General features: G+C 42.9%; 2 long non-coding RNA genes across 3 annotated transcripts; both read left to right on the plus strand.

Moving 5' to 3' along the window:
- The first annotated feature begins 25,806 nt into the window (after positions 1–25,806).
- Positions 25,807–37,051, plus strand: LOC310682796. Its single transcript, XR_014514167.1, has 3 exons — positions 25,807–26,210; positions 30,395–30,626; positions 36,952–37,051. It is a non-coding gene; the product is annotated as an uncharacterized lncRNA (long non-coding RNA).
- Positions 37,052–42,618: 5,567 nt separating this feature from the next.
- LOC310682793 lies at positions 42,619–60,651 on the plus strand. 2 transcript variants are annotated; one of them, XR_014514162.1, is made up of 5 exons: positions 42,619–43,188; positions 53,348–53,452; positions 59,212–59,300; positions 59,381–59,451; positions 60,437–60,651. It is a non-coding gene; the product is annotated as an uncharacterized lncRNA (long non-coding RNA). The 2 variants fall into 2 exon arrangements; XR_014514163.1 differs by lacking the exon at positions 59,381–59,451.
- Positions 60,652–65,925: the final 5,274 nt, after the last annotated feature.

A 65,925-nucleotide genomic window follows, 5' to 3' on the forward strand; every position in this document is an offset into this window, starting at 1 on the left:
TGCCCTTGTGAGGCGTGGGGCAGGTAGGAGAGAAATCCATTCAGTTCGCATTTAAATGCATTTATTGCATTCTTCATTTTATTTCGTTGCATTGTGTTTGTATCCCACCTTTTCACTCAAGCTGGCATACTTCGTTCTTCCCTCCTTATTTAATTTGTTCTCACCTACAACAATGACCCAAGGTTACTCAACGAGTTTCATGGTCAATTGGGGATTCGAACCCTGGTCTCTCAGGTCTATGGGGACACGGGTGGTGCTGTGGTCTAAACCACTGAGCCTTGGGCTTGCCGGTCAGAAGGTCAGTGGTTCGAATTTGCCATTAATTTGATTTGAACTGATTTTATGATGAATTGATTTTAGACTGCTGCATTACCTTACTGTTGTTAGCTGCCCTGAGCAGACAAATGCTGGCTCCCTTGACCAATAAAGTGAGATGAGCGCCGCATCCCCAGAGTCGTTCACGACTGGACTTAACGGTCAGGGGTCCCATTACCTTTACCTCTCAGATCTTAGTTTGACACTCTACCAGAATCTACCAGATGCATACTTACCATAACAATATGTGAACTGAAATACAGTTATCCTATCAAATTTGCACTTTAGAGAAATACATATATTCTGGGAAATTGAGCATAAGAATGAATACATATTTGCAAAAGTAGCATAAAAAATGTATTATATTACAGTTTTGTTGGGTGTCCCAGATTCTAGTACTGTATGTAGGGATTGGATAGAAATTCAGTTCAGTTCACATTTAAAGCCGATTCTAACAATCCACACTTACCAAAACTAAAACAGAGCTATTCACTTACCTGTGAATTTTGCAGTTCCCCAATCAATGTTTACAAATGTGCTTATATTAGGGGAAAGGGTGCATAAAAATAAATAAATCTGCAGACATGACATATAAAAATACATTATATCAGAGCAAAATGCTTGCAAAAAAGAAGTATATTAGTCAAAACAAATGAGTTTATCAGGAGAAATCCAATATAAACTGCAGGTGAATTTTCAGAGGATTTTTTTTAAAAAATCACACATGATGCAGAAATGTAGAGAACTGAACATAAGAATGGAAAATGAGAGGTTGAGAGAACTGAAATAGACAGATCCTTCCATCCCTAGTTGGAGAGCATTAAAACATGAGAACCTGCTGGTTCAGGCCAAGGGCCCATCATGTCCATCATCCTCTTCTCAAGGTGGCTGAACAGCTGCTGAAGGAAACACACAAGAGGGACCCAACCACAAGAGCCTTCTCCTGTGGTTTCCAGAAACTAGTATTTAGAAGCATTAATGCCTTCAACACTGGGGGCAGAGCATAGCCTCCATGGCTAGTAGCCATCAATAACCTTCCCCTCAATGAATTTGTCTAATCCTCTTTTACAGTAATCTAGATTGGTGGTCACCATTGCCTCCTGCGGGAGTGAGTTCCATAGTTTAACTGTGCGTTATATGGAGAACTACTTTCTTTCATCTACCCCAAATCAGCTTCATTGGATGCCCACAATTTCCAGTGTTAGGAGAGAAGAAGGAAAACTTTATTCTTTTCACTTTTTCTATACCATGCATAATTTTATGAACTTCTATCTTACTCACCTTTTCTCCGAACTTAAAAAGTAAAAAGAAGCACAGGGAGGCTACATGTGAGCTGAATGAAGATTTGATTTCCTCACTTTCATTCTGTGATTAGGGAGGACGGAGGGGAGAGACTTTGTAGGGCTTCCACACAGCGCTGTCTTTGCGGCCTTCCAGCTGAGTTTCCGGTCCTGGAAGGGAATGTAGCCGGCAGGCTATAGAGCAGGTGTGGGGAAACTTGGGCCCTTGCTATGTTGCTGGACTACATCTCCCATCATCCCTGGCCATTGGGCACACTTGCTGGGGATGATGGGAGTGGTAGTTCAGCAACATCTGGAGGGCCAAAGGTTCCCCATATCAACTGTAGAGAGGCCTGCAAGGTAACTGCTAGAGATACCTGGCAACTGTGCAAGATTTTAATTTTTTTATGAGAGAAACAGCACCTTTGGTCACCCCAAAACTTGTCAGCATATTGCTGACAATGTACTGGGAGCAAGAGCAGAGCTCTGCTTGATCAGGCCAATGGCCCGTCTAGTCCAGCATCTTTTTCTCATAGTGGCCAGTCAGATGCCACTGGAAGCAGAACCTGAACCTAGCTGCAATTTCTCCTCTTGTGATTTCAAGCAACCAGCATTCAGAGCTGGAGTGCCTCTGCCAGTGGAGGTAGAACATAGCCATAAGTTGCCTACCAATGTGCAAACATTACAGTTCCACCTGTTTATTGACATGCAATAGAGGAAGAAGCGAGGGAGATATATGACCCTTCTCCTGGTTATAATGCCATGTGCTTAATGCAGAGGATGGGGGTTGGAATAGAAGGAGGCATTTGTCATGAGAATATATATATATATATATATATATATATATATATATATATATGGAGAGGGGGATGCTGAATTTATAAGGATCGATGTAGTCACAAATGTTGTACAACATGTCAAGATATCATAAAAAGCAGGCAGATCTACATAAAATACCAGCTTAATCTCGGAGATTTTAAAGCCTCATTAAAATGTGGATAAAGTCCATATATGGAATGGCAGCACTCAAAAGGTTGAAGTTGTATATCTGAGGTGGAGGGATTTTAACAATTACGTTTGAATGTCAGTCGACTCATTTTGGTCACAGTTGATATTAACATGAAAAAGGTTTCCGAGATGAGATCCGACCTGATGTTGCTCCATCTTCTTCTTGAGTCATTGTCGTCATGTGCTGCTGCTGCTGCTATCATGAGAGGGGCTTTCAGGGTGGGACTGATATATAAATGGATCACATATCCATGTGGCTGGACCTTTGGCTTAATGATGAGTGACTAAAAAGGACTGGGTTGCTGTTGGAAGCCACATTTGTTTCCCTCCTTGAAGGACTCAGCTGGGAAGAAGGGAGGTTTTTATAATGCCCTGTTTAGAATGACAGAATCGTAGAATGGTAGGGTTGGAAAGGATGCAAGGATCATCTAGTCCAAACCACAGCGATGCAGGAAATGCAGTTAAAGAATCCCTGAGAGATGGCCACCAAACCTCTGTTGAACAACCTCCATCCACTGCCTTCTGAGAAAGTCCCTTCCACTAGAATTGATATAATGACAGTCATGATGAACCTGAGGCCTGCCAGTTGTTGCTGTCCTCTCCCTCCTGTGGTTTCCAACAACTGATATTCAGTAGCATTGTTGCCTCTGACTGTGGAGGCAGAACATCACCATCATGACTAGTAGCCCTCTTCGCCACAGCTTTTTCAAATCCTCTTTCAAAGCCGTCCAGGTTGATGTGCCGTGAGAATGCTTGCTGTATAAACACAGTTGTGTTGATTCCTCCCTCTTTTGACATGGACAGGCAATGCTTTAAACACCTCGGGCTCTCCCGAGGAGTCGAAAAAAACAAAACCCTACCATCAAACGAAGGAAGGAGGGGGCAACAACACCCACCAAGACCTACTAAAGCTCCTGAATCGTTGTTTTTCATAGGGAGGAGGGGGAGGACTTTGAAAGTCAAGCAAGTACTTTTGATCATGACCTTTCTGCAAGGCTGCCCCATATTCACTACTTGTCAGCACATGTTTGTCTGGAGTCATCTGTCAATGCCATCCGTCACTCCTCTGCCGTTCCCATCAGTCCCATTATCGGGGATCAGGAGAGAGCAGAGGATGTAGCCTGAAGGATCATTAAACCTCAGCTTCCAGGTACTGCAGGTAGACCAGGTGGCCTGTTGTTATTTATAATAAAGAAACAACACAGCAGAACTGCCTTGACAGTGGCCCAGGAGGCCCACTGAAAGGACGGGCTGAGGGATGTCACTGATGAAGGACAGCTAAAAAGTGGACTTCCTGCTCCCCCTCGCCCATTGTGAGCAGGAGGATTTATTGAACATCTGTTCAGTGCATGGCTGGGAAGATTGATTAATTTAATCGCTCACACTTTGCTTAAGTAACAGTTGAATACTTAACGTCAGCTTTGAAGGATATTACAACGGGTTATCCTTGCACACCTTTTCCTTTTAAGAAGGGGTAGAGTTAAGGCTGGTCTCGACAATTAGCAGAATCCAAGGGGTAAAGGCTTTCCTGATGGGGATCACTGTGGGCTGCAGGTCCATAGGAAAATACGAAGCTGCCTTATACTGAATTGGGCCCACCTACACTGACTGGCAGCAGCTTCCCAGCATTTCAGACAGGGATCTCTCCCAGCTCTTCCTACTGATGCTGAGGATTGAAATTGGGGCCTTCTATATGCAAGGCAGATGCTCTGCCCTTGAGTCACATCCCTCCCCAAATTTCTGCCTGTGTATGAGAAGATTGCACAACTAAATGTTGCCGCAGTATGAAAACTCTCAGTGTGTAGAAACTTATAGAACAAGGAGATGACTAGGCTAGATTTGTATGTGAGGGAGTGGGGCAGCATCTACAGTAAGTAGAGCCTAATTTGGCATATCTCAGAGTGATCTGTAGGGTGATCAGCAAAGATTTTTTTCTTTCCAACAAGTAAATATCACCAGCAACAGAATGACAGCTCCCTAAATTATATTGCTATAGGGAAGGAAGCTTGAGGGTAGCCAGTGGTAAAACTGTGAGCTCCTCTCAATTCTGATAATCAAAACAATTCTGATAACCAAAACTTAGAATTCTTAAATTCTAAGTATACAACTTGCAAACAATGTTCCAGTTGGTGGATCTCCAGTTTCTAGTAAAAACAAACAAACCCAAAGTAGACTCTGAACATCTTAGTACCCACCATATTTAATATACAATCTCCTCCAACAGCCTCAAGTGGTTCACTCTACAGAAAAGCTTTACCACTTCATCCTGCTTATTGTCTAATCTGGCTCTTCATGATAACTCCGGGAAGTGGAGAAATATTGCTACAATCAACTCCTCAATGGGAGTCTGTACAAAGGAAGATGAGGGAAGATGTCTCTGTCCATAAAAAGCAACCGTAACTGCTCAGATTTTGCTCATTGCGCCTGTGATAAATCATTAATCTGATGAAGTTAGATCTTCCCTTGACTCAAGTGGTGGTAATTTTCTCTCTGGTATACACTAGGAAGAGAGTTTGGCCTTCTGTACCCTTTAACGTAATTCCATGATCATACTGAAGCTGGGGATGAGATAAAGCTGCAGAGATTTATTGCATATTCAAGCCGTGTGTCTGAGAAAGGTGTTCTTGAAGTCCTTGCAGAAAGAGAGCGGGGAGGGGAGAGAGAAAGAGAGAGAGAGAAAGAAAGAGAAAGAGAAAGAGAGAGAGACATTAATATCAAGTAACATCACCTATTAATATGTTTCCTGTCCATTCTATTGTTATTGCTATCCAAACTACATGAAAGATGTAAGTTAATCATGACATCCGAGGTGACAAGGCAGCTTGGTGATGCTTTTTAATTCTTCAGTGGCAATAATGGTGTCTTGAGTCACAAGCACCCCTGGATTAGACCAAAGGCCCACCTAGCCAGAAGGGCTACCATGTGGAAGAAGGAGCAAGTTTGTTTTCTACTTCTTCAGAGGGAAGGATCCAAACCAGTGGATTTAAATGATAAGAAGTAAAAGGTAAGGTAAAGGTACCCCTGCCCGTATGGGCCGGTCTTGACAGACTCTGGGGTTGTGCGCTCATTTCACTCTAGAGGCCAGGAGCCAGCACTGTCCACAGACACTTCCGGGTCACGTGGCCAGCGTGACAACGCTGCTCCGGCAAACCGGCACCAGAGCAGCACACGGAAACGCCGTTTACTTTCCCGCTATAAAGCGGTACCCATTTATCTACTTGCACTTAAGGGTGCTTTCGAACTGCTAGGTGGGCAGGAGCTGGGAGCTCACCCCGCTGCAGGGATTCGAACCGCCGACCATGCGATCGGCAAGTCCTAGGCGCTGAGGTTTTACCCACAGCGCCACCCGCGTCCCAAATGATAAGAAAGGAGATTCCAAATAAACATTTGGAAGAACTTCCTGATGCTAAGACAGTGGAATGGACTCCATTAGAAGGTGGTGGACTCCCCATTGGAGGTTTTTAGATTTTTCATTGTGCTTCCTGCATTGCAGGGGGTTGGACTAGATGACCCTTGGAGTTCCTTCCAACTCTATTATTATATTTCTATAGTCCAGATCTTTTTCCCCATAGTGGCTTACCATCTGTCTCTGGGAAGTCAACAAGCCAGGCACAAACTGCTGTGACCGGTACTCAGAGGCCAATGTTTGGGAAGAGAGTATGCAACCATCTTGACAAGAAGCCACATATAACCTTATATTCCACATGAGATGGCAGAGTCCCCTTAGTCACAACTAAATTGTTATCTGGAAGCTAACACTGAACTAGAGTTCTCCCAGTTTCATCCATGAGTGAAATTTGCGTTTTGATGCATTCCGGTTGATTCAACAGCAATCGGCTTGCCACATGTCAGGAAAATTCCTGACATGCCCTTGTTTCAGGTGAAGAAATGGCTTCAGATGAAAAAATGGCTTGAGGGGGGAATTTTGCCGAATTGGCAAAATGTCAGGGAAAACCCGGATGTATGGCAACGCGATGGGAAAAGCAGCAGAAAACAACTCAAAAAGCTTAAATGGTTTCCTGAAAAAATTTCAACAACTTTGTGGTTGAAATGTGAAATATGGCAACCCTAAGCCGCTGATGAAGGGATTTGGAGACCCCGACACACAAAACATGGCACCCCACAGGGACTAGTATTTTTCTCCAAACCATGGGGCTGCCTGATTTGTCCCTTCTCTAGACTGCTCACTGGGACCTGGCATCATTAGCATGTTGTGCTGGGTGCTCCTAGTCCCTTTTGGGGTTCAATTAAAAAATCTGCCCTGGATCTTAAAAGCCTCTCATGGCCTATCTCCACCTATGCCTGTCTATACTGTGAAACTCTCATCAGCCATCCTTCTATTTGATTCCCCTGCTGCCTTAACTGTGAGGGGTGCCTACAGCAGAGAGGGCCTTTTTGATGCTGGCACCCTGGCTTTGAAACTTTATTCCCAAAGAGCCTCACGTGGTGCTCACTCTGTTGTTCTCCCAGCACCAGATGCATACTTTTTGATTGTCCCAGGTTTTTAAGCTCTTTAACGTCATTTATTTTGAATTTGCTTTCATTGAGTTGCTATTTTTAGCTTAACACCTTCATTTATACTTTAAAATATTTTATGGTAAGCTGCCCTGGTAATGCATTTGAAGGGGAGGGCATCATCACACTGATGTCATGTCATCCTATTGTGGTCCTTTCTGGTGCCCCTTTCTGAGATGCTTTTGCAGAGCTGCTGCTTTCTTCCTAGCTGTTTGGAATGTATAGATTCAATACTCCTTTCCCTCTTGAGTCCAGTTCACATCAGTTTAATTCATAGAATCGAAGAGTTGTAGAACTGGAATAGTTCCCCAAGGTTCACCTAGTCCAATCTCCTGCAATACAGGAATCACAGGTAAAGCATCCATGACAGATCACCACCCAACATCTGCTTAAAATCCTCCTAGGAAGGTGAGTCCTAATGAAGTAGGTGACGATTGGATAGCCAAAGGGGGGCATCTTCCATAAATGGGGCACCGCCATGAAGAAAGTCTTATTCTGGGTTACCACCAATCTTACCTCTGAAGAGGCAAAAGCCACCATTGATGGTTAATGGTTTGTCTGGAAGTCTGCAATCTTTATCAGGGGCTCAGAGAAGTATGACCAGTGGTGCTCACTTTCCAGCTGCAAGTTATTTTTCTTGACTTTGAGATTCATTGAAATTCATGAACATGACTAAGTTATGATTATTAATTTCAATAAGTTCACTCTGTGTAAAACTTAGTTGAATACCCCCCCCCCCCACACACACTGAAATTAACAGATATGACTAACTTGGATCCATCAATTTCAATGGGTCTACTGTGATTGGAACATAGTTGACGACAACCCTTTGTGTCAAAAGTTTGAGAAACTGAGTTCTACACTATTCCAGATCTCACCCCAAGTCTAGAAGAAAGAAATTGGTGGCGACAATAATTTAATAGTGCTAGGGATGCTTCCAACTCATCAATTAAAGCTCAGTGTTCTACATGAGGAAGCTGATGTGGTGCCCTCCAACCAGCAGTTGGACTACAACTCCCATCATCCCTGACCACTGGCCATGATGCCTGAGGCTGATGGGAGTCGGAGCCCATAAACATCTGTAAAGCACCACATTGGCAACCCCTGTTCTATATGATTGCATGATCAGAGGTTAATGCTTTAAAAAAAAAGAAAAACAAAATGTCACACTTCCTACAGCAAGGAGGCTTGGGTTCTTCATTTATTTATATATTTACCCTAAAATTGCAGGCCTCAATTTCCCGGCAAATATGTTCTTTCATCTTTCCTTACAGCAGATCATCTTAAACCTGATATACAGCCAGGCTTTCCCATTTAGATAGGGGATCTTTAAATATTTGTCTTACTTTTTAAAAAGTAATTTGCTTCGGCGCTGTTAAGGGCTGTAAATAGTAAATGATACAGATGTACATAGTCATGTATTTTTTTTTATTGTCGGAGATACTGTATATAATGCTCTTCCAACAATGCTTAAATCAGGGAGGGTGGGGATTTGAGCTCGCCTACGTTACTAATTTACAACCCCTCCAACGTAAAAACGCAAAGCCTAGGAATGCAAAGCCATTGCATGAGGGCTGTAGGAAAAACACAGAGGAGAGCATCATGGCCTATCACTTCATAATGATGCTGGTGTTTTGTTACTGTTGCAACTAGTAAAATGGGCTCTCTCTCTGTGTGTGTTGGAGAGGGATGGATCTTTTTTTAAAAAAAATGGATAATCTTCAGTCAAACCTGACTGAAGCCCAAAGAAATGTTGGCTGATCCCCTTGAAAGATGCCTGTCTGTCCACAAATGTGGCCGTGCAACAATACATCCTTCTGTGCACGAGTTCAGATTGTCAAGGCCAGAACCAGGTGCCTCTGTTGCTTGTACCCTTCTACATCAGTCATACTGTAAGGAGCAGACAATTAATTCTGGAGCAAAATTGAAAGTCAGAGGCAGAGTGTGAAAGAACAGAATGACAATAATAAAGTACCCCTGCCTCGCATTAATCTCCCTCACTTCAGGGCTGTCAGAGGCAGCCCGGCGGTGACTAATGCCAAGGTTTGCATACAGTGGTCACAGACATGAGCAGCCTGTTCTCTTTACAGCATCCGCGATGCGCTTTGTTGAGTTTTTGACTCCTGTGGAATCACTGGGAAAACGTCGACGCTGGGCACGGGGAGCAGGACCAAGTCGTTTTCATTGTGGGCCCAGTGTGGCTCAACCGCCCTTCAAAATAAGGGACAATTAGAAGGGGAGGAACCATGTCTCCCCAAGAAGAGTTAAGTCAACTTGCCAGAGGGATGGGCTCAGCCAAGAGGGCCTAATAGGCGGAGCACAAAGAAGGAAAGATGATCAAACAGTCATAGAATTGTAGCGTTGGAAGGAATCCCTATATCTCATCTAGTCCAGTTCCCCTGCAATGCAGAAATCACAATTAAATAATCCCTGGCAGGTGGCCATCCAACCTCTGTTGGAAAAAATGAGAGTCCACCACCTTCAAAGGGAGTCCATTCCACAGTCAAACAGCTCTTAACTTTGGGAAGTTCTTCCTATTCCTAGTATTTAATCAGAATCTCCTTTCTTTTCATTTGAATCTATGGGCTTGGGTCCTACACTTGGGAGCAGCTGAAAACAAGCTTGCTCCATCTTCCATTTGACAAGTCTTCAGGTATTTGAAGATGGCTATCAGATTACCTCTCAGTCTTCTCTTCTCCAAACTAAACACCCCCAATTCCCTCATCCGTTAGGATGGGCTCAACTATGAAAGGTTAATAGAAGGATCACAAAGAAGGGCAGGTGATCATTTGGTGATGTGAGACACCAAGACAAAATGAAACAGCCCTTCCCCTGAGGTGCTACCACACCAATGTTGCAAAAGGCTTTGGAAATGGTGCACCATTGATTTCATTGTCATCTCCCTTTGTAAAAGGGTAAGCAGGCTAACATTTTCAAGTTATTGTGCAATTGCTATTTCTGAAAAAGAAGACACCAGTGTAAAGGTAGAACAGGCATTGTAAGGTCTTAGGGCAGCCTTTCCCAACTGGGTGCCCACCAGTATGGTATGGACTCTACCTTCCCCATCCCACTGGGGCTGATGTCCAAAAACATCTGGAGAAGGTTGTCTCAAGAAATGTCTCTGGATGGCTGAACTGGTTGTGTTGGGCAGGAGAGAACAGAAGAACAGCGAGAAAAAATAATCCCATGGGGAAATGAAAGCCCGTAAGAATGTGCAGCTACTCCTAGTGGACATCTGTTCTAAAGAGAAGTCAGATCTGCTCAAGGGAGATGCCCCTCTATCACTGCTTCAAGGCTATCTCTTCATTGTTTAGATAGCAGAAATAACTCTCCTATCCAGTCCCTTTGTTTATTGCACGTGAAATCCCACACATGCCAATGAATTTAGGTTTCGGGAATGTGGTTTGCTTTTTGTTTTGGTCTGACACATTTATTTGTCTGCAAGGGAAGATTCCCACACATAGCTCAAATGCAATCGCAAGGGTACACTGTCCTCCCACCCCACGTTGTTTATTGGGTAGATGCAGATTACAGACCAGCACAGAAGCATCTTTACTGTGCCATGTCTAGTGAGTTCTATTATGCCCACGGGAGAGCTTGGATGGTTTCATATTGTATTAAGCAAGTAAGGAAACATGCATTAGCAACTGTATTACACCAGGATATAAGCCTATTTAGTATTTTATAGTCCTGCTATTCTCCCGGGAGAAGGGAGCATGTTTTAGACTCATTTTGATCTTTCATTGTCAAATACCTCTCCGGGAAAGACAACAGATCCTTGTCTGGAATGGCAGTTGTTTTCAAGCGATGTACAGGACATGCATTTCCTTCCATATCTCCACCCTGGGGCTTTGGTTGCAAACACTGAACCCACAAATATGCGAGACCGTTTCCTTCTTGAGAGAGAGAGATCATTGAGAACACCTGCACTTTGGAATGACAGTGATAGACCTTCTTGTACAAATGAAACAGTGGCTAATGTAGGCTCAAGGCTACGAGCCCTGCCTGCTCCCCAACTGCATTTCATTGCAGTATCAGCAGGACCTCCATGTATTTGCAGGCTGCGTGCATATCCAGTGCCAAAACCGGGAGGTTATTTTTTTGTGGGGAGGGCTTGGGCAAGATATCTTCATAGGACCCTCTACCCATACCTTTTTACCACGGCCGCCACTGCCCTCAGACTTTTAAGGATGTGGGAGAAGTCTGATTCAGCTAACAGCAAACCTATTATTATTATTATTATATATTGAATTCATATACTGCCCTATACCCGGAGATCTACCTAATTCACACTTCCCCAACCAACATGAGAATGGAAACACAGGCATCTTTCAACATCTGCACTTTGCAATGAGAGCACTAGAAGGGCCCCAATGGATCAGGCCAATGCCCCATCGAATCCAGCATGCTGTTCTCACATGTGACTCATATGATACTTGGACCCTCTTTGCCTTTACTTATTAAATTAGTTTCATTTTTTAATTTCTATTTTAATTGCCTTTCTATCCCACCTTTCCCTCCAAGGAGCTCATGGCGGTGTACATGGTTCTTCTCCCCCCTCCTCATTTAATCCCCACAACAACCCTGTGAGGTAGGTGAGCCTGAGAAGCAGTGACTGGCTGCCAAGCTCACACCAAGTTGGCTTCATGGCTGTGTGAGGATTTGAACCCTGGTCTCTCCGAGGCCCAGTGCTTCCCAAACTTGGGTCTTCAGCTGCTTTGGGGCTACAGTTCCCATCTTCCCTGACCTCTGCTTTTGCTAGCTATGGATGATGGGAGTTATAGTCTAAAAACAGCTGGAGACACAAGTTTAGGAAACACTGTGAAGCACCATGCCATAATGGCTCTCTAATTTGCATGGCTAAAGTCACACACACTGCCAAAACACAGGTGTTTCCGTCACCCATACGTGACTTGTGTGACATGGCATCCCTATCACTGAAAAATGCCTGCCCTGGTTCTGGTTTTCCGGTTTGAACATTTGTGTTTACTTCCCCTCCATACACCCCACATCCCCGATCCATGCACAATCTATGTCTGCCGCCTTAGCAGATCAACCATTTTATGGGAAGCAGAAGAGTTAGGGAGCTGTCAAAGGGAGCAGGATTGTTCAAAAGTTTTGAATAAATCATAGGTGCTTAAACCGCGCATCCTCAGCTGACCTAGATGTGGTAGATTTAATTATGTCAGTGCTGAGTACTCTTAAGCACCTTGGGCTCCCCCCTCGCCCGCACGTTCAGATTTTATGCTTGGCAAGTTAATCTTTTCTTCATTGTTAGCATACAGAGATTTTTCTCCTCCCACTCTTCTTCCAGTGTGTGTGTGTGTGTGTGTGTGTGTGTGTCTTGGGATGGAATATATGATATGACAGCAGCCTCCCCACCATTCAAATCTCTCTCTAGATATGTTATAGCTGAAACCTTGAACACACTGAAGACAATGGACTTCTAAACAAGCAGAAGTTTCTGCTGCAAGTGATTAGGTAATTGGTTCCCAAAGTGGATGGTAGCACCCCCTGGGGGTGGAATTACCTAAGGGGTGCTAAGAGGCAAGGGGGTGGCTAGGGGCGCTGGAGGTCTAAATGACTATCAGACTTTGAAAAGATGGATCACGTTTTTTGAATTGATTGAATAAATGTGCAAATAATTCTTACTGCTTTGAAATTTATTGTGTTACTGTGTTGTGCAAACCACTATTCCGCATAATGCCTTTCCCCCCATAGGTAGTGGGCGTTGGGGATGAGTTTATGGAACCAAGCGGGCAGTGCTCTGAAAATGTTTGGGAACTACAGTGGTACCTCGGGTTAAGAACTTAATTCATTCCGGAGGCCCATTCTTCACCTGAAACTGTTCTTAACCTGAGGTACCACTTTAGCTAATGGGGCCTCCCGCTGCCACCACACCACCAGAGCATGATTTCTGTTCTCATCCTGAAGCAAAGTTCTTAACCTGAGGTACTATTTTTGGGTTAGCGGAGTCTGTAACCTGAGGTCCCACTGTACTAGAAATGGAGAGTCCATGACCCAACAGGGGTTGGTCATGCAATGCCTATCAGCCCCACCCAGTGTGTCCAGTTGTCAGGGAACTTCAGCCCAGCAACATGTGGAGGGCCGCAGGTTCCCTGAGTTAGAACTTTCATCTCCTGGGGGGAAAAATAAAGGAAATAAGTGTTAATGTGCTTGGGTCATCTTGTGGGTTTCCCACAGGCATCTGGTTGGCTACTGTGAGAACAGTATGCTGGACTAGATGGGCCATTGGCTTGACCCACTAGGCTCTTCTTATGTTCTTATGGATGACTTTAATAGAGATTTGGGGTTTTTTTTAAGACAAGGCTATCACTGGTGACTAGCCATGATGGAGTTAGTGCTCTGCCTCCAGGGCTGGTAGCAATGTTTCTGCATACCAGTTGCTGGAGGCCATAGGAGGAGAGTGTGCTTTTGAGCTTGAGTCCTGCTTGCAAGTTTCCCATGGGCAACTGGCTGGCTACTGTGGGAACAGGATGCTGGACTAGATGGGCTATTGGCCCAATCCAGCAGGCCCTTCCTCTATTTTTATGCTCTTACTGTGATATCCCACCAGGACTGATATGTTTCTACATGCAGTTCTTCCCGTGCTTCGTAAGAAAGCAACAAGATACAACACGGTGCAAACTTACATAACCCAACATTGCATGGGCTGCTACGGGAATGTTTTCCTATTTAATTCTCTCTCTGGTTGTGTAATAAAACATTGCCGCATTTCCTCCTTTTGGCGGGAGGAGGATATTATTATTTTTTTGCGTATGGTGTGAATTGGAATTTTGATCGACAGGATAAGCTGCAATCCAATGCTAAACTATAGATTTCCAAGCAGATTGATGCAACAAATTGTTAGCAAATAGCAGTTTGCAATTTGATGCTAATTAGACATAAGGCAAATATGTGCCATGACAAATTAGCAGAAAACCATACTGGAGAGGATTAGTGTGCGCTGGCAGGGACGCTGCCTGGTTTCCTTGTCTTAACTGGAGAGTTTGAGCCAGCTTCTCCCCCTCAGGAAACCGGGAGCCAGAACCGAGAGCTTGAGCCTCCTGAAATGCCTGTAATTACATAGATCTGTTGTCTAGCCTTGCTTTTAATCCTAACGGTACTGTGTCTCCTCCCCTTCCTCCTGCCACATATTAGCATGGGCCTCTATTACACCAGGAGATGCTTTTAAGGCAGTGGCGGCTGGTCCATTGGCCCACCACTTCTCTCAGACGGCCTCTACCTGCCAGCTGGTCTTCTTACAACCAATCAAGGGATGGCTCTGCTTCTCATTGGCTCCAGCTTCACCTGCTGTTTATCTCATTGCCTTCTGCCTTCCCATTCTCAATAGGCACCAGCCTTATGCGTGTTGCCTTACGCGATTGCGTCCATAACCTAATATATCTTTCGATTCTGGCCGATTCATTAATTGACCCTTCAGGCTCCCAGAGCACCTTGCAAAAGATTGACTGCAGATGACTGAACCATATCCTCCAACCCATATCCATAGCATAGCATTACAAACAGACAGTTTCTTTAAAGAGGTGGTGATGGGGTCACTTCCTCCTCCTGTTCTGCTCACAGGGCAGATGGTTCTAATGGCCTGGATGAGGGGAGCCCCCCCCCCCCAATACCCTGGACTGCAGGAGGAATAAGGTGGCTACCCAGCGGATCACCCTCAAAGAGGCATCGCATTACAAGAAAAATAAAACAGTTAAATAGAACAGATGATTTTTTTAATCAATGAAAACATTTTAGGGCAGTCCTGCATATGTCAGATTGCATTTGGGATGAGACTTTGCCTCTCCTATTCAAACAGAGGAGTCCTTTCATATTATTCAAATTATTGGTTAGCAAGAACTGTAAATTGCCTTCTATACAAATGGCTGTATGGGACGGGAACTTATTATGTTTTTCGGATGTTATTTTGGATGCAGTGTTGAAACTTCATCTTTTGCGCTAGGGTGGGATATTTCATGTTTGATTTTGTGATATAAGAATCTAATTTAAAAAACCTCACCATTTTAAGTTGTCGCAGTTGGAGTCCAAAAACATCTAGAGTAATAAATAATAATAATAAATTTTATTTATATCCCGCCCTCCCCAGCCGAAGCCGGGCTCAGGGCGGCTAACAACAATTAAATAATCAAACAATCAAATAATCAAACATTCTAAAAACATTCCATTATAAAAATTAATTAAGGTCAAATTAATGGCAACCGTTGAGCAAAATTCTGTGCAGGTTGCCAGAGGAGGGAGTCAGGCTGGGACCTGACAGGTTCCCCATCACCACTCTGTGTAAAAACAAATCTAATGAGAAGCTTTTAACCTGGCACTGGAAGGCAGGAAGCAAGAAATTAATCACATTTTCTAGTGCAGCAAATTCCACAACTTGGGTGCCAGCACCAATAAGGTCCTGTCCCAGCCTCAGACACCATGCTTCTGATAGTGAAAGGATACACAGAGCAGGATTTGTAAGATACCACATTTGGACCTCAATTTATCATGGCACAGATAGGGAATTCTTCAATAGCATTGTTTGTCTGGTTTTCCTTGCCAGAGAATACAAAATATTTGATTTATGAATGCTCCCTTGGTGTATGACATAGACCTAAAATATGCGTAGAGATTATGAACATTGTGTGTTCTTTAATAATTATCTCCTTTTTTTGTATATAAAAGGATATATATATATAGTTGTTTAGTCGTATAGTCATGTCCGACTCTTCATGACCCCATGAACCAGAGCCTGCCAGGCACTCCTGTCTTCCACTGGCTCCCGCAGTGACTTAATTTGCCACAACTGACTTAATTTTGTTGAACAAGTAGCCTATTCTTTTATGTCCATATAAGGACCAAAAAAGTTCATGAAATATGACAGTCCAAAGTCAGAAGGATCCTGACATTTCTGTGTACAAGGACGGAGGGGGGGGGGAAAGTAAATTATTTACAGCAAACTGCTCAATTTTTTTAGAATTAGTAAAGGGAATTCTTCAGACAGTTTTAAGAAAGATCAATAATACCTTTTCTTGCAAAATCCTTTTCATGAATTAAAAATCTGTTGATATGCTACAAAGGACTTACAAAGAGAGAGAGAGAGGAGATTTTGGACATGTTGTTACATAGTGCCTTGCAAGACTTTTTATGCTGCTGTTTCCTAGCCACTTCCCATTGAACTCAGCGGGACTTACTTCTGAGCAGATGTGTCTTGGATTGCACTGCCAGGGCTTCTTTTGTAGCCTATGGATGTTTGTAGCCCTACCGATGCAAACAAACAGGGGATATTGAACCCATGGAATCGGGGAAAGTTGAGTTGTAATGACAGTTGTGTCTCCTAATCCCTGAATTACACACAACATGGAGAAACTGGATAGAGATAAGTTTTCCTCCCTCTCTTTCATAACACTCAAACTCATGGACTCCCAATGAAGCTGAATGTTGGAAGATTCAGGGCAGAGAAAAGAAAGCCCTTCTTCAAGCAACACATAAGTAAACTATGGAACTCATTCTCACAGGAGGCAGTGGTGGCCACCAACCCAGATGGCTTTGAAAGGGGTTCAGACAAATTAATGGAGGAAGCTATGCACTTTCCATTGCACCTGTGAGAACAAGATGCTGGTCTAGACGGGTTGTTGGTCTGATCCAGCAGGCTCTTCTTATGTTCCCACATGTTCCTTGGCTCTTCTGTACATAGTGTACAAGTTCAGACATGTAGGTTCTCTCCTTCTGGTCGGAAATGTTTCTGTTGGTTCTCAGCAGCATTGTGCTAGCATAAAATCATGATTTAAGGGGAGCTATGCCTGTGAGAAAATGGACCCCTTGTATCCAAAGAAAATCCTCATAGCCTCCAGATAATATCCATGAAGGGTTAGGAACTGCTCAATCCGTGTTTGGCTGCCCCCTGTGATGAACCACTGAATGACAAGGTGGTAGCTTCTCAGTGAAGGATCTTCAGGACACCCACCCACCCTTGCCAGCCATTGGGTGCTCCTGAACAGGAAGGAGTATAAAAGGACTTCCTGTTAGTGTTGAGTCTTTCTTGAGCAACAAGGTCTTCCTGGGCTCTGGTGTGTTTGTGCATCCATGGCTAGTTTCCAGCCTTTACCTCTTTTCTTCTTGATTCTTCTCCCGGTTTGGTCCTGTCTTGCTTCAAGGGATGAGGATGCCAGAGGCTTCCCATAGGCATCTGTCTGGCTACTGGTAGAACAGGATACTGGACTAGATGGGCTCCTTTGGGCCTGCTCCAGAAGGTTCTTATGCTCTTACTCAGGTTTTCCAACCATTCCTCATAGGACAGTTTCCAGATACCTTACAAGTCTTGTTTGACATCATCTGGATGGCCACTCTTTGATGAGTGTCAATGTGGCGCCTGGAATGGACCTCATCTTAAAACCTGTATCTAAATATAGGCTAAATGTGTGTGTTCCAACAAAAGCAAGAGGGCCTGGCCTGCTGCAATATTCAAACTAGAACTAGAACATTGATACAGGAACTGCAATACAGAACCTGCCATTTACCTATCCAGGATTGAAAGGACTGCTGTGCCCACATCTGCATGATCATAACTGTTAAAGTGAGAATAATATTTCAAGTGGGCATGCAGTTATTCCCCCATTATTCCACCCCTCCTTTTCTTCCCCAGCCTTCTTTAGGATGTCACTGGCAGAATTAATTTTTCTCCTAATGCAAGTCTCAGACTAGGCTGATATTTTTCCTAGTCTCTGAAATATTTAAGGTTGTCAAGGATGGCTATGTAATCATCAAACTTTTATTGTTTTTCTCTGCCTATCCAGAATTCATCAATGAATAAAAACAAAAGATAGATGTTTGGGGGCTTTTCTAAAGAAAATAAAGCTTTCTCTTTTTTACCTTGTTGTAATTTATAGTTAGTTCCTTTTATCCGTTTAAGATGCTTGAGTTAGCAAATTTCCTTTGACAAGTCCACCTATTTATTATTACTAAGCATCCTTCTCCAGAACATTTGAAATGTCACATGTATTGTTTTAAATAACATCATAAAATTAATTTTTAACCATGCAAGTGATTCACAAAGAATAGAGCAAACAACACATAATTAACAGTTTTCTGCTGTTCGTCAGGGCTATTTTATTTATTGCTATCATCTGCCAAAAGCAAAAATGTTTTGACTTCAGTTGCACACTAGCACTGAGTTAAAGCAGATCTTAGTTAAAAAGAATGCAACATATCGAGTTTTGAATATTTCATGTGGTTTTGGAGGTGTTGCAAAAATTGAATCTTCAGCAGAGTTAAAAGAAATGTAACTCTCAAAACCCGTCTTGGAAGCTCTTGAGGTGGTTCTGAAGTTGCAGGTTTTAATTCAGATCTTTGGGAAGAATAATTACTCTGGTATACTGCTTTCAGCAAAGCTGGGCCAGTGATGATGATGATGATGATGTTGTGATATCTACCCCTAGAATTTGGCTGATCCCGTTCAGCTTCTTTTCATTTCTTCTGAAGTATCTACAGATATGTAATCTCTGGAGGGAAAATAGCTCTCAAATTCTGCTTCAGACACAGTTTGGTGCCAACTTTTGTAAATCCCAGTTTAGGGGTGCAGAACCTGTTGTGCTTTGGATGTTGCTGGATTCTAACTCCCATTCAGCTTCAGCCATCATGGCCAATGGCTAGGAGGTGCTTATGGGAGTTGTAATCTGGTAACATCCAGTAAGGCGATGGTTAGCCATCCCATCCTAAATTTTGATACTTCACAAGTTCAAATGTTAGCATCTCTTGGGTTTTGCATTAAAGGGATCTTGGGTATATGATTCTGAAAAGTACTTGTTTCTGGTAGCCTGGAGAGCTACTGCCAGTCAAAGTACACAATGCTTAGATGAAAGGGAGAAATGTGCTAAGAGGAAGGCATGCTTGGCAAACCCTCACCATGATCAACTCCCACCCAGAAACCCCACTGTGGAAGGATGTGTGGATCCAGACCTGGCCTCCACAGTCACTTACGTACTCACTGTTAAGACCACATGCTCAGGAAAGACAATCTTACTCGGAAGAAGGTCTAGCTTGGTACAGATACAGTGGATGTGAGGGTTGCGAACATGATCAGTGCAGGAAGCACATTCGCAACCTGCAGGGTCTGCAACCCACAGCACCGCGTATGCTATGCGCACGTGTGGGTTGCAATTTGGCGCTTCTGTGCATGCGCAAAGTGTGATTTAGCGCTTCTGCACATGCGCAAGCATCGAAACCCGGAAGTAACCCATTCCGGTACTTCTGGGTTCGGCGTGGTGCGCAACCCGAAATCTCGCAACTTGAAGCGTCTGTAACCCGAGGTATGACTGTACATAGATGTATGGATGTTTCATATGTTCTTATTAGGGCTGTGACTTTTGAAATTTGCAGTCATGAAGGTGTGTGTGTGTGGGGGGGGGACTTCTTAGGATAGTGGTGGGGTGGCTCACCTTAGTTAATGCAAAATGACTGAAACTTCTGTCCCCTATGTATTCTCCATTTTTTAAAGTCCCATTGCATCTTCTCCACTTGTAGAAGGCTGCAAGGTTCTGCACAGGCAGATGTCTTGTTTTCTTGACTGGACTGAAATCTAATGCAATGATCAGATGATTATTGTCTAATGGTATCATGGAGGTGGGCTTTTTCTTTGGTGGCACCAGTGCTGTGGAATGCCCTCCCTGCTGAAATATGAGAGGCCCTGTTGGCTATTGAAGATACACCTGCTTAGCTCAGCATTCGCCTGGACTTCTTGACCTAATAGTTTAAATTGCTTTTTAAAAAATTGTTACACTTTTTCATGAGTTTGTTTTACTGTCAGTTTTAATCATGAATGTTTGTTTAATATTTTGATTGAATTGTTTCATTGTGTACTTTAATCATGTATGAGTTTCTTTAAATGGATTTTTATACTGGTAACACACTAGGGAGTTATTTGGGCATGTAAGCGGTATAGAAATTAAAAAATAATGTGTTTCCCCAGCATTCTTCTCACCCAGTCCCAGGGAAGTAAAGGAGGGTGGTGTGTGCAGAGAATGGACATGAGGAAACTTCCCTCCCCCACACAAATGGACAAAAAAAGAGGGAAAATGAAACCTGGGTCACCTCAGCTTATGAATCAACCCCTAGCACACCTGGAAATGCCTAAGAAATTTGCACCTCTATGAAAGCAGGGAGGGGGAAACCGCTCTTTCTCTCATTGGGTGGGGGTGGGATGGTAGTTTTTTTGTAAGACTGAGAGAGCATTTCAACTTAGCACTGCCTGAAATCAACATTTGAGTCTGCTCAATAACATAGGTGATGCTGAACCCAAGCTGCTTAGCCAGGGGTCGGCAAGGCTTACCGGGCATGGGCCAGATCACTCCTGTGGAGATCGTCTGTGGGCTGGACCGGTGCAGTGCGGTGACAGAAATTGCATCTGCACATGTCTGCGGTGCCAGAAATCGCTGCTGCGCATGCCCAGATGCCGAAAATCATGCCTACGCATAAGCAATTTTCAGCATCTGGGCATGCGCAGCAGCAATTTCCGGCACCAGGGAAGAGAGTCCCCGTGCCGCACTGTGCCAGTTTAGCGCAGGACACCGGGACTCACTGAGTGGACGGCTCAGTTTGGTGGTGGCTTATGGGCCGGTTATACGACCCTCATTGGCTGCTTCTGGCCCATGGGCCTTAGGCTGCCGACCTCTGTGCTTAGCTGTGAAATGAGGGGAGCACAACAGCATCCTGGGTGAAATGCATAATAACAAGTGCATTGACATGGGAAAAAATGTCATGCCCCAAACCTTATTTATTTTCTTTGGCTTGTGATTAGAACACCGGCAGTTTGAATCCCCATGACAGGGTGAGCTCCCATTGCTCTGTCCTTACTTCTGCCAACCTAGCAGTTTGAAAGCATGCCAGTGCAAGTAGATAAATAGGTACCGCTGTGGCGGGATGGTAAACGGCATTTCTGTGCACTCTGGTTTCTGTCATGTGTTGGCCACATGACCCAGAAAGCTGCCTGTGGACAATCGCCAGCTACCTCGGCCTGAAAAGTGAGATGAGTGCCACACCCCATAGCAACCTTTGACTAGACTTAACCATCCAGGGGTCTTTTACCTTTATCTTACTATCTAGTGGGTGTTATAAACATATTCCCTTCTTCACCAGGAAGCCTCTTCTCAACTCTGCAGCCAGCCAGCAAAGAGAGCTTATCTTTTGAAAGAGATCGTGAGCAACTCTTGCATAATCAAACGTCAATGAGTAAATTGCCCTTTGGTGCTGAACGATTAGATGCACAAGGTTTTTGTTTTGTCTTTTTTCTCTTTTTTTGCAAATTCAGCTTGCAAGATAACAGGTTATCTCGTGCGCTAAAGTAACTGATAACCTGCTTTACTAGGTTTTGGTAAACAGGTGCCTAACAACTCCAAAGCAAAGGCTAATTAACGGCTGTCTTAAGTAGCCACCTCTCTCAATTAAACACTGTAGGGGAGCTGCTTATCTGATTTAATGCTATGTATTGATATTGCAGAAATACAGTAGCTTGCCTTTCAGAGTTCCTCCTCCCCCCCCTCCTATCTCACTCCCCCAAAATAGTTTTAAGCATTGGTTCCATTGCCAGCATCACCAGGAAGAACTTGTGTCTGAAACCCTGATGAGCTGCTGCCCATCAGTGTAGACTCCACATAATCTTGAACACTAGGCTGATCTTGATGAGGATCAATCAATCAATCTTTATTGTGGCCAAAGACCAGACAGATCCTGATGAGGATCTGCTCTGTGGTGCCAGAAAGGCCCCTGTCCCCTCTCTGACATAGATAAATCTGAGCTAGATGGACTTCCAGCTACCTATTTTTCTGTGACAGGCACCTTGAAATAGGCTGAAGGCAGATGGAAACCAGAGAGGCTCCAGGTCTGAGGCAGACTTGAGCAAAGCGACCTCTGGTAGATCCGATGGATTCACTGGGTGGTGATAGTGGAAGAAGCAGCGGAACTCTGAACAAGGAAGCAGTTCTTGCTGAGTTTAGCTACATTTCCAAAATGCCTTCGGATGATGCTGTTTTAGGATTATGGGATGTTAATATGGCAGCTAGGTCCAGCCACATATCACTGCTCATAGCTTTGGGCTGGGAATTATTTTTAAACAGCGGGACAGAGAAGGGTTGGAAGTTGGCGATCAGAACTGGGGGCCTTACTGCCCTTGTGGTCTTAAAATCATTGGTCAATGCATAAGATGCTCATGCTAATTCTGCTTGAGGTATTCAATATTTCTATGTAAAAATATCTGATCTGTACCTCCTGGACTAATGTGTGTTGATCAGAACTTAGACGTCCATAAGATTTCACACTTGTGAATATTGCAATGCATCTCTCGGTTTAATTGTATCCAAATGCAAATTTAAATTTATCAAACAAAAACACATGTTTTGGAAAGTTGGTTTTTTGCAAAGCAATTGAACACTTCTTAAAATATTGTAACCAATTTTGCACGAAGTTTCCAGAGATTAAGGAGAAGGCCTTCATCTGTGCTTGGAAACAATTGGCCACCATTTTGAATCAAGATGGGGGAACAAACATTTAAAAATTTAAACAATTTTAGCACAATGGTTCCTTAAATCAAGGAGCAAGTTTTTGCCAATGTTTGGACACAATTGGCCACTATTCTGAGCAAGGTTTGGAACCTGAATCTTCCAAACTTGCATTGATTTTTATTGTTATTATTTCTTAAAATTCGTGAGCAATGTCAGGTACAAGTCTGCTGGTAATAGAGATTTGGAGAGACGTTCTTTGATGGTGGTGTTGCTGCAGATGAATGCATGGGCATCCATAATAATGAGAATGTTGACTTTACAGTCAGAGATGATGGACTTATAGGAAAAGGTTTTAATGGTTCTCTTATCTGCATTTGTAGACAAAAGAAGCTTTAGAATACCAGGGGTTTAACACATCTCCAAACCAAAAATAGCATTATCGGTCACATCCCACCACCATCAAGGAATGATGCATTTGCCACCTTTTTGTTTTATTATTTCTCCAATGTTAATTTTCATACTACAGTTTCATCTTATACAGAGGGGAAAAACCCCCAGAAAGAGCTTACCAGCCAGAAATGCTTAATGATTGGGGTGTTACACTACTGAAGCATTACCAGTGGAAATAGCTCACTTACTGATTTGTTGCCAGGTAGCAGGGCAATTAGCAGCTCTGGTTATTATTTACATTTCATCCTATATATCACTAAAATTGTGTTGTTGATTTATCATTTATAGTCTTGTATTGTCAGCATAATTTATTCAGATCATGCTGGGATACCTGGAAAATTAAGTAATAAAGAGAATTGGCATGGAATGTGTCTGTATCCAGAGATATTTACTTGAGTTTTAATGAGAATGTGTATTAAAGTAAACCATATATCACTTAGCTATTAAATTGTTTGGAAGCAAGCCCATTAAAAGTTTACTCCTTATATTTTCTATAAGCAAACACTTGGCTTTTTGCTTTGAAATTATCCCCCCTCCCCAGTTAAATATGTTGCTTTTTATATTTAGCAGCTTTAAAAAAATTAATTCAGAGGTTGCAAAGTTCATTATCATATCACCTCCAAAATGCAGCAAACAAGTGCAGCATTTTCAGGTGTTGAAGTCTGCGCTTTTTAATAAAACAATATTGCTGTTTTCCATTTTGAATTGGAACAGAGGACTGCAAAAAAAAAAAAAAAAAAAAAAGGAGGTTACAGCTGGATCCTATGCATGTTTACTTTGTTCCTCAAGACAGGCACTCTTAGCAGGGCCATATGTTTCTGAAGTTTGTCCTTTGCCCGCTAAAACCAAGGCTTTTAGTGTGACAGCAGCCTGTCCTTTGGAATGTGCTTCCAATGAACATTAGATTCACACCTATAGGGTTGGCATTTAGGCATCAGGTAGACATGATTCCCATCATGGGACAGTAAAGCAGCAGAAACATGAGGAGAGGAAAAAGCTGTAAGTGAAGGGAAACCATTTCCCTATGCTCTGGACCCACTGGAAGACTCAACAACCTGCTGTACCTGGAACTGGGTGTGGAGAGTACAGATGAATGGAACACAGCTGTGGGCAGCCTGGAGAAGTACCATCCACCTTTGGCATACTCAGAAAAAACAAGTCTAAAATGAAAGACTCGGATGATATCTGCTGTTTCCAGCAACTCTTCTCATGAGACTTTTGTGGGTGAGCTGAAAGTTTGTTTGGACCCCGGGTGATAATCCAAAGGTTGAGACAGAGGGTGTGAATTGGAAACAGAGGTGACAGAGAGACAGAGGAAAATGAATTGATATTAGTAGATTTGTATTAATGTAACAGTTTTATAGAGAACTGTGTATTTTTGTAATGCTTTGTTTAGGTTGTCTGCTGTTGCTTCAGTTTTTTTGTACATGACTTAGAGATATTTTATTTATATTAAGTGGTATAGAGGTTAAATAATCAAAATAACCCTGGGCTTTTTAAGTACAGACACCAGGGACTGAACCTGGAAAGTTCTGCTTTCTAAGCACACGCTCCACCACTGACTAGGGATGGAGGAGACGTTCAAGTTGGTTCTCGTTGGAAGATGAACTTGCCAAATTCACACCAGATGTAACCTGAAATATAGCCATTCTTCAAAATCTGCATTTCTCTGAATTTTGCAGTGCAAGGCGCCAGACAAATAATGTGTAGAAAAATGCACCTGCTAGGGTAACATGTGTATAAGCGGGCATTTATCAGTGACAGAAACAATTAATGTTAGGGGAAATAATTCTCCGAAAATCTGTGCATTGGGCAGAATTGCATGCAAAAATGTGTATATTTGGAGGAAATTGCACCATAAAAGGCTGATGAATTTTCATGAAGACAACAACAACAACAACAACAACAACAACATGTCAACACATGTGGAAAAGTGAAGAACTGAAGAGGGGGAAAATGAGAAACCGCAATTGAGGGAGTTGTCCATTTTTTCCATGAGACCTCTTTCAATAATGTTCCGGGAACTTGAATGGAATGGTTATGGCTTGACAATGCAGGCGGCAACTACTTGCAGACCCCTTCAGTGGCATAATGAGGGTCAGGCAGGGCAGGAGGAGCTGGCAGGGATCTAAGGATTATGAGAAACAGGAGTAAGGTTGGTGTGGTGCAAGAAGAAAAAGAAAAATGTCTGGAAACAGAATGAATTATGGGCCAGAGAGAAATGTAACTTTTTATTCTATGTGTTGGAAACAAAGATCATATAACTTGCTCTCGGCTATGTCATTTGAGAATCATCAGATCTTCTCTCACTTGAATGATAAATGTCAGGTTCCCAGGAACAACACCCCATCACACATTCTCTTTCACTCTAGCTACAGCTGGAAGAAAATGACTGGGAAAGATCTGAAGCTGCTGTAAAGAACAGAGACCCTGCATTAGACAAAGCAACATTTTTTTTTAAAAAAAGTGCCAGTTGTACAAGAAAAAAATGCAGTGATTCGTCTCATATGCTGTTTACTCAGAAGCAAGATTCCATACCCTCCAGTATTTCTCCGATGAAAATAGGGACATTCTTCTTCTTCTTCTTCTTCTTCTTCTTCTTCTTCTTCTTCTTCTTCTTCTTCTTCTTCTCCCCCCCATCTGACTAGGTTGCCCCATCCATTCTGTGTTGCTTCCCAGAAACATAATAAAAACATAACAAAAATTAAACACTGAAAAACTTTCCTATACAGGGCTGTCTTCAGATGTCTTCTAAAGGTTGTATCTCCTTGGCTCGGGGGGTCACATAACTCCATACCCTCCAACATTTCTCCGATGAAAATAAGAACGTCCTAAGGAAAAGTGGGACATTCTGGGATCAAACGAGAAACTGAAACATCTTCTGTAAATCTGGGACTGACCTTGGAAAATACAGACACTTGGAGGGTCTGAGCTTCTTTGTGTTCAATGAGGCTTACTTCTTAGTAAATGTGTTTAGATTTGTTGCAAACTTACCCTTCGATTCCTGTTGATATGGGTGCAGGCAGCAAAAAAAATTAAGACCAATCTATGTGTGATATTAACTGTGCGGCTGCAATTAATGGACACATTTTTGTTTTGAAAACAGTAGCTGAGAGGAAGTCTGACTTGCACTAGTATTCTGGGAAGCGTAAGTTTAATTCTTTTTATTTATTTCCTTGCTGCATTTATAACCTATCATTTTTCTCCAAGGAGCTCAAGGCGGCATATATAGTTCTCCTGCCAACTCACTGAAACCTCACAACAACTGTGTGAAGTAGGTTACGCTGAGAAAGAATGACTGGGCCCCCAAAATCACCTAGTGAGCTTTATGGCTGAGTGAGAATTTGAACTCTGGTCTCTCCCATGTCTCAGTCCAACGCTCTAACCACTGCACTGCCAATAAATTCTAATGAGGGTTTTGGAATCATCCCCAGTTTTGCAGTGGTTGCTGTCCCTTCCTCATTTTGTACTTAAGAGTATAAAACCTGCTGTCAGACACACACGGTTCAGTTTTTGTAGTTTTGTGTCTTCCAAGGCTCCCTTACAGAAAGGACTATCTTCTCCCATCTTTTAATGGAATGATAGCTTTCAAATGCCCTGTTTTCTGAGCTGTTGATTAAATAAAATGGTGCTGATTGGTGCTGGGTGGCCACAGATGAACAGGGCTTAGCCGTTGCGATCCGCTCCCAAAGAAGCCATTTATCAAAGTTTTATCTGATTTCGGAGGCACTGGATTTATCAGTCACAGTTAATAAACGAAATGTCATTGGGATAAAACTGAAACTATACCTTTCTTGAGTGTTTTTACGCTGAAGCAGGAACTGTAAACAGTATTTGCAGATCTACATATGTCCTTGTGCTAGGTATTACTATGTGCAAGAAATACTAAATCAGTGTCTGCATTTAGTCCCCCCCCCCCTTTAACTCACATTTTGATTGGGGGAGGGAAAAGAAGAAATTGGATTGGATGAAAGCTGTACCTTTCAAAACTTTACCACTTTTAGGAAAGAAAAAGCTTTTTTAAAATTCTCATTGTACAAATGAAACTGATGACAAAATCCATCCTGTTTAAGGTGCACAACCTTGATTTGCTAACATATTTTCATAAATTGAAATCTGATTAACATGAAGGGGAATCAATGGCTTTCGCTGCAGCAGAATAGAAATCCTATAGCTCAGAAAAGCCCCATCTGTTTGCGAGAACACAGTGTACTTCACCCTACATTCTTTGGGGAGGTGGGAACCCAATAAAATAAGTTGTAATGTTTCCTATTTACTAATGAAGAAAAATCCATAAAGTGTTGCTGTTTGGAACAATATGATGGCCACACTTTGCTTTGACTAGAGAAGTGTGAAATGAACTGATCTTTAAAGCTCTTTACACTTTGGGACTGAGACCAAAATGTCCACTTTCTTCTTTATGCCCCTACCTGGCCAATAAGAATTTTGGATCAGGCCAATGGCCCATCTAGTTCCACATCCTGGGCCAACCAGATGCCCCAAAGGGAAACCAGCGAGGAGGATTTGAGCACAGGAACACTCTCTCCTCCTGAAGTTTTCAGCAACTGGTACTCAGAAGAATTACCATGGAAGCAGAGCATAGTCATTGTGCCTAGGAGACACTGACAACCCTCTTCTCTGTGAATTTGTCCAATCCTCTTTTAAAACCATCCAAGTTGGTGGTCATCACTCCCTCCTGTGGGAGCGATTTCCATAGTTTAACTATGCACAGTGTTGGTCATTTGGGAAAGAATGAACAATAGCAAAAAATGCACATCAGCAGAAAAATGTACTAGACATGCATGCCCATCTTCAAGTAGAAAGATTATTGGGGGGGGGGGGTTAAAGGTTTTGCCCTGATTTCCTCAGGGCGGTGGTTTTCAACCAGTGTGCCGTGGCACCCTGGGTGCCTTGAATAATAGTCAGGGGTGCTGCAGGCACCACTGGCCTCTGTCTGTCTTTCCTTCCCACCCTCCTCTGATGCCCCCCAAGTCTTTGCCAAGGTTTGCACAGCCGTTTGTTGCAGCAGCTCTGGCTACAAGTTCCCTGAGGAAATGGTGCCTATTGGAGGCAACTCTCTTTGGGGCATAGGGGGAGGCAGCTCAGAGACCAGGGGAAGCAGCAGAGGACTCACAAGGAGAGGGGATAGGAAAGGAGGCTGAGGAAACACTGCACAAGGGAGGGTGTTTGAAAAAGGATGAGAGGCTGCCAGCTCTGCAGGCAAGGGGTGACATAGCTAGGCTCCTGAGGCCTACAGGGGTGCCACAGAAAGAATGTAGTCGGTTAAGGGAGCTGTGGACTCAAAAAGGTTGAAAACCTCTGCCTCAGGGCATTATCTGCTGGACAACTCTGGGGGGGAAGAGAAGAGAGAGCAAGAGCGAGAGAGAGGGGGGGGAGGGAGGGAGAGCACACATACAGGATCATTAAGTGATTACAAAGGTAAATCTTATTGTCTGGGGAAATGACTTCTGCACAGTTATGTCTTTTATTGGAGCCCAGAATGCAAAGGCATTACTCAATTTAATAAATTCCACTGTATCTTTCAGTCAGCGCGTGCTGATATAAATATCTCCGTTATGTCATATTACCACCTTTGTACGGCTAACGTTGGGTCCTGATGACTCGCGGCTGATAAATGCAAAAGCTCATTTGGTCTGTGAGAGATTGAGTGCTAACACTGTTTAGATTTCTTAATATACTTGTATTAGCATGAATAAGTAATGAGCAAGCCGGGCTTTTTTGAATATTTGATTGTATCTTTGTAATGGATTTGTGTCTTTCTCTTTGGGCTAATGTCATTGTAACTTTGTTGGTGTCATAACTCCAAACCTTGGCCATCGATCTTTATCAGCATATCTTAACTCAATTACTCCCCCATTGCCCAAATTACTATGTCATGATGTTTCCCTTATAGAACTGTGCCACAAACGGCATTTAGGCTACAAACAGGGGCTAATTCGACATACTCACGGACATTCATTGGATCAGATCTATTGGCATGACCCTTTTGACGTAGTTTTCTTTTTTTGGTTAGGCGGGAAGAACCTTTGCTTTCAAACGGATGCTTTTTAAACAAGGAACAACACCCTTGTTTCAAAGAGTGGGCCTTGTGTGGTCTGCAAAATCAAGCTTTGCCTCTCTAAAATGGGGTAGGGGACCACAGACCTTGGAATCAAATGTGGCCCTTCAGGACTTTCCATCTGGCCCCCAGGACTCTCCCCAGGCCACAACTCCTTCCTTCCCCACAGGGCACACCCGATCTCTCCTCACCTGGTTTTTGTCCTCCTCGAGGGCTTTTGCCTAACTGAAATGTGTCCTTGAACTATGACAGTCTCTTGCCTCCCTGGATGGATCAAGGTTTGTGTAAGACTTTGCCATGGCTGGAACAAAACTTGCACATCAACATCAGCATTCAGATCCTAAGGTCCTCCTTGTTCCGCTTAGCAGCCTGCTGCCTATAGCTAGGTTTCTTAGCTCCTCTGTGACATCAGGACAGCCACACCAATGGCAGGCGAGGAAGCCATTATATATCTGCTGGTCCGTCTAAGGCTATGGCCCACAGGTATCAAAATATTTCTGGAGAGTCTTGTCTAAATCATTAGGTAAGAATTTTTGTGTGTGTGCAGTTTTTGTCTGGGGGTGATCTGATGCTGTAAGCTGGGCACACCGTTAGCACGCTCATGTGGTTCTTTGTTGGTGGGAGATACCACTTTGGATTGCAGGTGGGAGCTCAAATGGTTTGAATGGCTCCCTTGCATAAAAAAGCAGAAACAAAATTGTTTACACAGAAATAAAATATAATAAAGTGGAGGATCTAGAGCAGCCTTGCTCAACCTTGGTCCTCCAGATGTTTTGAGACTACAGTTCCCATCACCCCTGACCACTGGTCCTGCTAGCTAGGGATCATGGGAGTTGTAGGCCAAAAACATCTGGAGGGCCGAGGTTGAGGAAGCCTGATCTAAAGCTAGCATTCATTGCAACATTTTGCACAGAGGGAGCACCCCTCACTTGAAACCCAAAGTCATGCCATCCAGCAACAGATATATTTTGTGAAATCTACAAACTATTCAGTAGCTGACATCGGTACACTCAACTACACTTAACCTTAAAATCTGGCCAATTTGCCGTCAGTTGAGTAATTATTATTCCACGGTATACATTGCAAGGGCAATTCTTAACAATAATGACTTTGATAATTCTCCAAATAAGCTGACTCTTTTTGGGGTGCGGAAGGAAGAGAAATATGTTATAGAAATTATAAATGACACCTGGCGGTTGTTGGACCTTTGCCTGATTAGGCTGGCTACTCACAACGTTGTTCTGTCATTTCAGGTCACTTGATTGGCAGCGCAGAGTGTTCTCTCCATGCCATCTGGCAGAGGCCCAAGAGGAATTAATCACGCAGAGATGGAATAATGATGTTTCTGGCACCTGTCTAGCAGACGGACATCCATTTCATCTCCAAGTCACATCACATTCTCAAAATGAACTGAAACATATTGCCTCACACCTAACGAGGAGCCAAGCTGGTTCAGCAGATATCTGCCATGCAAATCATCTCTCTGTAAGCTTTGAGTTTGGGTGGACATGGAGGGCGGGGGAGAAATTTTTCAGTGCCATGTCTGTTGCACAAGGTGGAGTCTAGGGTCAGATATTTACATGTTGAAAGGATCTAGGGGTCTTAGCAGGCCACAAAATTCTCATGTCAACACTGATGCAGCAGCAAAAAAAAAGGTTAATGCAATTTTTGACTGCATCAACAAAAGTCTAGGGTTCAGATCAAGGGAAGTAGTGGTATTTTATTTTATTTATTTATTTATATCACTTGATTGTAGAAAAAAAAAATCAAAATGGTTTCCCAAAATTATCACTCATTTCTGCCTTGGGCAGACCCTACCTGAAGTCCTGTGTCCTATTCTGGGCACTACAGTTTAAAAAACACATTGGCAAGTTGGAACGTGTGCAGGAGAGGGCCACTAGGATGATCAAAGGCCTGGAAACCAAGCTTCATTCGTGAGGAACAGTTGAGAAAGGTGGGTGAGTTTAGCCTGGAGTTTAGCCTGAGAGGGGATAGGACAGATATTTGAAGCTTACTATCCTACTGCCTCTCAATCTTCCCTTCTCCAGACTAAAAATCCCCAACTCCCTCCACTGTTCCTTCAGATAAAGTTGTAATGATGACATAAGAAAAGCCCAAGGAAGGCAAAGGAAGGAGAGTCCACTACCTACTGAGGAGTGGTCCATTCCACTTCAACCAGCTCTTACCACAAAGAAGTTATTCCTGATGTTTCGTTGGAATCTCCTTTCTTGTAACTTAAATCCATTGGTTTGGTTTCTACCTTCTGGCACATGCTTGCTCCATCATCCATGTGACAGCCCTTCGAGATATTTGAAGATGGCCATCATATCACCTCTCAGGTCTCCTCTTCTGCAGGCTAAATATCCTCAACTGTTCCTTCAGATGAAGTTGTAGTAAGTATATAAGAAGACCCCACTGGTTGTCATGATCCCCATGGAGACTTCTTGGCAGGTTTGGCCAGAGGAGGAGTAGGAATGCCATGAGAGCATGGAAACCAGGAGAGAGGCCCAGTGGCTTGGGACACTGTGGAGGGGCTGAGCAGGTTGTCAGGAGAAAACCCTACCTTAGCAACAGTGGACATCCCAAGGCTAAGAAGTAGGAACTGGTCTGATGACTAATGGTAGAAGTAAAAATGAACCCTAGTTAGGAAGATGTTAGCTTGAAAACATAAGTGCTCGGCCTCAGATTTTGCTTCCACAGGAGTGCCATGTAATTCCCTAATTTGATATGTGCCACTTTGCAGAAATAGAAATCTTTCTCAAGCTTCTCTGTACAACTGTAACCCTTCTAGCTCAGGATAATCAGTTCCGTCTTTTTTGCTGGTCTCAGCACTGAGTGAGGATATTTTTGGTACGATATTTATCTTGTAAATGAAGGAATAGTGTGAAACCTTTATGCAGCATCCCTGTTCCTAAACAATAATTCCATCTAGCAAGAGCGAAAATATTAACAATGCTGATGTTTAATTTCGTCAGCCTTTTCATAGCCTTCACCCATTTTATGAAAACCCTGTTCTAAAAGAAAAAATAAAAGTTCCCTTACCTATGGTAAGTTGAAGTGCAAGGACCTTCCAAATGGAACCTTTGAAATAATTTATAATCATATAGTAAGGGCACATAGGACGTGGGTGGCGCTGTGGGTTAAACCACAGAGCCTAGGATTTGCTGATCAGAAGGTCGGCGGTTCAAATCCCTGCGACGGGGTGAGCTCCCGTTGCTCGGTCCCTGCTCCTGCCAACCTAGCAGTTCAAAAGCATGTCAAAGTGCAAGAAGATAAATAGGTGGGAAGGTATTCTGGTGGGAAGGTAAATGGCATTTCCGTGCACTGCTCTGGTTCACCAGAAGCGTCTTAGTCATGCTGGCCACATGATCCGGAAGCTGTACGCCGGCTCCCTCGGCCAATAAAGTGAGATGAGCGCCACAACCCCAGAGTCGGTCACGACTGGACCTAATTGCACGTGCTCTGCCAATGGGCCACATATCTTACCCATGAACCTTGGGAGAATTGGCAAGCCTACCATGAGGCAATGGCTGCTGTGTTAAGCCAGTTAAAATGGCTTCCCTCAGGGCAGCCATTTTATACTCTGTGGGAGGATTGGGGAACTGGAGTCCTTTAGCTCTGTTGCCTCTTTGCAGTGATCATCTTGTCTATTTACAAATGAGCTGTAACTGAACAACCCAGCAGATGAGGAGAGCAGCTCCTCTCAACTTTAAGTAAAGTTAGGAATGCAAATCAAAATTGTGGTAGATGATTGTTCGCTTTGTATTACGTTTGTAAGGCATATCTTTGTCTTATTCAAAAGTTTTGTTCAGAAGCCAACACAAGTGATTATTTTTGTGAGGCGTGTACAAGATCCATTATTAAATTGATTATTCAAATCCCATTTAAAACCTGAAGCCAGATGGCAATTTTCCATTCTTTGTTGCTACTGGCAACCACCAACCCCAAACTGAAAGATCTTCCATTGTGTACAATGGGATTTATGTTTATTTTTTTCACATATCCCATACTTCTGAGAAAAGACTTCACCTACACAAGATAATAAACTCTTTTAAAATAACAATAATTTTGCCCTGCTTCTGAATTTTTATTGCAAGGGCAGTTCCAAAACTCTCATTGATAACCACATAACCAATAATATTGTTTCATATTCTTCATTAACAAATCTGACTCTGAATAAAATTAGATGAGATAAGCAGCATGAACATTTAAAATCCAGCTATGGGATATATATATATATATATATATATATATATATATATATATATGAATGACACCAACCATATCAAACTACAGAAAGAGGCCAGTCCGCATTCAGCAAAAAATTTATGCATGTCAACTCCAAAGTCCAGCTGGGATTTCCTTTAATTTGGAGGAAAGGATGTGGAGGATTGAAGCCAGAAAGCTCATGCATTTCTTGCATAAACATGAATAATTGGACTGATTCAGATAAATCAGAAAGAAACTATTTAAGACATGCCCTGTAAGGATGTGACTTTTGGGATGGGAGAATCAGAAACAATATTTCTTCGGAATCTCTAGTTTCAAACTTCACCTACTGGAGAACTTTTCACCTTCCAGATGTTGGACTCCCAACTCCCATCAACCACAGCCAGTGTGACCAATAGGGGTAGCTGCCAACTGGGTGGTATGGGTGTGCTGGGCACACAGTGTCAAGAGCGTCAGATTGGCTCCACCACCACCCCTTCACCAAATGACCTGCTCTCCACTCTTGGTAGCTTCCCTCTCCCCCTCTTGGTAGCTAGAAGGGCACCACAGCATTGGGACTGGAGTTCTAATTCTTGCTCAGACATTCACCTATCCTGGGCCAATCACACACTACTCATAGCATTGTTATGAAGATGATATTTGAAGGGAGTATCTTGTAAGCTGCTTTGAGGTTGTTGGAGGAAAGGTAAGATATAGATAGATATAGATAGATAGATGATAGATAGATAGATAGATAGATAGATGATAGATAGATGATAGATGATAGATGATAGATAGATAGATAGATAGATAGATAGATAGATGATAGATATATGATAGATGATAGATAAATAGATGATAGATGATAGATGATAGATAGATGATACATAGATAGATAGATAGATAGATAGATAGATGATAGATAGATATAGATAGATAGATAGATGATAGATAGATAGAGAGATAGAGAGATAGAAATGATAGATAGATAGATGATAGATAGAAATGATAGATATAGATAGATAGATAGATAGATAGATAGATAGATAGATAGATGATTGATAGATAGATAGATGATAGATAGATATTCCTACCTACCTATTCATCCATCCATAGGAGCCAAATTCTAGGGATCGATGGGTCTTTACCCTTCCCTATCAAGTCAGTGGTGTAGTGGTTAGAGTGTCAAACCAGGACCTTGGAGACTAGGGTTCAAATCCCCACTCAGCCATGGAACTCAATGGGTGACCCTGGAAGCCAGCCAGTGTCTCCCAGCCTCACCAACTACCTCACCTTCTCACCTTAATGACAGGCTCTCTATTTGCAAATATTTGTGTTTGTGTGTCTCTCTGTGTGTGCGTGCGCTTAAGGATGAGAGATTGTCAGAATTGAGAGACTGTTTATGTTCTGGCAATTGATATGAACCTTATGATTAGCCTGTACATGTTGGAAATAGCAAGAATATGCTACAGGGCACCGTGCACTTCTAACCAAACATTGCAAAAACGCATTAATCAGCATTTCATAGTTCATTACAATCTGACTAATTTTGAAATTCTTCATGTAAATTGATTGCGTGTCTGCCGCATTCAGATAAATGAGCTTTTGTTTTAAGCAACCTTTGCTGAGGAGGCCATATTTCTCCATGACTGAGGTGTTCGCTCTGTTTGAGTGTCACTCTTGACACAGTTGCCAATTGCTAGATCCCTGTTTGCTGTCTGTCTTCCGAAATCCTTTCCTGGCTAGCATGAGTGCAATGGGAGCTGGGTGGCAGTGGAGGAAGCATGTGAGTGAGAGAGTTAGCAAACATTACTCTTCAAGGAACACCCTGTTCTTGCAAACAGGCATCAAGGGGAAGGCGGAGCAGGGAAAAGAAGCAGTCATCCCCGCATCCCTTGTCAAATTCTTTAGGCAGCTGGGGCAGATGGAGTCTAGAGAGAGACGAAATATGGGGGCGAAATTTGATCGGTTATCATCATCACCATAATTTATCCATATGCCTCCTTTCCAAGGCTGCTTACAACATGAAGAGATTTACATAATTATGAAAATACAGCAAAAAAGAGTCATGAGCAATAAATGAAAACATCTCCATAAGCACACAGTAAAATTAAACGATCCCCACATAAGTCATAATAAGGCCCAGCAATCAAGATACCAAAAATTAATACCAAGAACAGCAAAGAAATCAAGCATTTCCAACACTAAATCTTGACTCCAAGATGATTGAGGTTCTGGAAACCAAGCCTTATGAGGAACAGTTGCTCCATGTGATAGCCCTTTAGATATCTGAAGGTGACTATCACATCTCTCGGTTTCCTGTTCTCCAGGCTAAACATATGCAACTCCCTCCATCGTTACTCATAAGACTTGGTTTCCAGAACTTCAACCATCCTGGTCACTCTCCTCTGTACACGCTCCAGCTTGTTCATATCCTTCTTAAAGTATGGTGTCCAGAACTGGACACATTACAATTAATTAATTACTTCATTATTTTGCATGACATTTCAGTTAGCTCTCCTCCTGTAGGAGGAAGCACTGCACACACGGAAAGGGTACCATATAGTTTTACTGTGCCTAGGAGTTTGGTTCAGGATCTTACCATGGGGCATTCTCCTTACGTTTAACCCAGACAGTGAGAAAACTGAGCTTTTAGTGTCATCAACCCAGTCCTGTAGAACACCCTGCAAATAGAAAATCAGTTGGCAACTGTAACAACTTTTAAATGCCTACTGAAAACTTTCCTATTCTACCAGGCTTATGCAGGAGATTAATAGTACATCTCCCACAATGGTCTACTGGTGTGCGTGTGTGTTTCCTTTTAACTTGTTTTTAATTTTTTATATTATTTTACTGTATGGTTTTATGATTTTACATTGTAGACCGCTGTGATATATTTTTATAGTACAGCGGTATATAAATAGGTTTTAATAAATAAATAGACAAACAAACTGAAATCCGCACAGTGCAATTAGAAGCAACTGGAACTGCTCAAATCATTAGCACTAAACATATGCATTAAGGGGAAGAAAAAAAAAACCCACAACCGCCTAAGGAAGACAAGCCACCAATCTCTCCCTTTTGACAACTGTTCGCCTTGCCTCAGCATTCATCGGAGAAGTTGATATCTTCTAAAATACTGATACATCAAAGCTTGCCAATAGCTACTCTGTCAGCATTCCGCATTTCACTTATTTGGCTGTCTATATCAAGTTTTAACACTGTGTGTTGGGTGCCAAGAACATCTATCTAATGATAAATTGCTATGACAGTGAGAAATATGCTTTCTGGGTGATGTGTAAATTATTGATGGGGCCCGGCTGCCAAAATTTTGGCGGCAAAACCTCCTACTTAGCTCACTTGGGGCTTTAGAGGATTATTTTTTTTCCAAAAAGGATGGTCTTTCTTTTTAAAACAGCTATGATAATAATAACAAATGAATGTGCTTGAAAAAGGCTGAAAGTGCCCTCTTCTCATAGGTTGCGCAAAAACCCCTCAAATCCACGAGCCCCATTTCAAGTCTAGTGTGATGTCATCTGACTGACGTCTGAAGTCTTGGCAGCTGAGCTCTAACCCAGCCTGTCTTTTCCTTCCTCCCCAGAAATATTTTCTTCAGGGATGGGCCAGACCTCTGCCTGTGACCTTGAAGAACTGCTGCCAGTCAGAGTGGAGAATACTAAAGGACATGGACGAATAGGATGATCCGGTATATCTTTTACATGTTTTTAGCTTTTTGTATTTTATCTGTGCTGTTTTAATTTGTTTAAGCTGCCTGAGTCCCAATCTGGGAAGAATACTAATAATAATAATAATAATAATAATAATAATAATAATAATGTGAGAGAAAATAATTTAGAAAAAGGGGCCCTGCAATGAGAATTTTCCCAAAGATAAATTTTCCTGAAGGGAGAATGAATTTTGGGATGAACCTGTGCAAAATTGGCACAGGCTGTGAAGCAGCTGATACACCCATCTCTAATTGTTCTATTAAAGCAACAGTCTAATTTCCAGTCAGCCAATGTTCAGCTATACAAAATAGCCACTTGCATATCTATCCATTCATTGCGCACACAGATCTCTGTTCAAATATTAATCATCAGGTTAGGAAAAATAACGTGTGAAACAGCACGGAAATTGAAATTTAATACACTGGAGCCCATTCCCCCCCCCCCAAATAAAAACTGAGATATTATTGACTTTGTTGGAGGCTAAAAGTTGTTTGTCACTTCCTGCTCTTCATTACCAGTACTTAACTCTGCCTTTAACTGTGAAACTATTTAGTGATTTCCTTAATTGCCTCCTCCAAGGTGTGGCCATCAGAAGCTGGATGACAATCCAAATACATTATATCTGCCAGTTCTCTTTGAAAAGTGGATAATGCTATTTCTTTGTCTTTGTGGTCAAACTGTCATTCTCAAAACCTGACTCTCTGAATAGGGTAACAGTTGTTTCACATTTAAATATAGCATGCAATTCACCCGCGAAGAGCGGCAATCATAGAATCACAGCACTGTAAAGGTGGAAGAGATCAAAGCGTTGTCTAGTCCAGTCCCCACAGTGCAGGAAGAATCCCTGACCAATGGCCGTCCAATGGCCTGACCAATGGCCGTCCAACCTCTGTTTTAAAATCTGCAAGGAAAGAGGGCCACCACCTACTGAGGTGGCCGATTCCACTGTCAAACAGATCTTACCACAAGGAAGTTATTCCCGATCAGCTATCACTGCAGAGGAGATAAGCCTCTGTACCTATAGTTCAAGCAGTAGATTAAACACTAAAGGTTTTAGCCAGTGCTAGTCTGACTCAGAGTAGATCTATTGAAATTAATGGACATAACTTACTTTGGATTATTACTTTTGATGGGTCTACTCAGAGTGAAACTTGAATGGGATACAACCCATACTCATCTTCCAATATATCCAGTGCAGGATATTTGAGGTCTGATCTTGAGTTTGTAGCATTTATTATAGATGAATCCTTTTGAGCTCAAGGAAATGTATTGAGATGTCATGAAATTTCAAAGCAACTTCCTCATTGACCAGCCAGTGTGGTTTGGCCTGCAGTGCAGCCCTGAGCAAAAGGAAGCTACATCCATTTTGAGTAGATTAAACCTAGAATAAACATGTAGCTGGAAGGCTTTTTCTTTCTCTTTTTGCAAAACTGGAAGTATGATGGTGTTAACACAGATTTTATGCATTGAAACTCTACTGGGAAGGGTAAGGGGAGAGAGAGAAAGATTACTTCTTGTTGGGGGGGGGTTGTATGTTTTTAGGAAATGTGTAAATCTCTTTATCAAGTGGTAAAGAAACCCATAAAATACTGAGCAAGTCCTAAGAACAAGTCAAAGGCCAAAGGTGATCAGCAGTGTAAAATACATGTGGATAAACGGAACAGAGCCTGTAGGAAGAGGAAGAGTTTGGATTTGATATCCCGCTTTATCACTACCCGAAGGAGTCTCAAAGCGGCTAACATTCTCCTTTCCCTTCCTCCCCCACAACAAACACTCTGTGAGGTGAGTGGGGCTGAGAGACTTCAAAGAAGTGTGACTAGCCCAAGGTCACCCAGCAGCTGCATGTGGAGGAGCGGAGACGCAAACCCGGTTCACCAGATCTTAACCAGATCTTAAGTCCACTGCTCTTAACCACTACACCACACTGGCTCTCCACTCACCACACTGTAGCAGAAAATTCCCTTTGAGGGTTCAATATAGAGGCTCACAACAAATTGTCAGTTATCCAGACAATTCAGTAATGCATTGCAGTTGTGGAGATATTTTCGATGGTGTCTCTCTCCAAGTGGACCCATTGTTTCGTCTCATCTTCTAGGATATACAGGATTATGTGGCATACTTGGTTGGCGATTCTGTGTTGGGGATTCCCCTTCCTCCTTCTGAGGAGGGGAGGTGCAATATTTGGGGCTTATTCTTGACTTTTTGTGTGAGAAAATAAACGAGCACAGTTTTTTCTGCCACTTCTGGAGCTAGGCTGGATGAATCCAGTGTACAATCTGAAAAAAGAAACAAGGCATGTACAGTGGTACCTCTGGTTAAGAACTTAATTCATTCTGGAGGTCCGTTCTTAACCTGAAACTGTTCTTAACCTGAGGTACCACTTTAGCTAACGGGGCCTTCCGCTGTTTTTCCGGGTCATGTGGCCAGCATGACTAAACCACTTCTGGCACAACAGAACACTGAAACCAGAGCGGTGCACAGAAACACTGTTTAACTTCCCACTGGAGCGGTACCTATTTATCTACTTGCACTTTTTGGTGTGCTTTCAAACTGATAGGTTGGAAGGAGCTGTTAGTAGCCCTCCCCTTCATAATTTTGTCTAATCCTCATTTAAAGCCATCCAAGTGGGTGGCCATTACTGCTGGTGGCCAACGTTTTAAATCAGAGGTGGGGGAGCCTGTTTGACTTCACTGGCCAGGTCCTAAATTTGACAGAGGAATGGGGCTTCCTACCTGTCAATCATCTGACATCATGCAGTCAAGTGCAATGCAGTCTTGATGTTGGGACTTCAAAGCACCATGCATAGCCAATCCCATGTTCCCAAGAATCCCATGATGTTCTTCTCCCTCGCTGGCCCTATGCCAACTTCCAAAACATGTGAACAATTCCTCAAGGAAAGTTTTGGGGTAGGGAAAAAAAGCATCTTTGCATGTTTATCATGCTGGTTTTATAAGGGCACTATGTTATGCTGACCTCTCTTCTGAGGAGCCAAGGGTTTTCCAATCACCTTTTCCGCTTGCCCTCTATAAACAACGCTTTATGGCCATTACCAGGCATAATAAGGTGGATTTGTAATCATTGGAACAGCATGCTGATGATGTCAGCGCATTACACCCTGTCAGTGTTTCTCTCGTGTAACATAGAGCAACCAGAGAGCTAGCAATGGTATCTGAGGGGTCATCCACTCTTGTGTGTGGAAACACACAAGCTTATTGTTGCTTGGCTGGCCAAAACATATTCTGTGACCCATAAATGTCCTAGTTAGATAGCACCAGACAACACCCCAAGTTAGCCATTTCATACCTTGACATCTTAGGAAGCCTCTGAGTTGCAGAATCTGAAAAGATAAAAAATAATGTGTTTTTCAAAACATACCTTTCTCCCAGACATGTATTGCATTATTATTATTTTTTTAAAAAAGAGGCAGTGATTTCTACTTTTGACTAGTTAATAGGTATGCATTTTTCTCCCCCCCCCCATTGCTATTACCTCTTCCTGCTACTTTCCAGGTCAGTAGTTTTTCTGCTTAAGAGTTCATTCTGCTTAGACTGATATGCTGTCTTTTTAATGAGGTTATTTCTGGGTTATTAGCCTTCTTGTTATATGATATCTTATAAGAAAGACCTAATTGATGTAAATCAAATACAGTGAGCTGAAGGAAATCAAAAGAATCATATATATATATATATATATATATATATATATATATATATCCATCCTTAAAGTTATTTTGTATAACAAAATTAAATATTAGACTGCTGTTTGGTGTTGGTTTTTTTTTTAAAGCTACAAAGATATACACAACTTTAAGAAGATATCCTTTATTGGTTTGGTTCATACAGATGGAATTTTAAGAAAACCATTGGCATTTCTGTTTGCTGACTAAGCGTTAGATGGAAATTAGTCTGCAACGTATTTGGGAGGGAGGGGTTTAATGGTGCAGCTCAATAACTCCAGTGACATTTTTTAGTCGAGCATTCTTACATAAGCCGTTAAGCTTTAGGTTAATTTTTTTACTGATATTTTCTACTCATACGGAAAGGGGAAGAATCCAAAATATGACAAGAATGATAATAAATTGGATTCTGAGCTAACTTGTTAACCAGCTTGCAACCATACAACCTTTAAAGTAAATTATGTGTACATTGGAGAGCTCAAATTATGTCGCTCAGTCCTACATTGGCATTCTCCCCCCTAAAATTGTGTGTATGCACACTGGCAGAGTAAATGAATGGTGAGGTGATGCCCCCCTCCATTTTTTTTAAATACCCATATGAAGGGGGGGGGGAGAGGAGAAACTACATTAATACTCTGTGCATTAGATGTGCAATAGGTCGTCTCCCAAACAAATGCTGAGACTTGGCACCATTTAGTTTATGCACATTGAGAGCCAGTTTGGTATAGTGGTTAAAGTGTTGGACCAGGACTTGGGAGAGACCGGTGTTCAAATTCCCACCTGGCCCTGAAGCTCACTGCGTGTCAGCCCAGGGGGCCAGTCACTGCCTCTCATCTTAACCTACCTCACAGGGTTTTTGTGGAGATTAAATGAGATAGGGAGGAACCATTTATGCCATCTTGAGCTCCTTGGAGAAAAAGGTGGGATATAAATACAACGAAACAAACACAAACAAACTTTATGCATTTAATTTTTTAAAAAATCTTTATCAGACATAGATGTGTTTTTCCCCTTATAAACACCAGCTATGAAGCACTCTGTCACAGTCACCAGGCCCCAGATCCCTCAGAGCTGAGGCAGCTGCCATTGGTCCAATCTACACTATACATTTAAAACACTATTATATATTAGAAGAAGGAGGAGGAGGAGGAGGAGGAGGATTTGAATTTGATATCCCGCTTTATCACTACCCTAAGGAGTCTCAAAGCAGCTAACATTCTCCTTTCCCTTCCTCCCCCACAACAAACACTCTGTGAAGTGAGTGAGGCTGAGAGACTTCAGAGAAGTGTGACTAGCCCAAGGTCACCCAGCAGCTGCATGTGGAGGAGCAGGGAAGCGAACTCGGTCCACCAGATTACGAGTCCACCGCTCTTAACCACTACACCACACTGGCTCTCAATAACTGGGAGCTTTAGTTTGTGAAGGGGACTGAGAGTTGTTAGAAGACTCCACTGGCACCAACTTTATAGAGCCGAGGTGTCTTTGGCCCCCTCAATATCTGTGGGGAGGGGGCAGAGGAGGCTGCGCATGGAGCTCAGTGCAGCTTCAGTGTTTGGTTCCTCTTGAGTAAGTGTGAGGAGCCATCGGCCATTGAAGCCATGCCATACTGGGCTCCGTGCTTGACCTACTCCTGGCGATGCAGCCACAATATACTTTGTCACTATAGACAATGTCAATCTTCCTCAAAAGGTATAATGATTCAAAAAGTCTAACCTTCTACAAAGAGTTAATTTTGCAGCTTGAACAGGTGAGTCTCCTTAAAAAAAGTACAGATACTCATTGATCCATATGATTCAAATAAAGTCATAAAATATGAATATTGTCCAATAAATAGTACTGAAGAGGAAGCAGACAACATTTCAGAAGCAGAAAGTATTCTGAGTACTAAGATGTTGGACATGCATATTCACAAGGAAAGTTAGATGACTCAAACTGTGAGCTAATGACTTTTAATACACCATTTGGACATTATAAATTTAAGTGAATGCCGTTTGGCATTACTTCCACTTCTGTGGTATTTCAAAAAGTCATTGCGGAGATCATAGGATTACAAGGTGTGGAAAGTATAACGCTTGATTATTTAATTTGAAAGAGGGGCCTCAGTGAATACAACAGAAGACTCAGCACTTAGCATTAAATAACAGAGTTGAGGCTAAGGCTGCAATCCAACCCTCACTTACCTAGCAGTAAGCCCCACTGAATGCAATAGTGCTTACTTCTGAGTAGACATAGTTAGGATTGCACCCTGAGTACAAAGCTAGACTAGTGTTACTTTTAGTTCTTGCCTTTGACTTTCCTGTAACAGATATTTTGCCCATACAGATATGCTGCTGGAATTGTGTGTTGTGGATCATAAAAAGAAAAGCTTGACCAATACTGAATTTGTATACCAACCAGGGAGAGGCTGAGCAGTTGAAAAGGGAGGCTCAAAAATGTAAGTTGCCTCCTATTAAAAAAAATTTAAAAATCCCTCCATGGTAGCAGCTCCCTCCCACCATAAAAAGCCATCCCAACTCAATATTTTGAGTTGCATCCGATAGTAGACCTACTTAGAGTAGACCCATTGGAATGGATGACTTGCTCGAGAACATTAATTTCAGTGGGTCTACTGTGTGTAGAACTTAGTTGGGTAATACCTTTTGCCAATCCAGTTCTCCTGCCCGTGCATGCCCCTCTCCTGGTAAGCATCAGAAGCTGTAATGTTGGAAGGGACTGTAGTCCAACCTACTGCAATACAGGAAACTCAGTTAAAGCATCCATGACAGATGGTCATCCAAGCTCTGCTTAAGAATCTCCAAGGAAGGAGAGACTGCCACCTTCTGAGGGGTTGTCCATTCTACTGTCAAACAGCTCTTACTGTTGGAAAGTTCTTCTGGATAGTTAGTCAGAAACTCCTTTCTTCTTACATTTGTCCCTATTGAAATTCGTTTGTTAGTTTGGGCCCAGTTCTCCAATCTGCTAAGCTCATCTTGAATCCTGATTCTGTCTTCTGCAGCATTAGCTACTCTTCCCAGTTTGTTGTCACATGCAAATTTGATGAGCGCCCCCTAGATTCCTTCATCCAAGTTGTTTATAATGACCATGAACAACAACAACAGGCCCAGGACAGAACCTTGTGGCACCCATTCGTCGCTTTTCCCCAGGTTGATGCGAAGAAATGATAAAGTTAGTTACCCAGATATTTGTGCGTAAGAAGCATTTGCACTGCATTTTAATTAGGGATTTATGTGTTTTAATAACATATCATTGTCTTTTATACTTGTAAACCACTTAGAAGCCTATTTTGACCTTTGATAATATTTATGTTCAATAATAATAATCAGGAATAAATTAGTTTTCTACTTACACCGAGTCTTTAGTGTATGGGGGAACATTAAACAATGTTATCACCCCAACCTCTTCTATCCATCATCTCAGGATTTGGCAGCCTCCTCCTGCTGCCTACACAGAGCACATTTCTAAAACAGCCGTGTGAGGAACTGCATTTCTCGTGCTTCAGGTGATCACAGGGAGCAGTTCACTGCCTGCCTGCAACCAGGTTGCCATTATTTACTGCACACCTGTGGCAGGCAATCGGCCTTAAGGCTGGCCATGTGACAGTATTTCAGCTGTCACATTTTATTGATTACAAGGCCCCATATTGGGTGTGCAGGCACTGGGGTCGGAGGAGAAGAAATTTCCTGGTTTATTGAATGGTTTGACTTTTGCTGGTTCAGGTGTATGAAAATGGCTGGACCTCACCACTGGGGCCATTTCATAATTTAATGAAAACTTAATAAACCTGTGAAAGCAAAGAAGTCTTTAAACTGCTCCAAAAGAGATGCTTAAACCTGTTATATGTGCCTGCCTATAAAAAGATGGATAGTGTTGCCATTCACCCGGGGACCGTCTTCGGTAATAAATTTGGATGCGATTTCATCTGCTTTCCTGAACTGTGCATCAAGCAGGTGCAGCCAGAAGTGGCACTTTTGGGGAAAGAAAAGGAACATTAGACATTATCGGGGAGGAGAGTTTTCCCTTTTATTGCACCAGCATTTTATACTGTCATGGCATCTGATTTTGTATGATGGGTCCTTAAAAAGGGCATATACAATAACAAATATGAATAATTTCGGCTCTGTTTACATCTAGTCATGTTTAGCCTAGAGAAGAGGAGACTGAGAGGTGACATGGGAGCCATCTTCATATACCTGAAGGGCTGTCATATGGAAGATGGAGCAAGCTTGCTTTTGGCTGCTCCAGAGGGGAGGACCCAAACCAATGCATTCAAATTACAAGAAAGGAGATTCCAACTAAACATTAGGAAGAACTTCCTGATGTTAAGAGCCATTTGACAGTGGAATGGACTACCTTGGAAGGTTGTGGACTCTCCGTCTTCGGAGGTTTTTAAACAGAGGTCAGATGGCCATCTTGTGCTGTAATTCCTGCATTGCAGGAGTTTGGACCAGTTGATCACTGGGGATCCCTTCCAATTCTGCTATTCTATTATTCTAAGCCATGTGCTTTAAATGTATACTGTGGATCTGCCCAACTGGCTGTCATTCCTGTTACTCCTTCCATCACCTTTCTTCTTCCAACTTGAGTTGCTGCTGTGGGGAATTCTGCATCTTCTGCTTGTGTTTCTTTGCTCTTCCTTTTCCTTTGCTAGCCCCATATCTGAATGGTTTGGGGCTTGACTGAGCCTGGCTGGGTGAGTATTTTGGAACTGAGGAAGTTCATAGTCTGGTGTGATTGGGAACTATGGAAAAGCAGGAGAGAGAGAGCCCTTCAGACATGCAGTTGTCTGTGGAGTCTTTCTTCCCACTTTCAAAGGGACACAGACAACTTGAGGGCATAGTCTGTTGCTCTGGTTCTGTTTCCAGCTATATGCATTCAATTGAAAATGTGAAAGGTGCCTTTTCGTTCACTTTATGGCACTACCTGGGTTTCAGATTTGTGTGCCAATCATCCAGAGTACAGTAATCAGCTTGTAGGCAAATCCATGAGACATATTTCAAGTCTGATCTGATATCAAATGATCCAGATGTGAAGTCTTGGTAGCTAAGCTCCAACCCATCCCATCCCATCCCTTCCTTATATCCCAGAAATCGTCTCTCTGGAGAGGGGTTAGGCAAATGATTTGCAAGCAGAGGGATTGCAACTCCAATCATCCCTGGCCATTGGCCATACTGGTTGAGGCTGATGGGAATTGGAGTCCAACAACTTCTGGAGGCTTCCAGGTCCCTTGTTTCTGCTTTAGAAGGCAGCGAAGCTGGGTTTTTCTTCTTCTGAACTTATTTTCCTTTATGACTTTGGCATCCTTGCAAACTTTCTTGGCCACTCGTTTTGACACAGTTGTCATTCAGGGAATGTTCCCTGCTCATATTGTAAAAATAAAACTCCCCGCATTTTCTGTAGGGAAAAGGCAATCCCTGGGGTGGGGTGGAGAAAGATTATTATCCAGCTTTTGGCTTTGTCTTATTCTCTGTATTTTTGGACAAAAGGAAATAAATGTGTCATAAGGCATTGGCTCATAAGAAATTGCAGTTAAGCGGGGAAATGTGCTAGTCCTCCAAATGTCATAACTTGTCTTGAAACCTTTTGTTAGAATGACGGGAGGAAGACCAAAATGTGCAGGGCCAAGGAACGGGATGCTGCTGCACTCATGACTGTACCTCAAGAGATTGACATCACCAGGACTGTGCCCTGTGTAGCAATGGAGGACCTTTGATACCTCCCTTAACAAGGTCATAGAATCATAGAATCATAGAGTTGGAAGAGACCACAAGGGCCATCGAGTCCAACCCCCTGCCAAGCAGTAAACACCATCAGAGCACTCCTGACATATGGTTGTCAAGCCTCTGCTTAAAGACCTCCAAAGGAGACTCCACCACACTCCTTGGCAGCAAATTCCACTGTCGAACAGCTCTTACTGTCAGGAAGTTCTTCCTAATGTTTAGGTGGAGTCTTCTTTCTTGTAGTTTGGATCCATTGCTCCGTGTTCGCTTCTCTGGAGCAGCAGAAAACAACCTTTCTCCCTCCTCTGTGTGACATCCTTTTATATATTTGAACATGGCTATCATATCACCCCTTAACCTCCTCTTCTCCAGGCTAAACATGCCCAGCTCCCTTAACCGTTCCTCATAAGGCATCGTTTCCAGGCCTTTGAACAGGTCCCCAGTTCCTCAGCTGCTACTCGGCTCAGGCAAAGAAGTGAACATCAGGAATGGCCTGATTCCCCAGTAGTGATTGGCAGGGCACATTGCATTCCTGGATTCCCAACATGAAGGCTGCTGCTAGTAACTGAGAAGGACAGGGTGGGGGGATGACGTGGTGGCAGGAAGGTCAGTGCAGTGGGGGGCAGTGGTGGAGCCAGTCCCAAACTCCAGCTGTGCTGTACTGCACCAACCTCCATGCCCCCTTGCCCCTCTTCCAACCTGACACCTCTTCTTCTTGTTCTTGCTTGACTTTGATTGCATCTATCTGATTTTATATGGCACCATATTACAAATTGACATGGTTTGCTGGTATTCCCCCCCCCCCTTTACTGTTTTTGTTTGCTTGCATTCTTGCAGAAAAGTTTAAAACCCAGTTAATTACTCATTAAAAACTACTCGTCAACTTTAATAAGATTATGTCATCACCGTTCTCTGTTGCTGCAAAGGGTCATTGTGAGTTTTGCATGCATTTAATTTGCAGCTGAATTGTCTCAACTGTGCTTTTTCTAGTTCATGGCTATTTCACTTTTGCTCTTTTCTCTCTCCTTTGTACCAGAGATGGCCTGGTTGCTGAATGGGGTTTTCCAGGCATCTCTGTCTTGCCTTCAGGTCTCTCTCCAGGCCTGACTCTGCACCCTCTTCAAGTGCTTTTGCAAGACTGTCTTGAGACATTTTGCTCCCTGGGGGAAAGGGTGAAATGGTGCTTTACATTCCATGTGAAAAATCTGGCTCTCAACTGGCAACTGACTCTTATTTCAACTTCTGGTGATGAGGCAGCATCCTTGAGTGCACTTAAAATTTGGGATGGGTCAATTCTGACCTCTCAGTTTCTCATTTTTCCAGTCTTAAATTTAGCTCTCCATATTTCCACATCAGTTTGGGGGTGTTCTGCTTGTTTTTGTTTTGTTTTTAGAAGTCTTCATGAAAATTCACCAGCATTTTAATGTGGGTCACACAACCATCTCTTTCAATGCAATAGGGACCACCCAGTCATGCGATGGAGCATCAACCACATCCTGGAGCCAGCCAACCAGCCAACCCTACCCACCCTGCTAGATTTAATAAGACAAGAGGGACAAGTATCAAGAGGGAGTGTGGTTGGCCAGCACTTTGCCCATATCAGCTGACTGAATAAGCTGAAATCGATCCCACAATACCTCCAGAACATCTCGAGGGCTAAAGGTTTCCCATTCCTGATTGAAGTGGTTGACACTTTGTGCAATATTTTTCCTATTTTCATCTGCCCTAAGAATAAGAGTCCTGTGGTTCATTATAGGCCAACATTTCTGTCCTTGTTCCGACAATTGTTTGGTTTTCTAGCTTAAATTCTTCCTTCACCACCAGTTTACGTTCCCTCTTAGTCCCTCTTCATCTTCTGATTCACTTGGTTGGGTGTTTCCCTTACATTAACCTCAACCTGGATGCCTCTGTGGCTCTGGGTGACACAACAATCTATCCTACAGATACAATCCTTGCCCTCTATACAACATTACATATGATTTTCAAAGCCCTGGAAATGAGCCCTTTTAAGTGAAAGCCTCTGCAAGATAACAATCCTATGAATGACACTTATAACCCGTATCCTGAAATGACATGTGGGTATCACAAGAGAGTCTTCTGAACACTATCTTAATTAGATTGCTCTGTAAATTGGTTCAGGATGTGGGTTTTCTTCTTTATCTAGGCCTTTTGTTAAAACAACAGTAGCAACAATCTTTACATCGCAATAAAACATTTTTTTTTTAAAAAAGCAAAATACTTAATTTCATTAATCTGTTTAGCAATACCAATATAATGAGCCATAATATTGATTTTCGTACATAGGATTTAAAATCTCTACTTCTTTCCACCGAATTAAATGCTTCAGACTGGTACTCAACCTCTTTACAGTCACATCTTTAATTTAGTTGTTATAATTAGGCATTAACGGGTGTCAGTGGTATAGTCAGTTACAGGCCATTCTGTTCTGCTTGTCTTGATTATCACAGTTTAGATGTAAAGTAAATTAGAATGAAAGACTATACAGTCCAATTACAGATAAAAGCAGCAAACTGCACTGGGGTAATTAGATGCCAGCATTATTTTTCTTAGATTTTGTATCTCTGCGAGCATTTCTTGCTGTTACTTTGCTGAAGTCAATGCTTAAAGATTTTGCAGAGGGCCTGGGTCTTTGTGACATTGTCTCCTCTTAAACTTTTAAATGTGCTGACTTGATCTTCAGTGGCTACAAGTGATCTTCTTTGTTCCTTGCTGTTTTCCACTGGGAATTACAACTGAACCCTCTTCAAGCCAGTTACCGTGTCCTGTCCACAGGGCTGCATAAAGAAACCTCACTGTGAGCCAGACTTTGCTTTAGCAACCAGCGACGGAAACATCTGGAAAATTACCAGTAACATTGCAAATCCGATTCATGCTGAGGTTTCTGCAGGTGATCTAGTACCCCAGAATGAGATTGCTGAAAGGCAACATGTCTGGTTTGCACATGTCAGCTAGACCATAACCCTGACTTTTTTCTGTAAACATTTCTAAATAGCACTTTGGTAAAAAACAAACAAAGCACAAACAGCAAAATGTGTACCCCATACAAAAGCTACAATAACAAAACAAAACCCACAGAAAAAAATATCAGGAAGAAATCATACGTATATAAAAGGTAAAGGTACCCCTGCCATACGAGCCAGTCGTGTCTGACTCTGGGGTTGCGCACCCATCTCGCTTAAGAGGCCGGGGGCCAGCGCTGTCCAGAGACACTTCCGGGTCACGTGGCCAGCGTGATGAAGCTGCTCTGGTGAGCCTGCACCAGCGCAGCACATGGAAACGCTGTTTACCTTCCCGCTATAAAGCTGTACCTATTTATCTACTTGCACTTAAGGGTGCTTTCGAACTGCTAGGTGGGCAGGAGCAGGGACTGAGCAACGGGAACTCACCCCGCCGCGGGGATTCGAACCACCGACCATACGATCGGCAGGTCCTAGGCGCTGAGGTTTTACCCACAGCGCCACCCGCGTCCCTCATACGTATATACTGTCGGTCAAAAGAAAATTCGCACTTTGAAGGTCTGCCTGAGTAACACAATTTCTGGGCAGCTTCTGAAAGGAGGCAGGAATAATTACTGATACCACTTTAAACAGTCCTGGCTCCCCACCACCACCTGCAAAAAAAAATCCTGGGAACTATAGCTAGTTCAGAGTTCTGAGAGTGGTTATGAAACTCCTTTTGCCCCTCACAGAGCTACAGTCCCATAATTACCTGGGAAAAGCTATTGGTTGTTAAACCACTCTTAGTCATTTAAGCTATTTACTACCACCATCACATCTTATAATCATGAATTGCGTGAATTCCCTAGCAATCCTGCTGTGTGTGTGTGTTTGAAAGATGACTGGTGCCTGGATGGAAAAGGGGTGGTGGTGTAGCCAGACAAAAAAAGCCCCCCAAAAACAACAGGCTCTATTCCCTTGCATAGGGAATGCCAGGAGAATAGACTACCTTGATCAGCTTCTGATATGCTCTTCTGCTGCCATTGCATTGATGGTGGGAGACAGGTGGCTTCTACAGATGCAATAAGGAGGCTTCTACTGGGGAGTCCAATGGTCCTCTCTCTCTCTCTACCTGTGGAAATGAAAGTCTGGAATGTCCCATGGCCATAAGGGACCCTTCATTATGCATTTCAGGAACAATGTGAAGTGCAGCAAGGTGAAAACAGATCAAGCAATAATTAAGAAGTGTATGCAGAACTGTGTGACCCATATTAGCATAAGAGGCAACTCCTAGGGGCTGTGGGGGCTTCAGCCCCCACAATAAAATATTTGAGGGGGCTGGGCCCCCACAAGGTTGATGGGCTTTCCTATTCAAATGCTGTGCGTGCACTGTGTCATGTGATCAATTATGCAGGGCGGGGCTTACCTGGGCCCCCACAATAGTTTATTCAACTTGGCACCCCTGCATATTAGTAAACAGGCTAAGTTTCCATTCCAGTGAAGCACCACCTCAAGGAACCCAGAACTTTGCCTTTTGCAGTGGCGGAGGCAATTTTAATTAGGATAATTATTATGTTTTTCCTTTTAAGTTTATTTTCTAATGCCGGCAGAAACAATAATGCATGATGTGTTTTTATGGACACCCTTGAGTGTGTGTGTGTGCCCCCCAAATATGCCTGCGTGTGCAGGAAAACTTACACATACACTTAAATGCCTACAGATAAATCAGCAAGTTACATGAAGATCAGGAGACATAAAAGTAGTAAATAAGGGCAGGAAGATGCAAGATAAAGAACAAAATGAAAAAAATAATTAAAACAATAACTATTCCATTCATTCTGTACTTATTACACCAGATTGCATTAGGAAAAACAATAAAAAAATGTGATTTTAATCTGATAGTAAAACACACGTGCACACACACACACTAAAATAAGAATGAGATCCATTAATGAAAATAATGGATCTTCTCCAAACTGGTTCAGCAGTCAACAGTCTGTAGTGCTGCTAGTGAGGCAGGAGTCTTTGTTACATGCTGTGGTTGCTGCAGTCCTAATTAGTCCCGCTCATTAACTATTGCAACTCATTTATGAAGGGAAACAAAGGAGCAACTCAATGGGACTTTCCCCCTTGCTAAAGTGATAATGTTATTTCGCTCTGCAATCCGGTAAATGCTCAGAGCCCAGACACGGGAGGAGTACACAGAGTGTGCCCCGCCATTTCAGATCTCCGAAACAAAAAGTGTTTGCTTGTTTTTTTCAGGATAGATGTTTTGATTTTATTTCACTTTAGACTGCTACCTTGCCTGTCATGAGAACCCTCGGGGTGGCTTGCAACATCACATAAAAGCAAGAGCCCACAATAAATAAAAACCATTAAAAATCCATCATCCTAAAGCAAAACAATAAAGGCAAACTTTTAAAAGCAGCATAGACACCATAAACAACATAAAAATGTAGCAATTAAAAATCCATCACAATCCCCCAAATGCTTGCTGGGATAAATATAATGAGTCTTTACTATTTTTCTGAAGATTGAAACAGAGCAGGCTTGACACACTTTTCCTAGGAAGCAGCTCCACAACACAGATATCACTGCCAAGGGGAACTTGTGTGGTAGTGGATGAGCTTAGAATCACAGAAGCTGCCTTGCACTTGAGTAAGGCTATTGATCCATCTAGCTCAGTATTGTCTACACTGACCATCAGCAGCTCTCCAGGGTTTCAGGAAGGGTCCTCTTCCAGCCTTACCTGGAGATGCTCCTGTTGATTGAACTTGGGGTCATTGGCATGCAAAGCTCTACCACTGAGCTAAGGTCCTTCCTCATTACAGAGTTGGGTCTTCAAAGCAATCTATGGCAGGCATGTCCAACACCCAAGAGGCTGCGGTCTACTCCCACTATTAAAAAACTGGAAGTGATCTACACATTGGATTGACCAAAGTTGTCTTGGGGAGGAAGTTGTTGAGCGATCGACCAGGATCAACCAGGGGCACCCCGAGATTGACCGGTAGATTGCGATCGACCTGTTGGACATCCCTGATATATACAGTCAAAACACAATAAGAAACACAATATCTTCAAATATCTAAATAGCTGTCACTGGAAGAGGTAGCAAGTTTGTTTTCTTCTGCTAAGGAGGTAAGGACCCAAACCATCAGAAAGAAATGGCAAGAAAGAATATTCTGAATTAGGAAGAACTTTCTGAGGGTAAAAGCTGTTTGACAGTGGAATGGACTCCCTTGTAAGGTGGTGGACTCTCGTTGAGATTTTTGAGCAGAGGCTGGACTAGACATCTCACAGCATCCAGAGCCGTTGACTCTCTATTTGAGTGGACTGGTGTTTTTTTTTTTAGCTTGTTGCATGGGTTACTTTTAGAGGAAAGTTTGAGGGAAGAAAATCTGAAAAATGGGAAAGTTTTATGAAGAAAGGCAAAGCTTTCCTTGGTGAATAAGTCACCATGCTATCATAATAATGCAAATTCCCTCAACTATTTTGTTCAAAATGAATATTAGCACTGTAATTTTCTACCTAATTTTTATAGTAATAACTGAAAATGTGGCATTAAAATAGCCACATGGCTCTTTGAATGTTACTAGTGGGCTGGAATATGACTTTTGTCAATAACACAGCAGCAATACAGAACATTGCTTCAGACTAAAGTGACTGTTCAGTGTTCTCCATGGAATTTATTTTTGCTCAGCAGTGGTTGTTTTCAGTTTTATCATGAATGTGTGCTGCCTCTATTGGGAACAAATCTAAGAGAAACTTAAAGAGAAACAGGTTTAAGTTTGGAATGGATACATCATCACATTGTCCAATATAAATAACTGATAACAGAACATACAGGAATCTAGAATCATAGAATTGTAGGGCTGAAATGGACCCAAAAGGTAATCTAGTTCAATCTCTTGCAATGCAGGAATCCAGCTAAAGAATCCATGACTGACGGCCATTCAACCTCTGGTCCAATCTCCATTCTGGTCATTTGAATACACCCAATTGCAATACATCAAGGGAACGTTGTGTGAGTGAATTTGCTAAATTGACTACCATTTGGTGGGATGGGAAGATTGTCTTCCAGGCAGTTCCATGTACTTCTTCTCAGGAACATGAGACCAATGGGACAAGCCTTAAGCTGCTTGGTCATAAGAGAATTCAGAGTGGGGAGGAGTTCCTCATTCATCAAGTAGGGCTGTTCAGTTGTCTTCAAAACAAATGGAAGAGTGGCTGCAGCCATTAACAAAGACGCCATCGTTTCTGAGAGTCAGGTCACCGCTTCAGCTGGAAGTCCTTTTGTTGCAGAACAGAGATGGCCACTTTGACTGCCAAAAAGCCACTTTAAAAAGATTGATGGGAGAAACTGAAGGAGGATGCAGAAATTTGGAACAAGTTCATTTAACTTCGTAATGAGTTTCTGTCCTGGTGGTGGCAAAAAGAAGGAGGGGGGGTAAAGCTCCCCCATCGTGGGATACATTGGCCTAAATTGCACTTGGGCATTTATTTATTTATTAAAAATACTTCGGCCCGGACGGCATCAATTAGGAATGATGCTGCGAAGGCGATGGCGCAGCGGAGGAAACAATAAGTAGGCAATGCAATTAGAGGCCGTAATGAGCCTTATGAATGCAGAGGGGTGCGGTGGGGGTGTCATAAGGTTTGAACAATCTGTTTCACAGTTTAGCATCTACCAGGAAAATGTAGTGGCAGGGTGTCTCGTTCAACATTTCAGGGACTCCCGTTTTTGGCCCTGGAGGCTGACAAGGAGCTGACACCTGTGCCCTCAGCTGCAGAAGGGGATGTTCATTATGCAAGAGATCTCCAAATACGCTTAAGGCACTCAGAGAGGTTTTCCTCTTGCAAAGGAGTGGGGAAAACAGGTTAAAGAGCAGAGTGGCTGCTATAATGAAGTTACCAGAGTGAGCGAGCTTGATGAATGTTGACACTGCTATAACTGAACATCACTGGCAGAAATTATATTACGTTGGGCCTTCAAACATCCTCGGCTTTTAAGCACTCTATCAAATAGCCCGATTAGCTAACTAATATTTAGGGTTTCTTTCGGAGATCATTTCCCCAAACTAAAACGGTCTCTTTGAATTTGCCTCCTTGATTTGGAGGTGGCAGAGAGAGGGCAGTATTCTTACAAGGTGGTGTAAGTTTTTTGGGGGGGATTGTTTCACATTGTTGTTGTTTAGTCGTTTAGTCGTTTAGTGACCCCATGGACCAGAGCACATCAGGCACTCCTGTCTTCCACTGCCTCCCACAGTTTGGTCAAACTCATGCTGGTAGCTTCAAGAACACTATCCAACCATCTCGTCCTCTGTCGTCCCCTTCTCCTTGTGCCCTCCATCTTTTCCAACATCAGGGTCTTTTCCAGGGAGTCTTCTCTTCTCATGAGGTGGCCAAAGTATTGGAATCTCAGCTTCAGGATCTGTCCTTCAAGTGAGCACTCAGGGCTGATTTCCTTCAGAATGGATACGTTTGATCTTCTTGCAGTCCATGAGACTCTCAAGAGTCTCCTCCAGCACCATAATTCAAAAGCATCAATTCTTCAGCGATCAGCCTTCTTTATGGTCCAGCTCTCACTTCCATACATCACTACTGGGAAAACCATAGCTTTAACTATACGGACCTTTGTTGGCAAGGTGATTGTTTCACAGATGCCTTTAAATGAGGATTAGACAAATTCATGGAGGAGAAGGCTATCAATAGCTATATGCCATGATGTCTATGGCCTGCCTCCACTGTAAGTGGCAGAAATGCTTCTCAATGCCTGTTGTTGCAAGTCACAGGAAGGTCCTCCTTGCAGCTTTTCATCATAGGCATCTAGCTGGCCACTGTGAGAACAAGAGGCTGGATTGGGGCAGGCCACTGGCCTGATCCAGGAGGGCTTTCTTTATGTGCATCTTATTTCTTTTCCTGGAAAATTTCAACCCAGTTCGTACTGAAACAGTATTGCTAGCTAATAATGGTGGATGAACTAAGAAATGGGTTAAGAGTGGAGTAGTGGCAGAAGCTTGGGGAGTTTTTCAGTTTGTAGAAAAGACAAGTAAGAGGTGACACGATAGAAGTTTATAAAATTAAGCCTGGCATCAAGAGAGTGGACAGAGAAAAGTTCTTCTTCTTTCATAACAGTAGAACTCGTGGATATTCAATGAAACTGAATGTTGGAAGATTCAGGTTTTGACATGCGGCACATAGTTAAACTGTGGAACTCACTCCTATAGGAGTGATAGACACCAATTTGGAATGGCTTTAAAAGATAAATTCATGGTCTGTGGATGGCCACTACCATGATGGTTCTACACTGCCCTCCCTAGATGGAGGCAGCAATGTTGCTGAATACCAGTTGTTGGGAACCACAGGAGCTCTTGTGCTTGAATACTGGCTTCCTATTAAGGCAGTGGTTGGCCACTGTGAGAACAGGATGCTGGACTAGATAAGCCATAGGCCTGATCCAGTGGCCCATCTAATGGTCTTATGAGTAGAAGCTGCTTTTCAGATCTTGGGGAACCCCTTGCAAAGTGTCCCACAAAAAAAGAAATCGCAGTGACATCAGGTGATTGACAGTTGGCCATCCCTGTCAAAAACAAGAGGTCCAAGAGTGCTTTTAAAAATGTCTGGTGCTGGTGTAGACCATGGTTTTGGTGGTTTGTACTGGATCAAATTTGTTTTTCAGAGTATGATGCGGTGAATATTGTCTTGCTGATACACATCCATAAAATGGGAAAATGGTCTGGAGAGAAATCTTGACATTCACATCAGAAAACTATCAGAGAACTTCACCGTGGAAATGCAATGAACCTCAAAAACCATGTGAAGTGTTGTGTTGTCTACTGTAGGACAGGCTGATTGTTTGGATTGGAAGATGGCAATTAAAGAAATAGTAGGATTTGGATTTGTAAAGGCAAATGCTCCTTGATGCCAAGATTGCTTGGTCCATGTGGCCACCCAAATGAGTTTGGAAGGAAGCCAAGGAACTAAAAGCAGTTGATAAAACAGGAAAGGTAGTTAATCAAAATATAGCTAGCTTCTGCAGATTTCAAAAAGCTAATGATAATACAGAGATGTGTTGTGGAGGTAGGGAGAGGAGGGGTTTGAGAAAAGAGTTTAAAGCTGTGCAGAGTGAAGTCGTCTCCTGGTTACCCCCCACCCCACCCACTTTCAAATATGACATCAATAGTGAACAGCCCCTTAACCCATCACATTAAGCAGCAAAACAGGAACACGTGAATGCATTTTCGATGGTTCTTAGAATGTGTTAAACGGCCATTTGTACAGCACTCTTCTGGAGATATGCTTGGGCTCCAAATTCATGTGGAATTCATAAGAACATAAGAAGAGCCTGCTGCATCAGGCCAATGATTTATCTAGTTTAGCATCCTGTTCTTTCAGTGGCCACCCAGGTGCTCCAATGGAAAGCCCATAAGTAGGAAATGAGAACAAGAGCAATCTCCCCACTTGTGATTTCCAGCAACTGGTATTCAGTGGCATACCGCCTTTGACAGAACATTGCCATCATAGGTAGTAGCCACTGATAGCCTTCTCTTCCTGCATAAATTTATCTAATCCTCTTTTAAAACCATCCAACTTAGAGGCCATCTTGTGAGAGTGAATTCAGGACTTTATTGACTGTTGTGAACCTTCCAGCATCCACCTTCTCTGAATGAACTGGAATTCTAGAATTCAAGAAATTTTAGAATTATGAGGAGGAAAACATTTCCCTATCCATGTTCACTGCATCACACATAATTTTATGTATTTCCATAATATCTTTTTTTTTGAGTTTGGATTTGATATCCCGCCTTTCACTCCCCTTCAGGAGTCTCAAAGTGGCTAACATTCTCCTTTCCCTTCCTCCCCCACAACAAACACTCTGTGAGGTGAGTGGGGCTGAGAGACTTCAGAGAAGCGTGACTGGCCCAAGGTCACCCAGCAGTTGCATGTGGAGGAGCGGAGACGTGAACCCGGTTCCCCAGATTACATGACTACCGCTCTTAACCACTACATCACACTGGCACCATAATATCTCCTCCTACCTGCCTTTTTTTCTAAACTAAAAAACCCCAAATGCTATAACCTTTCCTAATAGGGGAGTTGTTCCATTTCCTTGTTCATTTTGGTTGCTCTCTTCATGGAACAAGAGAAGCCACTCCAATACTCCTGTATTGGTGTGGCACTAGACCAGTCATTTACCTTTTTTAGAAAAGCTAATAGTGACACCTAAAGTCAGAACGCGGCATAACAAAATGTAGTCTTTGCTTCCTGAATTCAATGGGACATGACCAATAGTGATATCTAGTGTCTGAAGAAAGCATAACCCACTTTAATGCAAAAACTTTTTTTAAAAAAATTGTGTGCGTTCATGGTTTTTTTGCTAAGCATTTATGTTATCTTCCGGTGCTAAAAACTCTTCGAAGTGGGTTACAAATTTTAAGAGCCAACTCAAGCATTAAAATTGTATACAATCCAAGCTAGTGTAAAACAGCAGAGAAATCATATGAGATGGCAAGCTTAGTAAAACAGCCAAGAATCAAGTGAAATCAAATAAAACAGCATAAGCACAGTTCAATAACTATGAGTCCTGGAAAATAAATATATCTTAGCCAGATTTTAAAATGACATTTGTGTTCCCACCTTCATAATTTCTCTCTTTTTTTGGTGTGTGTGTGTATTTCATAACCAGAGTGCCCACCACTGAAGAGCCCCTCCTTCTGGTTGCCATCCATCTGAATATGGAAGTCCTTAGAGTATTTCCTCTGGAGCAAATCTTAATGATTAAGAGGTTAAAGAAATTCTTCACACAACTCTTCCTCTGAAGGTAGTGCAAGTCATCAGGTGCATTAGGGCAGGATAGCGACACCATTTTTATACATGGATTTCCAAGGTGACGAGCAAGACACCATTGGAACAGAACCTTACTAGAAAAGAGAACCAATCCGAACAGTGACATTGTGGGAAACTTCTGGGCTTTCCATAGGCATCTGCTTGACCACTGTGAGAACAGCATGCTGGACTAGATGGGCCTTTGGTCAGATCCAGCAGGGCTCTGCTTATGTTCTTTTGTAGATTTCACCACTATCATTCAAAGATCCACACAGAATACAAATAAGGGCTGTAATCCTATGATGTGGGAGCAAGCCATTGAACTCAAAGGGACTTCTGAGTAGGATTGCACTGAAGGGGAAGAAACAGATGTGCTACTCTTGATGAAAAAACTCATCCTTAGCTGTCATGTTTGTCTATATTTCATGGCTTCTGGGAATATGTGAAATTGACTTCCTGATACATTCAATGTTCTATTAGGCAACATGGATATTCTGGTCTCTGACAAAACCAAAACATGTTTCCTTATCTTCTTTTTTGCTCTCCTTGGACTTCGGAGGCATTTTCTAACTGTAGCTCCATCCTGTCGTCATTATCCATCGAAGTCATCAAAATTTTAAAAAGCCTTAAAAATCTCGTCATGTTATAAATAAAAGATGGACTTGGGACAGTGATGGAAGACGAGTGCAGCGTGTTTGATGGGAAACGTACAATTAGTCGCTCCTTCGAAAGCATCTGAGGACCACCTTATTTTCTTCTTCCCCTTCGTTTGCATGCTATATAAACAGAGAATCAAGGAATACACCAAGTAGCGTCAACTGAAATTCCATAGGCAAGGGATGACAGCAGATCCACTCAACGCACATTAAAAATTAATAGACATTGAATTTTCTCAGCTTTAATTGATCTGCATTTTTGTCTTCAATTACTTGTATGTAACCTTGCTTTTCATTCCAGGGACTGATGCTGAGTTCTGAAACAGCACCTTGGAAGAGTGCTGAGGCACAGCTGGCGGGATCAGAAGAATTTCAGATCCTCCGTGGAAGGTGAGCTTTGCACGACAGCATCAGAAGAGATTAAAATGTGTTGAATGTCAATGCCAATAAAAGGGCTTTTAATTTGGCAGGGCTGTGGCTGAGTAACAGAACACCTGCTTTGCATGCAGAAGGTCCCAGGTTCAATCCTCAGCATCCGTAGGTAAGAATATATGAACATAAGGAAATAGGAAGAGACTGCTGGGTTAGGTCAATGGCCCATCTAGTCTAGTATCCTGTTCTCACAGTGGCCAAACAGATGCCTATGGGGAAACCAGCAAACAGGATTTGAGTACAAGAGCACTCCCCCCCCCATGCTTTCCACCAACTGGTCTTCAGAAGCATTGCTGCCTCCAGCTGTGGAGGCTGGTAAGTCTAGGGGTGTCTCCACAAATCTGGAGTGGAGTCCCTAAGGTGGTTGGATGGTGTTTGTGCTGGACAGCATAGCCAGACTAGAGTCTGGTGATGCAGTTCCTCTGAAACTCTTCCAGAGTATTGGAGCCTCTTGCTGATTGGCTCCAGAGTCAGCTAGCCACAGAGGGGGGGGGGGGGAGGAACAGCACTTTGTGTGTGTGGGGGGGGAGACTAAAAGGAGCATTTTCTGAGGGAGAGAGTTAGATAGGGCTGGATTTAAGATGAGAGACAGGGCTTGGTTTTGAGACACGGCTACGTTTCAGGTTGGGTGATAGGGAATGAGATAGGGAGAACTGGTTCTGAGTTAAGTTAAACATCCACACTGAGGAAACTACCCATAGCGAGAGGACAGCTTGGATAGGGAGACAGTGTTGAGGGTCTGGGAAGAGTATACAGACAGGAGTGTTCTGGGAGGGCTGAGTCTGGGCCACGAGAGATAGATCCTGTGGGAATTCAGGCTACCAGGGTCTCAGTATAGCCAGAAGGGGAGAGTTCTTCTAGGTACAGAAGACCCCCAGCCCAGTGACAAGGGGTGAGGTGACCCCCTAGGTCTGTTGTACCATTTAGAAGACCTCAGGTGTGGGATGGTTAAAAGAGTGGGTAACTGAGGAGAAGTGCCCCTCGCTTATGAACCAAAATATTAAGCTGTGAAAGAAACTGTATGGTGTTGAAAGTATTCAACTGTAATATCTAAGTAACAGAAACTGAGTTGAGCATTTTACCCTCTATTCTAGAAACCTGAACATCTACCACCTGAAGTGTAACAACTGATTTTTAGTAACTGAAGTTTGCGAAGAGTTGTGCCTATAGTATTGTGCATAAGCCTGAGACATCTTATAGTTAGTTAAAGTAAACAAGTTAACTTCTACCTGAAAGAACACATTTCCTGACCCACTTTGTTTCATAAACTTCTTTTTGTTTAATAAAGCTTTTGTTGTTTGTTTGACCAGCTCCTGCCAGAGACTCTAAATCGTTAAGTTTTCCCTCACACAAGTCCCCCACTATATAATCTGTGGTAAATTGTAGAAATTTGTGTAATTAGTGTACTGTGAGGTGGATTCAAAGCATCTGTAAGGGGTCAGGTTTGCAGAAGGCTGGTATCTTCTATGAGGGGTACTCTTACATATTGAGAGCGGCCTCAAATACATATAATTTTCAGATTGTGCTAGTTGTATATGGTTGGCTGAGAAAAGTGTCTAGGAACTGCAGGTTTCTAGTTACACCACGTTTCACACCAGAATTCAGAAAGTTGCCTCCTTCTGCCAGTTATGTGCTTTCCTGGATCTGGCCACTGTCCCCCATGCCCTGGTCACATCCAGATGGCAACATGCTCCATGTGAGAATGCTGCCTCCCAAAAACATTCAGAAACTTTGCTGATCATATCACCCCCGATTAATTTCACTCTGCACTGGTTTCCAAGAAAGATTGTGTTCAGATCAAAGGAAGTAGTAGGAACTGCTCTACTCTGCCTTTGTCACCCCCTACCTGGAGTCCTGTGTTCAGTTCTGGGCACTACAATTTAAGAAGGATATTGACAAGCTGGAATGTGTGCAGAAGAGGGCAGCCAAGATGATCAAGGGCCTGGAAACCAAGCCTGATGAGGAATGATTGATGGAGTTGGGGGTGTTTAGCCTGGAGAAGAGAAGACTGAGAGGAAAATATCTTAAGGGCTGTCACATGGAAGATGAATAAAGCTTGTTTTCTGCAGCTCCAGATGGCAGGACCCAAACCAATGGATTCATATTGCTAGAAAAGAGATTCTGACTAAACATTAAGATGAACTTCCTGATGGTAAGAGCTGTAAAAACTGCTCTAGTTCAAGATGCAGTGTCATGGGCTGCCCTGAAGAAGAAGAAGAAGAAGAGGAGGAGTTTGGATTTGATATCCAGCTTTATCACTAACCGAAGGAGTCTCAAAGCGGCTAACATTCTCCTATCCCTTCCTTCCCCACAACAAACACTCTGTGAGGTGAATGAGGCTGAGAGACTTCAGAGAAGTGTGACTAGCCCAAGGCCACCCAGCAGCTGCATGTGGAGGAGCAGAGACGCGAACCCGGTTCCCCAGATTATGAGACTACCGCTCTTAACCACTACACCACACTGGCTCCCTGAAAGAAGGCAGGGCTGGCTGACACACGAAAAAGCAGCACTCAACACTGCAACATTTTGTTGCAGCTCCCACTTGTTTTCCTGTGTAGCTGAATGCCAGAGGGTACTCAGATACTCTTTCTCTTTTTGGGGCACCTGGCAAAACAAAATTGTCAGGGTGGGTGAGTCTACATAATATTGCCCCCACCCCACCTGCATAATGGCACAAAGGCCATTTGGTCTCAATCCAGGCAGCAAAAGTTTTCAATGCATATCCACAGAAGGGTTCCTTTATTTGAATTGCCGGCTGCACCACAAATATTATTGATTTTCAGTTTTATGAATATTCAGTGAATTATGGGTTGATCCGAAAGAAAACATGTCACACCCTGGGAGTCTGATCTCTGAGAGATAGAAAGAGGGAGAGGAAGAGGGAGAAGGAGAGAGAGAGAGAGAGAGAAAGTGTGTGGTCTTGCATGTGGGGGTCCCTCCATGCATCATCTATGGAAGGCGAGTGAAAGGATCATCTGTCTTGAGGGGAATGATTGTCCACGCTCTCAGTGAAAGGTCAATGACTGGTGGGTATTAATTAATCCAGCTGGGCACACAGCATTCAAGGTTTAACCGTGTCCACGTTTTTAATAATGATGATAGATTTTAAAGACCAGCCTTTGAGCAATGGAATCCCATCTGTTTCAGGCAGGATCTCTGAAGTTTCCAAACCTCCTTTTAGGATGAAATGATGGGATTTTCTTTTCTTTTCAACTGGGACATAGGGCATGGCGGGAGAGTGCAGAAGCAGTTGCGCCAAATGGTTTGATGTGCTTTTTATTGTGATTTCATGCTGAATTTTGTAAACCTCATTTCAGATACTGTTTTGGAAAAGGGTAAAAAAACAACAACGGCACAGAAATATTTTAAAGAAATAATACACTTCTGGAGCAAGTGCTTTGACTAAACTGCCTTAGAAAGGGGAAAGGTGTCAATATGTGAGACACCGGCAAAAGGTTTTCTTGGTGGCTGTATGTGTGTGGTGGGGTCATCATAGCAGCAATTAAATCAATGCTTTTCTGACAATGCTTGTTTGGACTATAGAACATATTATATAGAGCCATGTGCAACTGTGTTTAACAAGTAGTTTGGTCTTTTCTCAAGCAGGGAAACCACCTTCAGCCGTTCCCAAATAGCTCCATAGTAGGGCACAAGCTCTGAACGCCAAATAGTCTCAGGTTCAGTCCTCAGTTTCTTCAGTGTAATAGTCAAGTAGCAGACCTTTGTTTCACACCCCTAAGAGCTGCAGTCAGTCACAGTCAACTGGGGACCAGTTAACCTGTGAGATCACCTTACCTGAAGGTGACCCAGAAACTACAACTAATCCAGAATGCGGCAGCTAGACTGGTGACAGGGAGCAGCCACTGAGACCACATAACACTGGTCTTGAAAGACCTACACTGGCTCCCAGTACGTTTCTGAGCACAGTTCAAAGTGTTGGTGCTGACCTTTAAAGACCTAAACGGCCTCGGTCCAGTATACCTGAAGGAGCATCTCCACCCCCATCGTTCTGCCCGGACACTGAGGTCCAGCGCTGAGAGCCTTCTGGCGGTTCCCTTGCTGCAGGAAGTCAAGTTACTGAGAACCAGGCAGAGGGCCTTCTCAGTAGTGGCACCTGCCCTGTGGAACGCCCTCCCACCATATGTCAAGGAGAAAAACAACTACCAGACTTTTAGAAGACATCTGAAGGCAGCCCTGTTTAAGGAAGCTTTTAATGTTTCATAGGCTATTGTATTTTAATACTTTGTTGGAAGCCACCCAGAGTAGCTGGGGAAACCCAGCCAGATGGGCAGGGTATAAATTATTATTATTATTATTATTATTATTATTATTATTATTATTACCCCCCCCCATATATCTTACTCAGTTGCTCTGATCTGCAAAACTGGCACTCTTACAGGTACCACAGAATGCCAATTCCACATTTGTTAGATATTTGACCTTTCAATGCGATAGGACACACACTTTGGAACTCCCTGCCTATTGACCTCAGGCAGACTGCGTAGCTCAGTTGGTTAGAGTGTTGTGCTGATAACACCAAGGTTGAGGGTTCAATCCCCCATAAGGGACAGGTGCATATTCCTGCATTGCAGGGGTTGGACTAGCTGATCCTCAGGGTTCCTTCCAACTCCAAGAAGCAGCATTTCTCTGCAGAATGATTTTTCCATACAAATATTTGGCCCAGTGTGAATACTGGGAAAGCAGGCTTCTAGAAAGGTGCTTTCATTGTACAGAGGTAAGGTAAGGTAAAGGTAAAGGTACCCCTGCCCGTACGGGCCAGTCTTGACAGACTCTAGGGTTGTGCACCCATCTCACTCTAGAGGCCGGGAGCCAGCGCTGTCCGGAGACACTTCCGGGTCACGTGGCCAGCATGATGAAGCTGCATCTGGCGAGCCAGCGCAGCACACGGAAACGCCGTTTACCTTCCCGCCGGTAAGCGGTCCCTATTTATCTACTTGCACCCGGGGGTGCTTTCGAACTGCTAGGTTGGCAGGCGCTGGGACCAAGCAACGGGAGCGCACCCCGCCACGGGGATTCGAACCGCCGACCTTTCGATCGGCAAGCCCTAGGTGCTGAGGCTTTTACCCACAGCGCCACCCGCGTCCCTTTACAGAGGTACCTCGGGTTAAGTACTTAATTCTTTCCGGAGGTCCGTTCCTAACCTGAAACTGTTCTTAACCTGAAGCACCACTTTAGCTAATTGGGCCTCCCACTGCTGCCACGCCGCTGCTGCGCGATTTCTGTTCTCACCCTGAAGCAAAGTTCTTAACCCGAGGTACTATTTCTGGGTTAACGGAGTCTGTAACCTGAAGTGTATGTAACCTGAAGCGTATGCAAGCTGAAGCATATGTAACCCGACGTACCACTGTACTTTTTTGTGGTGCCTACTAAAAACACTTTTGTTTAGACAAATCCACCCACATATAGGGAAGGTTTAATATGTTTTTAGTTCATCACTGATTTCAATTTTTCTATGTTTTAAATAGTTGCTTTTGAATGTTTTGCTTTCTTCTTTCTGTAAACTGCTTTGTGGGTTCTTTTTTTTTTTTGCAATCAAGTATAAATTTATGAAATAAAAATAAATAGCAGGCAATAGTTGACTGGTAGGAGCCATGATCTGACTTAGTTTAAGGCTGCTCCAGATGTATGCAGAGACATAAGAAGAAGTCTTGCTGGATCAGACTGAAGGCCCATGTTGACTGAAGGCAACCTGTTCCCACAGTGGCAGCCCAGGTGCCCCAATGGGAAGCTCTGAAGCAGGTCACACCCACAATTTCACTTTTCTCCTTATGGTTTCTAGCGACTGGTATTCGGAGCTGAGCAGCCTCTAAATACCGAAGGCAACATAGCTCTCATGACATTCAACGAAAGACATTTCTCTGAGGGCATAGCCATGTTCTCCAAACTTTCTCTAGTTCTAGAAGTTTCCAGTGCTTCAGAAACCCTTCAGTGACAAGTAGGAAATGAGCTCCAATAAATTCCTTCTGGAGCCAGGCTAAGTTCTTGCTGGTGTCTCTGAACACTTTTGAATGACCAGTGTGAGCCTCTGCAGCCGCACTTTAGTCCATCAAGGAGATCTTTAAGATGCACATCCTCTGCAAATGATAATCTTTAGTCACTTCTATCGCTTTCGCTTGGAGTGTTAACACGTTTATTTCAGCTCACTCTTCCATTCAAAGCAGTGGCTCTCCCCCCCCCTCTTCTTCTTCTTCTTTTTTTTTTTTACTGTAGGAAATATCAATACTAATTTGGACCTCTAATTGAACAAAAACAGCAGATGTGAAGTTGATAAATAAAAGGTCTTCTTGCTGTCTCTTGGGTGTTCTCCAGCCTACTCCTTATTTCTGAAGCATCTCTCATTGCTGTTTCTATTTTGACCTTCAGATGCTGTAACTACATGGCTCCTATTGTACATCCCTTCTCTCTCTCCCCCCCCCCCGCCACCCCATTTCTCTGCCTACTCACAGAAACCTAAATGGTGGGTGCCGTTTTTTGTCCTGATAAAGTCACTCGTTAGAGCTATTCCTAGTAGACATTTGGGTCTTAAAACTGCACTCCTTTACAGAGGCCTGTGTTGCATTTA

The sequence above is a fragment of the Podarcis tiliguerta genome (genome assembly GCF_965153285.1).
Source record: "Podarcis tiliguerta genome assembly, chromosome: 8".
NCBI lineage: Eukaryota > Metazoa > Chordata > Lepidosauria > Squamata > Lacertidae > Podarcis > Podarcis tiliguerta.